The following is a 72089-nucleotide window of genomic DNA, read 5'->3' as shown; positions in this document are numbered from 1 at the left end:
GCTTCTAAAAGAGTTAACATAAAGTTTTTATTTAATAAGGGAATGTGTAGTTATAGTGATTCATGGATTATCCTTTTGAATGTTTGCCATTGCTTATTGTTGTAGAAGACAATGCTTCTGGATGATGTTACTTTGAGTTCCACCCAGCCTCACAATGTCATACAGTTTCTGGGGTGAGGTATAGATTGTCTTCCATAAGTTCAAATGATATTAGAAATGTCATTATTGGCTCCTTATAGTCTTAAGTAATTATGTTTATCCACTCAATATAATTTGTATCTGTTGCCATCGTGCAACAAACTGACTTGATTATGCAAGACAAATGCATCTTCTTAAGATTTTCCAATGGTTTACCTTCTAATATTGACAATTAGATGAATTCTTGGACTCAGCTCTGTTTTCTCTTCACATAGGATAAAACATCTGCCTTTCCAAAAAGATTTCCATGGAGAGGAAATCTCCAAGTGTTAGGCTAATTTTCTGTTGCCCTGCTTTTATGGGGAAGGAGACTTTTGTAGTTCAGTGGTAATATTCCTATCTCTGGACCACGAGGCCCAGATTCAAGTCCCATCTGTTCCAGAGGTTTGTAATAACATGTCTGAGAAGGTTGATTGAAAAATATCCAGAAAAGAGGATTGGGGGCAGCATTAAATCTCAACTACCCAAAATCCAACACGACCTATCTATTACCATATTTTAAAATAAGTTTTCCTAATCCACCTCAATCAAGTCTCCCTTTATACATATATAGAATATTTTGTTTGTCCTTCGTTTTGAACTGAACCATATCACTCTCAAACTTGGAATGCAATTATAGTGTGTTGTGGCTACTCTTCCCCAGAGACATCTATATCACTGGGTTATTAATTAAACCTGTTCATTGCACAATGATAGATCTAAAATAACCTATTTTCTAATTGATTTGTCAACATACTGACCTAGAAAATCACCATTTTCCACACAATTACTACAAATTTGATTTGCTCAGTCCATATGAAGATGGAGCCCTACCTTAATGATTGTCCTACGCATTTCATATGTATTTCCTATTTTCTGATTTATTATCTGCTCAACACTAGAGGGTTTGTAAATTGTTATCAAAAGTGTTTCCTTTGGCTGAGTAGCTTAGTCCTGTTGAGATCACATTAGGGAAAGCCTAATTGGGGAGAAATGGGTGAGACATGACAATACATGTAATTGGTAGCACTTTATGAATGGAACAACATAAGTGTGGCATTGCAGTTGCTTATAAATGTTTCAGCTTGGCTCAGTGCGTTGCATCCTGAGACAGAAGTTATAGGTTCAAGCTGCATATTGGCATGTGAACTTACAGTGTAGGCTGTTATTCTAGTGTACTGTTAGAGGTGCCATCTTTCCAATTGTCCATGGTTCAAGTGGTACTAATAGTGTCATGGTTCTGTTTGAAGCATATTAATTTCTCCCTCAGATGCAGAATGAAATTAGCAATTAAAAATATTAACTGTTCACAATAATATCAAAAATTAAACTTGATTGGTAATAAACTAATCAACTAATCGACCCTTATTATCATCTAGGATGGAGGTAATAAAAAGAGAGGGAATAAACATGAGCATAATGTATTTGGAAAACTTGTAACTGCCAGTTCTAGTCATCACATTTGACAGCACTTAAAAATAGTTCCAAATTTAATTCCTGAATCAAATTGCAAGGTTTTAGCAATCAAATTATTTAATATGTAATAAATAAGCTTAATTTGCTAAGTTCACTATAATAGCAAATTGCATTTAATATTGCTTTAAAGTATAATGAGTTTAAAAATGTGTTGCTGGAAGAAGGGCTTATGCCCGAAACGTCGATTCTCCTGCTCCTTTGATGCTGCCTGACCTGCTGAGCTTTTCCAGCAACACATTTTTAAACTCTGATCTCCAGCATCTGCAGTCCTCACTTCCTCCTTTAAAGTATAATGCCAACCACATCATGCTACTGCTCCAAAGAAGTGAAAAATGAATGACTGATCCTTTGGAAAGTGCCCAAAGACTTTGTCAAATAGATAAACTTTAAGAAGAGTCTTGAAAATGGATAGAGAAGGTGGAGTAGTGTTTGGTTGGTGGGGTCGAGGGAGGGGGAGGCATGAGGGAGGGTGTGTGGTAGTGAGAGGATTAAACGGCTGGTGGTGGGGGGTACAGTGCCATGGTATACGTAGGCCAATCTCTGAGTGACAGTAGGCACATGAGGGATATGCAGTTAGAAAAACTTACTAAGTGGAACCAGTGTAGATTCATTATTATAAAGTAATGGATAAATGGCATCCTATGAGTAGGCGAGTTGATGACAAATTTGGGACTTATGCAGGACGGCTTGGGAAATTTGCAACTTGGTGTGTAGAGGTAGGAAAAAATTGTGGCTGTATGTACCTCCCTTTTAAAAATGGCTGCCCAGACATTGGATTTTCAGTCCAGCAATGAAGGCTGCAGTAGAACTCAGGGCTGGTATCCAGAAGTAATGAGGAGGGTGCAAGTTGCAAAGGTAGACTGCGTAGATAGTCTGCCTCATTGCTCTTTCTCTGCATTGAAGTTTTCTTTTAAGAATAAAACATAAAGCTTCCTTCCAGCCTTCAGTTTCAACAGACTTTCCATACTACATGTGTGCCAACTCATGTCACCTCATACCTTTTACCACCTCCACTGCCCCTCATTCCATCCATGAGAATCAGATTCCTGTATCCACTCCTTGGCTCTTTACACCACTTATGTCAACTCATGCCAACATGTGCCCACAACCACCACTGCCATTACACTTACCATTCCAACTCACTTAGTACTCACCATGGGCAGAACTCTGGACCCATTCATGTATGAGAAAATGAAGTTGGACAGTGTATTGGAAGATTTCATTATAATAATTAAAAACCCCTCCCATTGATGGAAACCCATTCTTTCAAGGAAATAATGCCATATAAGAACATTCATTTTGATTCAAGTACTCAATTCCGAAACAAAAATTAGAAATTATTTATTGTCCCAATTTAAATAATCCTTAAAAAATGAAGTTTTCAATCAAATTGTGGAATGACAGACACTCCATTGTAATAGGATGGTCATGAAATCAATCATGCAGTAATAATTCAAAATGGAAATTTCATGCTTAGTTCATACAGAGTGAAATAGCAAGCAATGTTTTTTTTAAACCCTCCAGTCAATTTTCAAAGATTTAAAGAACAGGGCTTTTAAGTAGTAACAGCTTGACGGCTCTCTCAGAGCTGTTTGTGACTGGTTCTCTTGACTAGCTGACTATGATAAGTCTGGGTACAGTTTAAATGAGTTTCGCAGTTAATGAGTTTCTGAATTTTTATAGACCTTCATTTTTGCTTTTACCACTTCAAAGAACATCTTACCTCCCCCGGGGGATCCTCACTGCTTGCAAAGTGTTATGGACCATAACCAAAAGGGTACCTTACTTTACAAAACTCAATCCAAGGAAATGTACAAGGATATATAGATTTGTTGTTAGTGTGTCAACTCTGCACCATTTAGCTTTCATCCTCCTTGAAGATCAGACTTGAGTGGATGTAGCAGGTCACTTGAATGGTCATCATCCTTCATGATTGCTGCATGTCCAAACCGCAAATCAACGCTGACCATGAAATTGGGAAGTGCTGCATTACCCTTTTCAGGCTTGTCCACCATCTCTTGCCACAACAGAGGGGCCCTCCATTACTGTGAAAATCCATGCCAGTGAGTGGATCATTGGAAAACACATTGCCAGAGGCAGGGCAATAATGGTTGTAGCTCATGTTTTATTGAATATGGGTAGAGGCAGGCAGTGTGGCCAACATGTGAAGAAAATGGTCACAGTGATGACTACATTTGAAGATCAGCTCTGCTCTGACAGAATGCACTCAGTCTAAATTAGTCTGAGAGCAAGTAGAGTAAGTAACGAGGGAGAAAATACAATTTGTAAACAAGCATTATAGTCAATTTAAGATTTAATGGTATAACCACTGACCGAAAGATTCTAAAAGCAAATTAAAATAGTATTGATCGCTATTAGAACCCAGATTAAATGAAGTCACCCCGTTTGAAAATGGAATTGCACAATTGTAACCACAAAGCCAAGGTAGAGTAAATGAGCAATGTTAATGATGGGGAGACCCTTCCAAAGAGATTAATCTTCCCTGAATCGTGTATCATCAAACTGTCAGGTACAAACTTAAATAAATGGCCCATGTTTATCTGAGTCTGGCTGTGTGGTTTACCAAGCATTTACTTTAGTCAGATTTGACTTAATAAATAGGGGAAAGGACGCACTAGGCAGATAATGATCCTTGCAAACAACTACCTATAACTCTCTTTGCAGCTTTTGGATGTAGCATAGCTCTATTTATCTCAACTGATTGGGCCAGCCACTCTTTTAGACAGTGTTTGTGGAAAGTAAAATAAATGGATGCCATTAAAACTAGTGATGCGTTGATTATTTGATTAAGTGATTAATAATTGCCAGAGTTTGTGATCGATTATGTTTTTTAATCAAAGAGACAGATAGGTTCAGCACTGAAAAGTTAAAATGGTTATTTAAAGATGTACATACATAAAATATTTAAGATTTAACTTTGATTTTACGATATAAGTATGTTAATTATTCAGAGATACAAAAATCTTTATTGGCTGTTGAAACATTTAGCAACATTAACCGAAAAAATTGCAACTTGGAGCCAATAGCTTAAAAATTGCGTTATGCTGCAACTTCAACCTACATTCAGTAACTGGCTCCAATAGAAGATTTTTTTTTCAAATATTTACTAAAACATTGTTTCCCACTGTCTTCTATTGTTATGCATTTACATCATATTTTGGAATACCCAAGAATAAATGTTGAATCTTAGATTTCATTTTCAGAATTATTAGTTAACAGTAGTGGACCATAGTGATAGTTTGTGTCCTCAAGAGCATTCTATAACTAACAAATTGATTTTGAAGTGTCAGTGTAGTTACTGTCTTGACATGGGTGAGCACTATGACTCTTGCCTCTGTGTTGTGCATTTATGTCCCATTGTAGAGACTTGGCCAAAAACTGAGGCTTCCTCATGGACTGCTGTGTTTCTCACATTACTACACTGATTATACTTCAGAACAGGACTTCATAGATTGTAAAATGTCCTGGGACATTCTGAGGTACTTAAGGGCACTATATAAATGTGAGTTTATGTTTTAAAAAATCAGAATTGTCTCTACATTAGTAATGTCATGTCACTATATCCACCCACTTAGTCAAAGTGCCAGATGAACCATTGGTTTAACTTTTGACAATACAACACCCTCTTATGTACTGCATACAAGTCTCTACCAAATTTATTCTGGTTTTGGCAGCAACAAAATGATAACTGTATACATACCACCCATCCATTAGAGTGTCATTTTCAAAATACCACCATATTGATTTGACATTGACAAAGAATGAAACCATCTATTGGATGTATTTATGTATGTATACAATAAATGCATTTCTTAAGTATTGGTTATCAATGAATGAGATTTGTGCATCTAAATTTCTGGCCTAGAATCCAGGTGTTAATATATTGACCTCTAAAGCAAATTCCAAGGTAAAAACTGAAGCACAGGCTGAGAAAAAGAAACAAAAAAATCAATTTTGTCATCATGGGAGACATCATTCATAATAACTCTTTCTATTAAGACATGTTCTCTAAAAAGCTACTGCCAATTACTTAACAAAGAAAGTCAGAAATCACATGACACCAGGTTATAGTCCAACAAGTTTATTTGAAACCACAAGCTTTTGGAGCACAGCTCCTTTGTCAGGTGAAGTCACTTTGCAGTGCTTCAAAAGCTTGTGTTTACAAATAAACTTGTTGAACTATAACCTGGTGTTGTGTAACTTCTGACTTTGCCCACTCCAGTCAACACCGACACTTCCACATCTTAACAATGCACTGATTTAAAATGTATGCTGGGGGTTTGCATTGCAAACACAGCATGTTCCCACAAGCAGCAGTGTAATATTGACAAAATAACTTTGTTTTTAGTAATGTTTTAAGGATAAATAGGAGGTCTTGTGGCATAGTGGCAGTATTGCTACCTCTGGGCCAGAACCTCTGTGGGTTTGAATCCTGCGACATGACTTGGTGGTAATAAAGATGCATTGTAATGTGCCAGACAAGTTGACTATCAGCCTGAAAATCTTTTTAGTATGCCTGATGACAGGCAAATAAGAGTGAGAGAGTCTGCTGATTAACCATCTTGCAGAGGTCAGCAGCAACCCACCACAACACCTTGTCCAAAGATTTCAATCCCATCCAATGGATGTCCATGGCCCAAGCCTATTGAACGAGGACATGAGAACAGACAGAGAGAGAAGGGTGAGTATTGGCAAGGACTAGGGAGAACTTTGCTACTCTTTTACAAAATTAAAGGTGAAGCTACCAGAAAGAAAGACAACTAGTTTTAACCTGAGGGTCACCATGCCTCAGGCGAGGGGAGAGATTGGCTATGAGCGACCTTTGTGGTAACCTTGGCCTGTGCAGGAATTGAACCCATGCTGTTGGTGTCACTCTGTATCGCCAGCTAGTCAGCCCCCTAATTTTCCAAAGTAATGCTTTTCCAACGCCTAATTGGACAGACATAACCTTGGTTTTATAGTTCATTTGAAAGATAATACTTCTGGAAGTGCAGCAATGGAAGTGTTAACCTAAATTTTTGTTCTCATGTCTCCGGATTGGGGCTTGAAACCATTAACATTACAATGGAAGAGGTTTTAATTTTTACTAAGTTATTTAATTTTTACTGCATGTAAGGTATTATTATATGCATCTGTATCAGCCTCTGCTTCTGAAATAAACCTGCAAACAGAAACAAAACCTTCCAGATTGTTAGATGTTTCTGTTTGCAGCAGTATGCTTTCAGTACAGGTTCTCATTCTCTCTTATCCTCCAATACTCATTCTGTAAACATACAACATTTCTTTTGTTGTGTTGTAAATTATAAATACAGCTGCCTAGAGTGCGATTTCCACTGGTGTCGTATTTGAAGCAGTCAGTTCAAGACTACCCACAACATAAGAGTGTGTTTAGCAGATGTTGTACACTTCATAAAAATAGTTCATGATAATGTAATCTAACACTTTTAAGACCGAAAGTAAATTGGTCTATTCCATGAAAATTATAGGTTATTTGGCAAAGTGTTTGAGTAGCACACACAGAGGTATTAAAACTTACTTACAGTATAATAGAGTACACAATAACATGCTGTAATTGTGTTGGTTATAAATACCATTGTGTGTAATTTATCCCATTTTCTACGTCTAACCAGTGAACTCTTCTTCAAAGTAGCTTCTCAGTCAGTTGTATTGAAGCTTTTGTGTATTTCTGAGGGAAGGGAGAAAGATCTAGGTTAGTGAAAAGAACCAGTATGCTACAATACACTAAATCAGAAAGAAAACACATTGTGCATGTTGGAAATCTGAAATAAAAAAAAGAGTGTTTTGAAATACTCAGCAGGTCAGACAGTAGTTGTGGAGTGAAAAAGGGATAACCTGTTTCTGGTCTATGATCTGTCTTCAGAACACATGGAAAGATTTGAAAGCACAGAGCAACCTTGTTACAGCTGCCAGGTGAGACATGTTCAGTTATAGTGAGAAATTACATTTAGTTTTAACCAATGATTCTCCAATTAATGCCAGCAGACCAATTTATGAAGGTGTGTAATGCTCTCCAGGATCACTACAGTGGCTGCACAGCAGCGTGTTCAACTTCATTGAAACTTAAAGGTTGCAAAGGGTTGGACCAATGAAACTGAAGAGCTGTGGCCATGGTCAGATGAAAGGCTGCTGCTTAAAGCATTTCTCCTTTGATAGTGCCTGACAGGTGAGACCCAAGTTCCTAGGACTGACATAACCTGATTTGCACTTCGTACACTTTCAACTGCTTGACCATGCTGCCAGTCCTCAGCATTGTGGGAACAATGTATCAAGTGCATATTGTAACTTTTTGATAAATGACAAAAGAGGAACAGCAACACACACAGCACTAACAGCAGCTTGCAAACTGCTCCATAATGTGGAGGGGCTGTTGCTGAGATCTAACTCCAAATCTCAGCAGGTCCACAAGCGTGGGATCTGATCTCTTAATGCTGTCTGATCTTTAGTGCCTCAGAACAATCATGTTTTTGCTCAGACCAATGTTTACATCTGTATCATCCTAGAATACAGCCTCCTTTCCTGTGGAACAGGTTGTCATGCATTGCCAATAGCTGACTATATGCTGCTACCTGTCACTGGACAGCCACATTCAACAGCCACTACCCACTGCACCTCAACTCCCACATTGCCTCCTCTTATAAAATGGTGTGTTTCTTCTGCCAAGAGAGAAAGCAGAGATGTGTGAGTGTTGTTAATGCTTGTACAAGCAATTGAATGAAGAATATTATCCGTGAATCATGGGTGTGAGAGGACAATAGGCTGAGGGTGAGTATGATTACTAGCTAGTTGGATTGCAATGTGAGATTCCAGAAGAGAAAGCATTGTGTGGAGCTATAAGATATGTTGACCTGAGGAAAGTGCTGGGAAGCCAGTACATGGGGTTAGACATCTGACATGTTCCACTTAAGTTTCCCACATTCCTGAGATACTGGGTTCTTTCAGCGCAATGTTTCCTGGTTGGGGAGACCATCCTTCCTCTGTTGTCTTCCTTGGCCACTTTCAACCTTGGTTGCCTGGTTGGAGAGGTCGTTCCCATCTTTGGGACAGTTTCCCTCTCAACTGTATCTCCAGATAAGGATAAAAAGACTTCTTCTGTTCACTGCAGCCTGAGAAATCATAAGCTGGTGAGTTTTTCTAAAATATGTTATGCTGCCTTGAGTTTGACAGAATTGATGTGTCATCTCTCCTAACCTCCTTGACTGCCAGCAACACACAAGTTCGAGGTGCTAATGGCATTGCTCAGTTAAAGGCCGTTAGCAAAGCAGTCTGAAGAGTTCAATCAGTTCCTCATCCACTAATATTCCCAATGTTTCCACGGGCTCTAATCAGAGACAATTCCACCCTATATCTCACTTGCACCTGGTTGATGCAAATGTCATGCTAATAAAACAGCAATCTGATTTGACTAATTCTGTCAAAATCTGTAAGGAAGTGAAACATTTTCTATTTTCTAATGTCATTCGTAGAGAGGGGAGCTGGGGTTCACATCCAGATGTCAGTCTGGAGTCAAAATTCTCTGAGCAGAGTTTAATTAACAATTCACCTTCACGCCGGCCCTATTTCATGCATTTCTTCTATAAGAGTATGTCTTAAAGGGACTGGTTGTTTTCAACACAGTTCAACCTGAGCAATGTACAATTTCTATATGTCATTTCTGGAGGGGATCTCAAGATATAAAATATAGCTCATGATACAACACTTTTGTTACAAATTTACATTCCCTATTTCACAGTAAGGATATACCGAACAAAGAAAAATAAAGCTTCTTTCAAAGCTCGTACTGAGGAATTGAAGTGATAAGCTACGTATTACTCCTTCTAAATTACTGTTCATCAACTTAGCAGCAACAATGGGAGAAATACAATAGAAATAGACCAATTTTGTTCTTATTTTAATGGAAAGAATCTCACACCAATCATCCATGCCACTATAGAATTTATCCAGTTGGCCACTGCTTTTTTCTCAGCAACAGGGGAAAAACCACCTGACATGACTGTAAGGAAGAATTACAGAGCTACATTGTAATGCCCCTCATTAAAGGTAAATTAGAAAATGATGTAAATTTTACATAAATCATGCATAAGTAGAATACACAATGGGAAACTGTGGGAAAGCTTTTCATAAAGAGCACACTTTTTCTGCTTGCAACACTGTCATTCATGAGTCAACAAATCCAACTCATGTGCAGAATAAACTCTAGAGATTTGAGAGAGAATCAGTTCAGAAATCTAAGGTTTAGGTTGAATTCAGGCATCACTCAACAAAAAAAGGTAGTTTAGGTTGTAGCTGATTTAGAAGTATTTTACTAAATGGTAATGATGTCATATTACCTTTGGTGTCATGTCCCTTTTAGATCTCAACAGGTAAATGAGTCATGTACTCAGAGGTAATCACATGTCACAGGCTCTCTGAACTATGGCACTTGGGACTTAGTCTAAGTCTGGAGATTTCTCTGTGCAGTACATTTTCGTAAGCTGTAAGTAACTGTAGCCCTAACCTTAACCTTAATCAGAGATCTTCAAGTGAATGTACCTCATTTGTGTTTCACTTGGAATACAAGAATATTATGACAAGTCAATATTTATTATGAAACAACAGTTTAAATATACTTAAGTTAAATTGACAGGAACTGCATGTTCTATGAACAATTTTATCAAACTGTTGTAAAATGATCGATTAGATAAGTTTGACTTATTTAAGAAGTTTCAAGAAATTTTATTTATTCATGTTTATGGTTAATATTAAGTATACTCAAAATTAGATTTTCATGTACATAAAGGCATAGAAATAATTGTTGGGGCATATATACCAAGAACTGGGAGGAAAGTGAGATTATTGATAATTTCAGTGTCTATTAGTCATGAAGAGAAAGAAGAGAAATCCTGTTTTATTGTCAAAACCTTTTTGCAATTCTTTCACAGGATACAGATGTCATTTATTGCCCATCCATAATTAACCAGAGGGCCATTAAGAGTCAACCACATTGCTGTGGGTCTTCAGGCACATGTAGACCAGACCTGGTAAGGATGGCAGCTTCCTTCCTTAAAATGCATTAGTGAATCAGTTGGGTTTTCTGCCAATCGACAACAGTTTCATGGTTATCATTGGATTCTTAATTGCAGAATTTTTACTGATTTCAAATTATACCATCTGCCATGGTGGGACTTGAACCCAGGTCCCCAGAACATTACCTGTGTTCCTGGATGAATAATATTAGCAATAATACCACAAAACCATAACCTCCCTTAAGTAGTGCTGGCAATAGAATAGCAAGAACCATGAATCTTTTTGTTTCTTTATTCCATAATCTAAAATATTTAGTCACCTCAGTCGGATGAACACTGCTGGAAATCAAAGTCTCAATATTCTAGAACTCAATCAAATAAGCACCTTCCACAACTTTTAGCTATGTGCTAAGCTTTTAACCTTAGCTCTGTGTGGACTATTAAGGTTTGAGAATATTATTTTATTTCACTCTGTGCTGGGGACGTGTAAACAAAGTTAGTTCAGTAATGGCTGCCTGCAGCTAAGTATTGATTGGTTTTAATCAGTGCACACACAATACACTAGGGAACAGGCAATTCTGGATTTGTTGATGTGTAAAGAGGCAGACTTGATTAGGAAGCATACAGTGAAGGAACCCAATGGTGCAGTGACCATAATATGGTCGAATTCATCCTGTAGTTTGAGAGAGACAAGCTAGCATCAGATCTAACAATATTCCCACTCCACCAAGTTCCCACTCACACTCCAACAGTGCCTCCCACTCCACCAGGGACATGCAGGTCCTGGGCCTCCTCCATTGCTAAGCCCTCACTAACCAATGCCTGGAGGAATAATGCCTGATCTTCCACCTTGGAACCCTGCAACCACATGAGATCAAAGTATATTTCACCAGTTTTCTCATTTCCCCCCCCCCCCACTTTATCCCAGCCCCAAGCCTCCAACTTGGCTCTGCCCTCTTAACCTCGCCATCTTCCTTCCCACCTATCAACTCCACCCTTCTCTCAGACCTATCACCTGTCCCCGCCATCTCCCTATCACATTCCCAGCTACCTTGCCGCCAGCCCCACCCCTCCCATTTTTCTCTCAGCACCCTGCGGCTCACAAGCCTCATTCCTGATGAAGGTCTTATGCCCAAAACATCAATTCTCCTGCTCCTTAGATGCTGCCTGACCTCCTGTACTTTTCCAGCACCACACTCTTGACTCTGATATCCAGCTCTGCAGTCCTCACTTTCTTCTAACAGTGTTACAGTTGAGTAAAGGTAACTAGGAAGACATGAGGGAAGAGTTGGCCACAATTAATTGGCCACAGTTAGTATGAAGAAACATACTAAGAGGAGGATCAGGCAACTGTGGTTGATAAGGCAAGTCAGGGCCAACATAAAAGCCAAAGTAAAAAGCATAAAATATGATGAAGATTAGTGGGGGACCAGAGAATTGGGAAGCCTTTAAAAACCAGCAAATGATTACTAAAATCAAATCAATGAGGGAGAAGATAAAATATGAGGGTACGTTGGCTAGTAATATAAAAAGATTGCAAAAGTTATTTTTAGATATATAAAAGTAAGAGAGAGACAAGAGTGGGCATTAGATCACTGTAAAATGAAGCTGGAGAAATGGTAATGGAGAACAAAGATATGGCAGAGACACTGAATAGATACTTTGCAACAGTTTTCACAGTGGAAGACACCAGCAGCATACCAGAACTTAAAGAGAATCAGATGGGGCGAGATGAGTGTAGTGGCCACCGCTAAGGGAAAAGTGTTGGGGAAGCTGAAAGGTCTGAAGATAGACAGGTGGACTAGATGGACTGCACCCCAGAGTTCTGAAGGACAGAACATGGGGGACATGGGAGTGGTGATCTTTCAGGAATCATTGGAGTCAAGAAGGGCCCGGAGGTCTAGAAAATGGCACTGCTGTTCAAGAATAGAGGGAGACAGAAGATAGGAAATGATATGCCAATTAGCCTGATCTTGATTGTGGTAAGATTTTAGAGTCCATTATTAAAGATGAGGTTGGGGACTACTTGGGAGTGCATGGCAAAATAGTGAAAAGACAGCACGGCTTCATCAAGAAGAAATCATATCTTTCAAATATGTCAGATTTCTTTGAGGAGGTAAGAGCAAGTTAGACAGAGGAGAGCCAGTGGATGTAATCCATTTGGATTTCCAAAAGGCTTTTGACAAGGTGCCACACAGGAGGCTGCTAAATAAGGTAGGGGACTGTGCTGTTAGAGGCATGATACTGGCATGAATAAAGCATTGGGTGACTGGCAGAAAGCAGGGTGTTTGGAGTAACCAGTGGAATTCCGCAGGAATCTGTGTTGGGACAACAGCTAGTCATGTTATATATTAACAAGCTGGACAACAGAACTTGAGGGCATTATTGCTAAGTTTGCAAATGATACAAAGATAGTGGAAGGACGGGTAGTGCTCAGGAAGCAGGGAGGCTTCAGAAAAGCTTAGACAGGCTAGGAAGGTGGGCAGATGGAACACAATGTGGTACAGTATGAGGTTATGCACTTTGCTAGGAAGAATAGAAGTGTAAGCTAATTTCTAAATGAGGAAAGGCTTCAGAAATTTAAAGCTCAAAGGGACTTAGGAGACCTAGTTCAAGATGCTCTAATGGTTCCGTTGGCAGTTAAGAAGGCAAATGCAATGTTAGCATTCGTTTCAAGAGGGCTAGGCTGCAAGAGCAGAGATGTACTACTGAGGATATCTAAGGCATAGATCAGTCCACGTTTGCAATATTATGAACAGTTTTGGGCCCCATATATAGGAAAGAATGCATTGATATTGGAGCAGGTCCAGAGGAGGTTTACAAGAATGATCCTGGGGATGAAATTCTCATCATAGTATGAGCTGTTGAAGACTCTACGTCTCTACTTGATGGAGCACTCAATAGATGATAGGGCATCCCATTGAAACTTACAGTGTACTGAGAGGCCTGGATACAGTGGATGTGGAGAAGATATTTCCTCTAGTAGGAAAAACTAGGATTTGAGGGCACAGTCTCAGAGTGAGGGAATAACCCTTTAGAACTGAAATGAGGGTGATTTTCTTTAGCCAGAGGGTGATGAATCTGTGAAACCCATTGCATTAAAAGGCTGCGGAGGCCAAGCTACTGAGGTATTAAGAAAGAGACAGTTAGTTTATTGATTAGTAAGGAAATCAAGGGTGACAGGGGAATAGGCAGGAAAATGGGGTTGGGGAACATATTAGATGTGATAAAATGGTAGAGCAGTCTGTCTGGGCCAAATCGCCTAATTCTGTTCCAATATCTTACAGTCTTATTATGATATTCCCACCTCAAATCTTGTTGGCTCACTAATTTATGGGATCCTACCTGATCATATCTGCTATTTGATGTGCTCTGCTGCTGTTGCTCTGCTGCTCTGCTATGGGTCTGCTGACCATACTATGCCAACTCAAATTTAACTCATGTTAATTTTGGATGTTACAGTACAATGCGTGTACATAGTATATGGGAGTTTAATTTCTTTAACTAGTATAGTCAAGTTTGTTCACTTTGTTCAAAACTATGATGTCTTCTGGCTTTGTTTTTAGTAGGTATCTCATATCTCAAACCTTGTTGGGTTTAAACAAAGCCAAGCAGATTATAACATAAATGTGGGGATCTCATCCAAGTTTGTAAAAAATATTAATAAAATCATCAAATCTATCTATATTTTTTCACATGCATAACCCATATTGACCTGTGTGTGGTTATGCTATTTAGTCAGTAGGACAAATAGAGGCAATAGACTATCCTTTGTTTGGAAGTGGAATAACCATGGAATCATAGAGCACAGAGGAAGGGCATAGTGCTTGACCTAACTGTTTGAGAAATCTAATTGGACTCACTTTTCTCCCATAGCCGTGCACTTTCTTTTTAGTTTTCAAACATTTCTGAAAGTAATTATTGAAAAAGAACATTAAAAATATCATGAGAACTGGGAGTGTAAGGTGCTCCCAAGCCTGCTCTAGCGTTCAGTAAGAGTGTGGCTGATCTTTGACCCCTTCCCACATGATTCAATAGACAATAGATAATAGACCATAGTTGCAGGAGTAGGCCATTCTGCCCTTCGAGCCTGCACCATCATTCAATATGATCATGGCTGATCATCCTTAATCAGTATCCTGTTCCTGCCTTATCTCCATAACCCTTGATTCCACTATCCTTGAGAGCTCTATCTAACTCTTTCTTAAATGAATCCAGAGACTGGGCCTCCACTGCCCTCTGGAGCAGAGCATTCCACACTGCCATCACTCTCTGGGTGAAGAAGTTTCTCCTCATCTATCCTAAATGGTCTACCCCATATTTTTAAGTTGTGTCCTCTGGTTCGGCACTCACCCATCAGCGGAAACATGTTTCCTGCCTCCAGAATGTCCAATCCTTTAATAATCTCATATGTCTCAATCAGATCCCCTCTCAGTCTTCTAAACTCAAGGGTATACAAGCCCAGTCGCTCCAGTCTTTCAGCATAAGGTAGTCCCGCCATTCCAGGAATTGACCTCGTGAACCTACGCTGCGCTCCCTCAATAGCCAGAATGTCTTTCCTCAAATTTGGAGACCAGAACTGCACGCAGTACTCCAGGTGTGGTCTCACCAGGGCCCTGTACAGCTGCAGAAGCACCTCTTTATAAAGGATGAAATTACGACACATCCGCCATTAATATTCATAATGTAAGCTGAAACCGAGCCAGAAATTAGTAGTGATTACAAGATTATAACGCATTGTCAAACTTTGGTATTCACAACTGCGAACAGTTATGGGTGCACAGTTGTTGGGTATATTCAACAATAAGGATGAATCAAATCAAGGAATCCAGAGGGGAATTGGAGGGTGGCTAATGTTGTACCACTTTTTAAGAAAGGTGGGAGAGAGAATGCAGGAAATTATAGACCAGTTAGTCTGACCACAGTGGTGGGAAAGATGCTCAATTCTATACTCAATTCCTCTTGTTATGAAGGCCAACATGCTATTAGCCTTCTTCACTGCCTGCTGTACCTGCATGCTTACCTTCATTGACTGTTGTACAAGAACACCCAGATCTCTCTGTACTGCCCCTTTACCTAAATTGATTCCATTTAGGTAGTAATCTGCCTTCCTGTTCTTGCCACCAAAGTGGATAACCATACATTTATCCACATTAAACTGCATCTGCCATGCATCTGACCACTCACCTAACCTGTCCAGGTCACCCTGTAATCTCCTAACATCCTCCTCACATTTCACCCTGTCACCCAGCTTAGTATCATCAGCAAATTTGCTAATGTTATTACTAATACCATCTTCTATATCATTAATATATATTGTAAAAAGCTGCGGTCCCAGCACTGATCCCTGCGGTATCCCACTGGTCACTGCCTGCCATTCCGAAATGGAGCCGTTTATCACTACTCTTTGTTTCCTGTCAGCCAACCAACTTTCAATCCAAGTTAGTACTTTGCCCCCAATATCATGTGCACTAATTTTGCTCACTAACCTCCTATGTGGGACTTTATCAAAAGCTTTCTGAAAGTCCAGGTACACTACATCTACTGGACCTCCCTCGTCCATCTTCAGAATTACATCCTCAAAAAATTCCAGAAGATTAGTCAAGCATGATTTCCCCTTCATAAATCCATGCTGACTCTGACCTACCCTGTTATTACTATCCAGATGTGTCGTAATTTCATGCTTTATAATAGACTCCAGCATCTTTCCCACCACTGAGGTCAGACTAACTGGTCTATAATTTCCTGTTTTCTCTCTCCCACCTTTCTTAAAAAGTGGTACAACATTAGCCACCCTCCAATTCCCCTTCAGATTCCTTGATTTGATTCATCCTTATTGTTGAATATACCCAACAACTGTGCACCCATAGCTGTTCGCAGTTGTGAATTCCAAAGTTTGACAATGCGTTATAATCTTGTAATCACTACTAATTTCTGGCTCAGTTTCAGATTACATTATGAATATTAATGGCGGAGTTTTGAGAAACTGAGCTCAGGTTGCACCATTTTCTTTCAACCATGGACCAATTCAATATGTTTTCATCTGTAATTTAACAAAGGTTAGCATATTTATTTCAAAATATTGACTGCAACAAGCTTTGCTCCAATTTTCATTTTCACAGTTGACGGTCACATGGATACACTATCATGTATTATTATCAACATCGTTCTTACTGCCTAAGAATACTCAAACTCTTCAAAATAAATAACGGATTAACCATTGGTACCATCATATATCTTAATTGGAGACTTATTCTGATGTGGAAAGAGGGACTTTGATCAAAGATCTTGCCAGAAAGATCTCTTTGGTGTTACCACTTATCATAATGAAAATTGTTATAAACACATTCATAATTACACTGCAACTACATCATAAAGATATTTCTGAATTAAAGAGAATACTCATTTATGAACCATACATTTCAGCCATTTTTCAGAGGAATCCAGGGGATGAATGATGATGTTGTTAATGAGCAATAATTATTCAAATTTCATTTGTAGGATGTGAATGTGGCTGGCTGGCCAGCAGTTACTGTCCATCCCTAATTAGAGAGTCATTGAGTCGAACAGCATGGACAAAGTTAAGAATCACATAGGGTTGGAGGATCTGAGCTACAGGGAGATGCTGAAAAGGCTGGGGCTGTTTTCCCTGGAGTGTCGGAGGCTGAGAGGTGACCTTATAGAGGTTTACAAAATTATGAGGGGCATGGATAGGATAAATAGACAAAGTCTTTTCCCTGGGGTCGGGGAGTCCAGAACTAGAGGGCATAGGTTTAGGGTGAGAGGGGAAAGATATAAAAGAGACCTTAGGGGCAACTTTTTCATGCAGAGGGTGGTACATGTATGGAATAAGCTGCCAGAGAATGTGGGGGAGGCTGGTACAATTGCAACATTTTCGAGGCATTTTGATGGGTATATGAATAGGAAGGGTTTGGAGGGATATGGGCCGGGTGCTGGCAGTTGGGACTAGATTGGGTTGGGATATCTGGTCAGCATGGATGGGTTGTACCAAAGGGTCTGTCCCCATGCTGTACATCTCTATGACTCTATGACTCTATGACCAGGTTATAATCCAACAGGTTTATTTGGAAGTACAACCTGGTGTTGTATGATTTTTAACTATGTCCACTCCAGTTCAACACAGTACTTAAATCCACCACTTCATCTGGTAGTTCAATTCCACACACAAATTACTGTTTGTATAAAAAATGCTGCTCCTCACTTCTTTTTTTAAAACTTTCACCTATCACCTTAAAAATATAACCCTTCGTCTTGAATTCCCCCACCCTAGGGAAAAACCCTTGCCACGTATCTTATCTATATCCTCCATGATTTTATGAACCTCTTTAAGGTCACTCCTGAACCTCCTATACCCGAGTAAATCCTCCTACGCTCCTGTGAAAATAGTTTCAGCCTATCAAGCTCATTTTATAACTCAAACACTCTATTCCTGTCACCATCCTGGTAAATCCTTTCCAAACTCTCTCTAATTTAATAATATCTTTCCTACAGCAGGGCAACCAGAACAGCACACAGTACTCCAGAAGAGGCCTCACCAATATCCTGTACAACTTCAGCATGACATCCCAAGTTTTAAACTTAAAAGTCTGAGCAATGAAGGCAATCGGCTAAATGCCTTCTCAACACCCAGTCTACCTGTAATGCAAATTTAAAAGAATTATGTGCCTGAACCCCATGTCTCTGTTCTACAACACCAGCGAGGGCCTTACCATTAATTGTGTGAGTCCTGCCCTTGTTTGTTTAACCAAAATGCAAAACCTCGCATTTATCCAAATTAACCTCCACCTGCCACTCCTCAGCCCATTGGCCAAATTGATCAAGATCACTTTTTAATCTTAGATAAGCTTCTTCACAGTCCACTATATGGTGGTGAGCTGCCTTCCTGAACCTCAGCAGTCCACCTATTACTGGTTGACCCACAATGTCCCATGGGACTGAATTCCAGGCTTTTGACCCACCCAATGGAGATATATTTCCAAGTTGGAATGTTAAGTGTCATGGAGGGGAACTTACTGAAGGTGGTGTTCCCATATATCTGCTGGCTTTGTCCTTCTAGGTGGAAGTGGTCATGGGTTTAGAAAGTGCTGTCTGAGGATATTTGGTGAATTTCTGTAGGGCTTCTTGGAGATAGTAGCAGCAATGTGTACTGAGTATTGGTGGTGGGGAGAGTGGATGCTTGTGGATGAGGTAATAATCTAGTGGGCTGCTTTGTCCTGGATGGTGTCAAACTTCTTGAGTGTTGTTGGATCTGCACCTAATCAGGCAAATGTGGAGTTTTCCATCACACCCCCAATTTCTGCCTTGTAGATGATGGCTTTGAGGAAGTCAGGAGGTGAGTTATTCTTTGCAGTATTCCTAGCCTCTGATCTGTTCTTATAGCCGTTGTGATTACGTGGCATTTCTAGTTGAGTGTCTGGTCAATGGTAACTGCAAAGATGTTGATAGTAGAGCATTCAGTGATGGTAACACCACTGAATGTCAAGGAGCAGTGGTTAGACTGCTTATTTGTTATTGGAATAATTTAGTATTTGTGTGTTGTGAATATTACTTGCCATTTGTCAGCCCAAGCTGGATATTGTCCAGACCCTGTTGCATTTGAACAGGACTGCTTCAGTATCTGAGGAGTTGTGAATGGTATTGAACATTGTGCAATCATCAGCAAACATTCACTATTCTGATCTTATGATGGAGGGAAGGTCATCGATGAAGCAGCTGAAGATGGTTGGGCCTAGGACACTATCCTGAAAAATTCTTGCATAGATGTCCTGGAGCTGAGATAACTGGCCTCCAACAACATTTTCCTCTGTGCCAGGTATGACTTCAACCAGCAGAGTGTTTTCACCTAATATCCATCGATTCCAGTTTTGCTGGGGCTCCTTGATGCCACACTCAGTCAAATGCAGCCTTTCACTCAAGGGCTTTCACTCTCTTCTCCTCTGGAATTCAGGTGAGTTGAGGTGAGAGTGAAAGCCCTTGCGTGAAAGGGCCATGTTTTAAACAAGGCTGTAATGAGGTCAGGAGCTGAGTGGCACTGATGGAACTCAAACTGGGCATCACTGAGCAGGTTATTGCTGACTAGGAGCAGCTTCATAGCACTGTTGGTGACACCTTCCATCACTTTGCTTATGTTTGAGAGTAGACTGATGGGGCAGTAATTGGCTCAGTTGGATTTGTCTTGCTTTTTATGTACAGGATATACCTTGGCAATTTTCTACATTGATTCCACAAGATTGCTGCGAGTGCTTTAGCCTTATCTTTTGCACTGATGTGCTGGGCTCTTCCATCATTAAGGATGGGGATACTTGCAGAGCTTCCACCGCTGCTGAGTTGATTAATTGTTCACCACCATTCCATGGTGTGGAAGGACTCCAGAGCATAGATCTGATCTGTTGGTTATGAGGTTACTTAGCTCTGTCTATCACTTGCTGCTTAGGCTGTTTGGTACGCAAGTAGTCACGTCTGGTAGCTTCACCAAAATGACACCTCATCTTCTGGTGCTGCTCCTGGCATGCCCTCCTGCAATCTCCCTTGAGCCAAGGTTGAACCCCTAGCCTGATGGTAATGGTTAAGTGGGGGATATGCCGGAACGCAAGGTTGCAAATTGTGCTTGAGTACAATTCTGCTGCTGTTGGTGGCCTATAGCATCTCATGGATGCACAATCTTGAATTGCTAGATCTGTTTGAGATCTATCCTATTTAGCACGGTGATAGCGCCATGTAACACCATGGAGTGCATTCTGAATACAAAAGCGGGACTTCATCTCCACAAGACCTGCATGATGGTCACTCTTATCAATACTGTCATAGCTGGATGCATCTGCAGCTGGCAGTTTGGTAACGATAAGGTCAAATATGTTTTTCCCTCTTGTTGGTTCCCTCTCCACCTGCAGCAGACCCAGTCCAGTAATTACGTCCATTAGGATTCAATCAGCTCAATCAGTGGTGCTACTGCTGAGCCACTCGAAGTGGTGCACATTGAAATCACCCACCCAGAATACATTTTGCACCCTTGCCACCATCAGTGGTTCCTCCAAGTGTTGTTCAACATGGAGGAGTACTGATTCATCAGCTGAGGGAGGACGGTGTGAGGTAACTAGCAAGAATTTTCCTTGCCCATGTTCAACTTGAAGCCATGAGACATCGCGGCATGCACAGTAAATGTTGAGGGCTCCAAGGTCAACTCCTTCCTGATAGTATACCACTGTACTGCCACCTCTGCCCCTGCCAGTGGAACAAGACATGTCCAGGGATGGCCTTCCATATCCATCAAAATTTTACCTGCACATCCACTAATACCATTTATTGTATTCGTTGCTCCCGATGCGGTCTCCTCTACATTGGGGAGACTGGGTGCCTCCTAGCAGAGCGATTCAGGGAACATCTCCGAGATACCCGCACCAATCAACCACACCGCCCCGTGGCCCAACATTTCAACTCCCCCTCCCACTCTGCCGAGGACATGGAGGTCCTGGGCCTCCTTCACCGCTGCTCCCTCACCACCTGACGCCTGGAGGAAGAACGCCTCATCTTCTGCCTCGGAACACTTCAACCCCAGGGCATCAATATGGACTTCAACAGCTTCCTCATTTCCCCTTCCCCTACCTCATCCTAGTTTCAAACTTCCGGTCCCCTTGACTTGTCTGGACTTGTCCGACCTGCCTAGCTCCTTTTCCACCTATCCACTCCACCCTCTCCTCCCTGACCTATCACCTTCATCTCCTCCCCCATTCACCCATTGTACTCTATGCTACTCTCTTCCCACCCCCACCCTCCCCTAGCTTATCTCTCCACACTTCAGGCTCTCTACCTTTATTCCTGATGAAGGGCTTTTGCCCGAAACGTCGATTTTGCTGTAGCTCCTCGGATGCTGCCTGAACTGCTGTGCTCTTCCAGCACCATTGATCCAGAAAATGGTGATGGTGGTGTCTGGGACATTGGCTGTCAGATATGATTCTGTGAGTATGACCATGTCAGGCTTGACTAGTCTGTGTGACAGCTCTGCCAATTTTACCTCTAGCCCTTAGATGAGGAGGACTTTGCAGGGTTGACAGGGCTGCTTTTGCCATGGTCTTTTCAGGTGCCAGATGGTCCATCCAGTATCATTCCTTTGAGACTTTGTAGTGATTAATACAACTGAGTGGCTTGCTGGACCATTTCAGAGGGGAATTCAGAGTCAGCCATATTGTTGTGACTCTGGAATCACATGTAGACCAGACCAGGTGAAGACAGCAGATCTCCTTCCCTGAAGGTCATTAGTGAAGCAAGTGGGTTTTTCAGACAATCAACAATAGTTTCATGGTCATCAGTAGATTCTTGACTCCAGATATTTTTTAATTGAATTCAAAAGTTCCATCATCTGCCCAGATCCGATTCAAACCTAAGTCCTCAGAACGTTAGCTGGATATCTGGATTAATAGTCTCATGGTAATACCATTAGGCCATCACCTAGCACAATAAAATACCAAATAGTTCATAGAAACTTTGGATCAATTCCTTTAATAGTTACAACTCAGTTGGTATTATTGCATGACTGGAAAGGGAACAAAACAGCCAAAAGTATAGTGTGTAACTCTAACCCAGCCATCACATCCTCTCCTTGCAGAAGTCATTCATTAGATATTGCAGTGGGTATTTATCATGTCAGAGTCAGTCATTTAACAGGTATTGATTCCATTTCATATAAAATATTGTTTTGGGTGTGTGAATCTTTGCAACAGCCTGACACAGCTCAGTGTTGTTCACTACCAGGATTGAGGTTCTCAAACTTTGACAACTATTTCTCCTATAAGATTAGGTCTAGTGAAGTTTCTGGAAAAACACCAAGACAGCTCATCAAGTCGGGAACAGTTACAACTAAGTCGGGTCACATTGCACCTTCTGCATCATCAAATCTATTGCATAAAGGTTCAGTTCAAGGAGGACAAAGCCCAGCAATGCGGATCTTTCTCCTGCCATGGAATCATCAACCTGTCAGGTACAAAGTAAAAGGGAGAAAATTAAACCTGAGGGAGAGGCTCTATCTAAAGGGCTGTAATATAATATGGCATTCTCAAAGCAGCAGTGCCAAAAAGAGTTAAGACTCTTCATGATTTCAATTACTGGACTGTGTCAAATGCCAGCCAAAGACTTGAGGGTCTCCTTTGTGACTAGACCTGGTCTGTTTACAGTTTTGAAGGTTACAGCTGCCTTGAACCCTTTTTGTCACAAGATAATTTCAATCACCTGCAAAGTGTATCTCGGCCAACAGCTGAAGGACCATTCTGATCAATATTCAAGATATTGCCTGTTTCAGAGGGATATTAAACTTGTCAATCTCCACAGAAGTTTGCAGCAGTAGTTTCAGAGACAGCTTTGATTCATCAGCTCTGCAGGCTTTCCTAATATCCTGGGCATCATTTACTGCAAGCTCACAGAAGTTAGGCTATTCATAGTCAATCCCAAGGCCTCACCTCCTTGCCATTCCATCAATATACAGATGGTCTGTGATGCACTAACTGACAATGCGCAAACACTGGGATCAACACATGACCCCTTCATTCTGAGCTCATTGCTTTTAATTCAGAAGAGAAATTTACTATTGTCAGACTGCAGGCGGTTCCAGGTGTCATGCTACACCTTAAAACTTCAGCACTCGACTTTATTGTCACAAAGCAGTCAAACAAAGACACGCTAAGATAGCAGCATTGACCATGTAATTGAGTTTGTGCAGTGACTATGTATTTTGCATTTAACTTATGGGATGGAATTCCCTATATGATACAAACTGGATGAAAATGTTACATTTATACCTATTTCCAGCAACTTATATTTTTGTTTCTGCTTTCCAGCACCTGCATTTATTTGGTTTTTATTTGTTTACCCATTTCTGATATATCTTCTAAAGATGCATCAACCATTATAGATAGATTCAAAGATAGCAGCCACTGTGTGTTTAGAATCAATACAGATGCTTCATTTAAGCAGTAATCACTACTATCATGCATTTTTATGTGTAATCATAGTGAGAACGAATTAATAGTCCTCAAATTTCTCAAGTTGTAGTTAAATCAGACAACACAATCCAATCACAGTTGGTGAACCTGCAAGCATATCCATAGCACCTATGTAGTGGGGAATTGAATATTTAGATTAGAATGGCAGAGCAACACCTGAATTTTGAAGCACTGATGGGCAAGGCGTGAGGCTTTACATTGCTGGGTGGACTGGGGTGCAGAAAGACTACATCTTCTGCCATCTTGGGGTGGCACGTTGCCTCAGTGGTTGGCACTACTACCTCACAGCAGCTGGAACCCGGATCGATTCCCACCTCAGGCGACTGTCTGTGTGGAGTTTGCACATTCTCCCCGTGTCTGCGTGGGTTCCCTCCATGTGCTCTGATTTCCTCCCACAATCCAAAGATGTGCAGATCAGGTGAACTGGTCATTCTAAATTGCCCATAGTGTCAGGTGCATTAATCAGGGATAAATATAGGGTGGGGGAATGGGTCTGGGTGGGTTACTCTTTGGAGGGTCGGTGTGGACTTGTTGGGCCAAATAGAGCCTGAACAAAGTCAATTGGCTACCTACCAGTTGAACTGATGTGATGCTTTTTGATTAGATTAGATTCCCTATAGTATGGAAACAGGTCCTTTGGCCCCAAGTCCACACCGACCCTCCAAACAGTAACCTACCCAGACCCATTCCCCCACCCTATATTTATCCCTGATTAATGCACCTGACACAATGGGCAATTTAGTGTTGGAATTTTCCAGTTGGCTACCAGGAGGTGTTGGGGAACTGTGCAGATGCCTAGAGGTGGCTTCACTCCCTGTCCACAGTAGTCCAGCTGAGCTTGTATTCATGAGGCAGTGGAAGGTAAGTTATGTCATGAGACTAAACAAACACCTTCCCACACATTCTGAGCTAACCCTAATAATGTACCAGTGGATGGGGTCACCTGTCTTCCATATCTCAGTAAATAATTCTGTGTCAGCTAGGCTTGTTAGCAAGCCTATCAGCCAAGATAGTAAGCATTAGGAGCAGACACAGGCAGTTCAGTCCCTTGAGCCTGCTCCGCTATTTGATATATTCATAGTTGATCTCATCTTGGCCTTAATTTCCCTTTTCTGCCTGCTGTCCACAACCCTTCAACCCACCATGAATTACTTGCACTTTCACACTCTTACACTCTCAGTCCCTCTCACTTCTCTTGTCCCCTATTGGCCTCCTGACTTCAGGGGTGAGCTTATTTGGACCACTTTTTGAACACCAGTATTTCCACCCAATCTGAGCTTCCAGCCCAGTGGAGATCAGAAGCCCATATTGAAAATCCTGTCTGTTACTGTGATTTTCTGATTTACAAAGATCCAGTGTAGAGAACTGATTGCAAACCCCCTAAGCATTATCCAGTTTGTATCTCAATTAAGATTTGATCAGGTCCAGAGGCTTTTTATTAATGGGGTAATAGATTGATGTTGCTAAATCTCTCTGTCATCTATAAGTCGTTGATTTAATTTATTCTATTTAATTGAGAAGAAAAAATTATTTTTGATTGAACAAAAATTATTCAAGTTCCCTGGTGAGAATGTGGAATCTTCCTGGTGATGAATGGACTGCTTGCATTAAAAGAATAGCAGTATCAAACCTTCTTCATAAGAACTTTCCAAAGTAATCACAGTGAGGGAGTAATGAATGTACAAACTAAATACAACATGCTCAGAAAGATCAGATATTAACATGACAGGCAATGATGTAAATGAAAACATGGCCAGAAAGAAAGCTAAAATATAAGTAGGACTTGCCAAAAGTATAAAGAAAAAATGTACATTTCATGACCTCAGCTCATACAAAAGCACGTTGGAGCCAATTAAGTCCATTTAATGTAATAATGTTAGAAACAATGCATTTACAAAGAGACATGGCACTCCGCTACATTCTGTGAAAATAAAAGACATGGGAATGTTTTTGTGTATTTATCAGAGTTCTTCTAAGCTTGGAACATTATCGAAGGTGCTGACCATCCCATTTCCTTTCCAGATGCTTTTGGAGCATCTTCTGTTTCCTCTTGTGTGATCATTTCTTGCCTCTTTAAATCTGCAGTTTGAACTTCTACTGCAACAAGAATTAAAATATGTCAAGTTTACTCAGCAGAAACAGCTCAGCTGATGATAAGTGACTAAATGTGCGGCCTCTGCATTTATTTAACTCACAGGAATTGTTTATTGCCTCATAAAGTCAGTAACTCTGACATATATCACTTAAATTAAGCTTCTTATTACTGTAAAAATGTAGGGATGATATCTCACCTGCACTGCTGCTGCTCTCAAAGAATGATTGTAAAAATGTGGTGGTCTTTCATTTCTTGATAGTCCTGTAACTCTCAGTGGAGCTATTCCATGATTATCTGACAGCATTTCATGACATCATCCAAGGCAAAGGACATTAAAAGGACAGAATACAAATGAATCTTAATGTTAACTTCATCCTTCACGCTTCCTGCTGGAAATGGGTTTGCTTCTTTCTGAATATCTCACGGACCTTGGCAAAGTGTCAACAATCACAAAAGCAGCACAACTAGGGCAACAGGTGTCTTGACGTGACTTTTCTGAACACCTTTGCTGCTTTGAATGGATGGGGAGCCAGGAACACTCTTCCATTGTTACAAAGGTGATAATATTTTATTTTGGTTAAAAAGGGATCAGTCACCTCTCTTCACTGGAAAAGAAAGTTCAGTGGGATGTATAATGAACACCTGATTCAATAGTGTCAACTCACATCGCCTGTTGACTTTGAATTTCACTTGTAAAGTCTTTGGAAGTAGGAATTTGGAAGATGTTCAAACAGAAAGAAATGCCTTGGAGTTTGTGCTTGTATCACCAAAAGGGACATTATCTTTGGAAACAAATACTGTCCCTGAAACAAATATCTTAGCTTTTCCAAAGGCCTCACTTAACAATGTAATATTGCACCAAGATGCTAATTTGGCTGCAGATTGGCTTGAAAAGAGCTGATATGACATTCTTTCAGATCTCGTTGTAATTCTTCTGTGTGTTTTGACCCACACAGGGGGTCCCTAATTTACAAACATCTGACTTAAGAACGTTTACACTTACAAATATGATCTCATATCAGGGTATAATTTTAAAGATCCTGATCGTCCACTTTATATTGTCCTGTATTGCATTCCAATTTGTGTCCAAATCGACTTGCATGCAGACTCAAGAACAGGACCTATTCACAACCCAGTGATGGCCTGTCGCCTGAAATGTCAGATACCACTTTATGCATTTCCCACTTACACTGTAACTCCAGTTAAGTGCCACATAATATTTTTGAAGTCTGTTGGTGATCAACATATAATATGGCAGGTATCTTCTTTAAGCTGTCCTGCTCACCTTTCCTGGCATTGGGAGTGGCCCCCGTGCAGAACTGCATTCTCCCGTAGTGTAAAGTATCCCAGACTCGGCTTAGTCTGTAAGAAACTCTCCACCCTGCATTGCAGAGCAGATATTGATTTCTGATCAGCAGCTGCGGTATAACTACAGACTCAACATCCAGTCCAGGGGAGGCAGGTGAAATTTTGACTTGACTGAAATTGTTAGCAACACAAGTGAATTACATGCTGGCAGTCTCTGCATAGTTCTGATCGCACATAAATCAACAGAATATTAATTCTGACATCTCATTAGAGAAGACCAATCTGTGAAGGCCCTCAGATTGAGAGTATAGTGAGTGGATCAGCTGGAGAATGTTTATAAACCAGCTTTTAGTAGTGAATGATGTAACAGCCCTGTATATCATCACTCAAGCAATTATGTCTGCAGAAAATATTGCCTCATGGCTTTTTTCACTCTAGTAATTCCTCTGAGGGGCCTTTGCGAATTTTAATAAGACAACAGCATAATGTTTTAACATAGTGCTTGCTTTAAAGAGTGCACCTTGTGTGCAAACTGTATCTACTAACACTTGTTCTAAAATTTCCTCGTGTAGGATTGTTCACCAACAATCTGTTACCAAAATGCAATAATCCAGCAAGATTACATCGACTGACTTTCCAAAACCCATTCTATAAGGTGTACATACCAAATATACTTTGAATTTACTTGATTGTTTTGATTTTTGATACAGATTCTAAGTTGCAATGCAATACCTTATCCACGTTGTGTGGATTAAAAATGTAAATCATGAATCCTAATATAATCACTTCATTGAAAAATGCAGAGTTTTTAAAAAATAGAAAATATTAGCTGTTGTCCATCTATAATAAAAAGCATTTCAATAGTAGAGTAATATATCAGTCAAAGGTAACCATAAGGTACTCAGCGTTTCCAACAACTTCTGTTTTTGTTCATTATCTGAAAGCTTTGGTTTTAAAAATAAATGAATTATGAATAAAGATGAGTAAACTACATGTTGCACAATCTGTCAGGGCCATCCTCTCTCAACCAGCCAACAACTGAAGGAATCCCTCGAATAAATGGGATTTATAGTCAGTTTTATTGCCAGGCCTGTGCTTTCACTTGTGAGCGAAATAGCATCCTTAAGATCAGAGATGAAAGCAAAATGACTCATCACAGTAATTAACACAAATACCACAGAGGAAATCACTAATATATGGTGTAAAGCAATAGTTTTGTTAGCAAGTGGTTGAAAGTCGATACAAACATTTATCTTTAGACACAGCCTTTAGACATTTGCACTGTTCTCACCACACTCAGCACCCAAAACCCCTTCGACCATACTTGCACAGTTTAACACATTGGCAATAAAAGCCTTGGGGAACAAGGAGACAGTCGTGATATCTGAATTATATCACATGTGACTGGAAAAACAGTTTGACTATGATCCAATGTCACTTTTCTATTTTGAAAGAGAAAAGCATTGTAATTTCATATTTATATAGTCTGTAAAAGTGACCTTTCAACTTTTTGATTCGGAATCAATGAGCATTGCACTGTACACAAAGAGTTTATCCGATCCGTTTAGGGTCTCTGATTATATTAATTATCTTAACAGCAAGCGTGAAGATTATTTATGATGCATGAAACTTATAGACTTTTAATTATGTTTCTATATGAAGTGGGGTTTCCATAATTTTCATATAATCTGGTAGCAGGATGGTGCTTATCAATTGAATTGCTGACTCATGTTTTAGCATAAATTAATAGTTTATCCTGATCTCCTTTTGGAAATGTGGGGTGGAGGACTTTTTATATACAGTACTTGTTTTTAGACATTGATTTCCCTTTTGTTCCCTTCGATCTTCTCCCGACGTCACTTGACAATGAGGGATGCAACACAATCCTGACCCTTATCAGCCTGCAAGTGACCTATGACTTTTCCTGCAAGAACTCTGACCCTAATCCTGACAACTTGATTAATTGTCTAGTGTTATGATTTATGAGTATCTCCTCAGCATAATTAACAGGCAACAGGTGGCTGAACAAAACTTTAGCTTAATAAGCACTTAGTTCAACGCTTCCCTAAATTTTCAAACAATGAAGGATTATAGTCAAGGCCAACGCATTTTGCTAATACTCCTCCCAAGAAAAGTAGAAAATGGAATAGGCCATTTAGCCCCTTGAGCCTGTTCTGCCATTCACTTGGATCATGACTGATCTATATTTCAACTTTATCGACCTGCTTTTGCTCCAGATGTCTTGACAAACTTGCCTCACAAAAATCTGTCAACCTGTGTTAGAATCCACTTGTTAATTCCTTCACACATCTCCTCACTCCCTAATCATCCATCCACTCATTCACTCACCCACAGACTTATCCATACACCCATGCATCACTCACTTCTTCACCTTTTAACCTATTCTCCCTCTCACTCATTCACTCACCTACTCATACACTCACTCACTTATTAACTCATCCCTCACTTACTCACACCCACATCTTTCACCACACCTATTGCCTCAACCCTCATCCATTTAGCCAATGCACAGCTGTTCACTTATCCATTGAAAGCCTTTGAAATTTTCAATACATCTGAATAAAGATGATGTAAAAAGCCGTATTACTCCTCTTCAATACTGTGCTCTGCGGTTGGTTGTGGCAATGCCTTGCTAATGTTGCAGGGACAAGCAATCCCAGGTGAAAGGATGCAAAACTGTTGTCGCTCAGTGATCTTCACAATTAGATTGCCCCAGTATCACTGTTCACTAGAAGACTTGGACCATTTCTCTGTCAATCTTGTCAACAACCTGAATAACGGATGTAAGTTTGCTCACTAAGCTGGATGGTTCGTTTGCAAACTTTCATCACCATACTAGGTAACATCATCAGTGAGCCTGCGGTGAAGCACTGGTGGCATGGCCCACTTTTTATTTATGTGTTTATGTTTCCTTGGGTTGGTGATGTCATTCCCTATGGTGACATCATTTCCTGTGGTGATGTAATGTCCTGTTCATTTTCTCAGGGGGTGGTAAATGGGATCCAAGTCAATGTGTTTGATGATAGAGTTCTGGTTGGGGTGCCATACCTCTAGGAATTCTTGCGTGTGTCTCTGTTTTGCTTGTCCAAGAATGGATGTGTTGTCCCAGTTGAAGTAGTGTCCTTCCTCATTGTATGTAAAGATACTAGTGAGAGTGGGTCATGTTTTTTTGTGACAAGTTGATGTTCACGTATCCTGGTGGCTAGTTTTCTGCCTGTTTGTCCAGTGTAGTGTTTGTTACAGTTCTTACACGGTATTTTGTAAGTGACATTAGTTTTGCTTGTTGTCTGTTTAGGGTCTTTCACATTCATTAGCTTCTGTTTTCGTGTGTTGCTAGGTTTGTGGGCTACCATGATGCCAGGAGGTCTGAGTAGTCTGGTAGTCATTCCTGAGATGTCTTTGATGTAGGGGAGAGTGACTAGGGTTTCTGGACTTGTTTGTCTGCTTGTTTGGGTTTGTTGCTGAGAAATCAGTGGACTGTGTTCATTGGGTACCCCTTCTTTTTGAGTACAACTATACAGGTGATTTTCCTCTCCACTTTGTAGTTCCTCTGTGCTGCAATGTGTGGTGGCTCATTGAAATAATGTTCTAATGCAGCTCCATTTGTGGATGTTGGGGGTGATTGCTTCTGTAGTTCAATATTTGGTCGGTATGTGTTGTTTTCCTGTAGACGCTGGTTTGAAGTTCCCCATAATATAACATAGTATATCACATTGTGCCTCTGGCCTCCAACTGAGCTGGGTGCCACAGGGTTCATTGTTCCTTGAAAGTAGAGTCACAGATAGGTAGGATAGTGAAAAAGGAGTTTGGTATGCTTTCCTTTATTGGTCAGAGCATTGAGTGTAGGAGTTGGGAGGTCATGTTGCGGCTGTACAAGACATTGGTTAGGCCACATTTAGAATATTGCATGCAATTCTGGTCTCCCTTCTATTGGAAGGATGTTGTGAAACCTGAACGGGTTCAGAAAAGACTTACAAGGGTTGGAGGATTTGAGCTATAGGGAGAGGATGAAAAGGCTGGGGCTGTTTTCCCGGGAGCGCGGAGGCTGATGGGTTTATAAAATCACAAAGTATTTTCTCTGGGGTTGGGGACTCCAGAACTAGAGAGCATAGGTTTAGGGTGAGAGAGGAAAAATTTTAAACGAACCTAAGGAGCAACCTTTTCACACAGAGGGTGGTATGTGTACGGAATGAGCTGCCAGAGGAAGTGGTGGAGGCTGGTACAATTGCAACATTTAAAAGGCATCTGGATGGGGATATGAGTAAGAAGGGTTTAGACGGATATGAGCCTTTTACAAGAATGTTGCCGGGTTGGAGGATTTGAGCTACAGGGAGAGGCTGAATAGGTTGAGGCTGTTTTCCCTGGAGCATTGGGGGCTGAGGGGTGAACTTATAGAGATTTATAAAATCATGGGGGGCATGGATAGGATAAATAGTCAACGTCTTTTCCCTGGGGTGGGGGAGTCCAGAACTAGATGGCATAGGTTTAGGGTGAGAGGGGAAACATATAAAAGAGACCTAAGGAGCACGTTTTCACTGAGAGAGTGGTACGTGTATGGAATGAGCTGCCAGAGGATGTGGGGGAGGCTGGTACAATTGCAACATTTAAAAGGCATTTGGAGGGGTATATGAATAGGAAGGGTTTGGAGGGATATAGGCCAGGTGCTGGCAGGTGGGACTAGATTGGGTTGGGATATCTGGTTGGCTTGGATGAGTTGGATCGAAGGGTCTGTTTCTGTGCTGTACATCTCTATGACTCCAAGTCTGTGCAACACTCTTCTAACAAAGCATCTACACTAAAACAGCGTGACTGCATCTGGCCAAGCATTTCAAGGCCTGTCTGGTTTCAAATCAAAGCTGATTGTCTAAGGATTGCTGACATCAATATTCCTGCTGTGCAGTTTGAAAATTGCAGGGTCTGGCTAGATTTAAACTTGGTTTCTACATTTCAGGTTTTTTATCCATGCTCTTGGCAAAATGTCAACATTTCTGTCACAATCGCGAAAGTCATAGGTCACCTGATCATATTTCCCTGCTGTTGACTTGGTAAGTGTCAAGAGTTGAATTATAGCACTGCCTAAGCCATTTCGCAGGTAATTACCAGGTTTCCAGGTGAAAGGGCCAATTACACAACACTAACCAACACTATCTTATGATACAAAATTCAAGAAAAATGAAGAAAATATTCATCAGTTGATTCTTAAATATTGCACAAGTAACGACATGCATGGTAGAATCTGTAAAACAGTGATGATCAATTTATTTACAAGTTGTCTGGGATCTTATAAGCAATAAATTAAAGTCCCTGGTGTTGGCTGAGCAGGGCTCTGTGCATTCACATTCAGGAAGTCAGTGAGTCGCCAATTCCACTGAAAAACCTATTCTACTCAGGCGGTTATATATATTAAAACAATTAGAATGAATAATACAGCTAGGGTTAATACGAAGTGAGCCCAAAGATGGATTTATACCTTTGTACCCCAATTTTGAAAGTCATCCCACCAATTGGTGACTTCAGTTTCTTTAATATGATTTTGTACTTGATCTGTCTTTTGGACTACAGTAGTGAACATTTTGAGTGCATTAGCCAATTGGGCCCACACCGATTTTAATTTTTCCAATGTTTCTGGTCGGAGTTCAATACCAGTTTCATGTTTTTCCAAATAATCTCCTCAAGTCCGTAAGAGTTTGTCACTGACATTAACAAAGACGTCATTTTTGGTGGACGTCAACAAGTTCCATTAGGTCTACCCCTGGCTGGTGTGTGGGGCCTAATGCAGAAAGTTGTGTTGTGAATGTCCTCGGTGAGGGTCCATTTTAGTAATGTTTTAAGGAAGTTGTATGCAGTATTCTCCCTCCATCTTTACTCCACTGAGCTGATGTCAGTATCCATGATTTGGATTTCTATGGTACTCTTTAAATTGCTACTTGCCTGAAAAACTGCAGAAGGGTTATACCTGTAACGTCGATTTCTCCGCCTCTTGATGCTGCCTGGCTTGCTGTGTTCGCCCAGCCTCCTGCCTGTCTATTTTGGATTCCAACATCAGCAGTATTTTTGTCTCCGTAAACCACACAAGGCATGCTCATTTGAATATACAGCATTGGGGCTCACAATGACTTGTTTGGTTTGTTGACATTTACCAAGAGTGATGCCTACATGCCACCCCCACTCCACCCTATTCCCCCGCCCACCCGTTTTTCAACAGTGCCATCATGTTGATCAGTATCATATCCAAATAACTGGGTGCCATAATATTCTAACCCACATTCTTTCTTGGAAAGTGCCAATATTTTTGTTTAGTGCCCATTTTTGTTTAGTGGTATTATTAGGATCCCAGCACCACCCTTTTTCCTGGGGTTGCCTCACAGACGTCATCAAAATAGACCTTGGTTAGTTGCTATGACTGGCAATTCAAATTATTGGCATGTCTCTTCCTGTGGAACAAGTACTGTATTTGTTCATCGCTGACCAAGGGTAGGACTTGTCTTTGCTAGCCTGCTCGAGGTTGTCCCTAGACTGTTATATCATCCACTGCCCACAGATGTTGCACAGGATTGGATTCTGCTGCCTGCTGTCATCATCTATATTTCTTTGGATAATTTCATTTATTCTCCTGGCATCCCTTCTATCACCATTACCAAGTGCTGACTGGCTTGATTCTCCTTTAATTTCTCTTTGGTGTCTTACCGATTATCTTGATTGATTTTATCTGAGGCCTGTTTAACTTGTTGGGTTAAAATCCTGAGTTTCTTGTCCAAATTATCCTAATCAAAGTTATTGACTGGACACTCCTACTCTGTGAGTTATGCGAAATAGTTAATTATGTCTCTTTCACTGCCTCCCGTGAGCCTGGTTCTGGCGTTACTTGTATCAATTCTCAATTCCCAATAAACTACATGTTAAACGTTTCTGAAGTTGTGGAGGAGACCACTCTGATAGTTGAGTTCTGGACATGTCTAACACCACAGGTACCACTGGTGGATGTTGTAATTTAGAACTTGCCTGTGTATGTTAAAACTGAACCTTTTTTTTGTCTTGGGGTGGTTCTCGGACAGGTGGATGGGTCCACTTACAGCTGGTTTTGGATCATTCCTAGTTTCACATGCTAAGTATCTATTATCCATGAGTTTTCTGGGGCATCTTTGACCTAGATCCAATCCTTTCTCTGGACCAATGGCTAAACTCCCAATCCAGTGCACCCATTGGTTTAAAATCCCCACCAATCATCCATGGATTTGACACTTATATAACAATGCCCTGTACTTCCATTTACTGTCCCTATACGTTATTTGCTGATTGTTTTTGATTTGATTTGATCTATTACCGTCATGTGTACTGAGGCACAGTGAAAAGTGTTGTCTTATCTACTTTACTGGATGACCGTACTATACCAGCATATCTGGATAACAGAAGAGTGCAGGATACAATGTTACAGCTTTCGAGAAGGTTCAGAGAGAGATCAACATTAACAATAAAGAGGTCCATTCAAAAGTCTGATAACAGCGCAGAAGAAACTGTTCTGTTTGTATGTGTTTTCAAACCTTTATATCTTCCTCCTGACTGAAGAGGATGGAAGAGAGTATTGGCATGGGAGGGTTCTTTGATTATTTTGATTGCTTTCCCAATTCAGCGAGGAGTATAAATGAATTCAATGGATGGTAGGTTGGTTTGTGTGAAAGACTGGGCTGTGTTCGCAACTCTCTGTCGGTCTTGGGGAAGAAAGTTGCCATATTATGCTGTCATGCTTCCAGGCAGGATACCTTCTGTGGTGCATCCATATACATTTGGAAGAGTCTTTATGGACATGCCAAATTTCCTTAGCCTCCTAAGGAAGTAGAGATGCTGCTGTGTATTCTTGATCGTAGTGTCAACGTGGGTGGGCCAGGACAGATTGTTGGTAATCATCGTCGCATCTAGGAACTTGATGCTTTCGACAATCTCAATCTCAGCACCATTGATGCAGACAGGGGCAAGTCCTCCACTCTGCTTCCTGAAGTTACATCTGTACATGACAGCGTGGTCCAGCAGACCCATCATTGCATTCAGCTGCTGTAGCAGGACAGAACTATATATGTTAAGATAGTTCTGTCCTGGTTTGACTGGCCTCCTGATGATGAAATACATGATAACTAGAAGGACTGTCTGCTGCACATCACTCGACTACTGAAAAAGGTCAAGGTTGCATTTGTCATTATTTTATTTAGCAACAGTATGGATTACTGCCCACACAGTACTCCACACCAATATACAGGCAACCCATGATCTGTAATCAAATGTTTGCCTCCCCTGTTTAATTTTGTTCTTTAAGAATTGGTTCCTCCCAAACCTCGTTCTTATTCAAAAATCATGAATTTTGTTCTGGTTCCAAATTCTCCTGATCTGTTTGTTGTCCTTTTGAAAGGCTTGCATTGCACTTGCCTTCCTAACTGCTAACTGAACTGGAATGTCAAATTTAAGAGAATTCTCAACTCTGATTCCCAACTCCCTTCAGATTTCCAAAGCCTTTCCCCATTTTGAAAATATGCTATGCCTCCATTCTTCTTATCAAAGTGCACAACCTCACACTTTCCCACATTGTATTCCATCTGCCACTTCTTTGTCCACTCTCCTAGCCTGCCCAAGTTCTTCTGCAGCCTCCATGCTTCCTCAATACTACCTGCCCTTCCACCTGTCATTGTGTCACCTGCAAACTCATCAACAATCCCCTTAGTTCCTTTGTCCAGTTTGATAATATTTAACATGAATAGTTGTGGTCCCAATGTTGACCTTGCAGTACTCCACTAGTTCTGCCTAACATCTGCCTACCATCCTGAAAAAGACCCCTTTATCCCCACTCTCTGCCTTCTGCCAGTCAGCCAGTACCTTGCTCCTAACACAATGGGCTCTTACCTTATTTAACAGTCTGCTATGTGACAAAGACCTTCTGCAAATACAAAGAGATCTTGTCTACTTGTCTGCCTTTGTATAACTTGCTCATTCCCTCCGCAAAGAATTCTAACAAATCTTTCAGACATGAGCTCCCATTGATGAAGCTGTGCTGACCCAGCCCAATTTTACCATACACTTCCAAGTACTCTACAATCTCACCTTTCATAATGGACTCTAAATCTTACCAAAGAGCAAGGTCAGGATAACCAGTATATAATTTCCTGACTTTTGCTTCCCTTGCTTGTTAACCAGGGGTGCTACATCAGCCATTTTCCAGTCTACTGGGATCTTCCCTTACTCCAGTGATTCCTGAAAGATCACCTCCAATGTCTATACAATCTCCTCTTCTATCTCCTTCAGAACCCTGGGGTACAGTTCATCTAGTCCAGGTGATCTATCTTACCTTGAATCTTCAGCTTCCCCAGCACCTTCGCATTAGTGATGGCCACTGAATGCACTTCTGCGCCTTAACTCTCTTGAAATTCTGGTATGCTGCTGGTGTGTTGCACTGTGAAAACTGCTGCAAAATACCTATTCAGTTTAAGTGGTACTGTATTCATTCTTGCCTCTCACTTACCCTTTATATATCTAAAAAGGTTCTTGCAATCTTCTTTTGTATTACCAGTTAACTTACCATGATATTTCATCTTCTTCCCCACTTATTGCTTTTTTTGTTATCCTTTGCTGTTTTTTAAAGGCTTACTCCGCTTCCCTCCACCCCCCCCCCCCCTCCCCCCTCTACCTCCAGCACCTCTGGCTTCCCACTAATCTTCACCATGTTGTATGCTTTCTCTTTTGCTTTTATGCCGTCCCTGTCTTCCCTTGCCAGCCATGATTGCCTTGTCCTCCCCCGAGTATGTTTCTTCTCCCTTGAGATGAATTTCTGCTGTGCCTCCCAAATACACCCAGAAACTCCTACCATTGCTACTCCACCATCTTCCCTGCTCGGCTCCCCTTCCAAACGACTCTGGCCAGCTCCTCTTTCAATTTTTTCTAGTTACCTTCACTCAATTGCAATACTGTTAGATCTGATTCTGGCTTCTTCCTCTCAAACTGCAGATTGAGTTTGATCATAATGTGGTCACTGCCCCCTCAGGGTCCCTTCACGTCAGCGGGGTCAAACAGAGGGGTGGCTCTATTTGCAAATCCACCAATGTGATTTTGGCAGTATCCCAATAACCCGGAAAAGCACGTAGAGAGCTGACATCTCTTGGGAGGGACAAATGAGATTTGGTCTCAATACACTTGGTTTCTTTCTCAGGTTTTGCCTGCAGTATCGCAGTTCCCAAGTGCGAGACCTGGGGCCTCATAATTTGTGCCTTCTTTGCGTTGACCTTTAATCTTAGGTTGTTGAGTAGGGTTAACAGTTCGTTCAGTAATTCTAAATGTTTAGTTTTCATGACAATCTGCAAAAGGAGTCAAAAAGTGTGCCATTGGAAATGCAGTCAGGCAGAATCAGAGGATCAGGAGAGTCAACGTTTCAGACATAAGCTCTTCCTGATGACACTCTGATCTCCAGCATCTGCAGTCCTCACTTTCTCCCAGTCTGCAAGAGGAGGTCATTTGCATATTGTATTAAGTAGTCCAGTCAGAAAAGTGTTTCCACTCTTCAGCCAATCTCTGGGGAAAGATAGAGCAGGAGTTGTGGAAGCCCTGGGGCAAACACATGTATCCTGCTAGTTCAGGAACATTAAAGCAAACTTACACTGATGTGGAGGTGCTGGTGTTGGACTGGGGTGGACAAAGTCAGAAGTCCCATGAGACCAGGGTTATAGTTCAGCAGGTTTATTCAAAATCACAAACTTTCAGAATGCTGCTCCTTCATCAGGTGAAGCGGAAGGCACTTCCCTCCACTTCACCTGATGAAGGGGCCATGCTCCGAAAGCTTGTGATTTCAAATAAATCTGTTGGGCTACAACCAGGCGTTGTGTGACTTCCAAATTTAAACTGGCATTGCCTGCAAAGTGGTATAGACCAGAACCCCTTCTCATGTCCAGCAATGTCAAATTGTTTGCTTGTGGGGGTTGTTGAATTTTAGTGTCAGAGCTGGGTCTGCTATAGATGCTATAATTCGGGTGGTTTTATTTAATTCTCTGCTGTCAATTATGACTATAGGTTTCCTAACTGGTGAAAATGGTGAATTGTTCGTAGACACCAAAGAGAGCGGGACTCCCTGTTGCAGTAAGATGTTGATGACCTTGACTACTTCTCCCTCAGGGAGGAAGCCTACATCCACAACCTCAACCTGAGCTACAAATCTTCTCAAAACTTGCTAACTTCTCCCTCTGCCTGCTTCAGAAAGGCATACTGTCTCTGGGGTAACGAGTCCACTAATCTGTATCTCTCCAGTTTTGTGACCACAGTCGTGTTTATGGCTGGTGAGTGCTTTCACGTGATTTGCTAGAATTGTCTGTGCTGCCACGTCATCTATTATCTCAGTGGGTTCAAACTCTTTCTAAATAGATCCCTGCAGCAACGGCTGCTGGGCCTATCGGTTTGGGCATCTGCCAAAAGCAACGGTTTGCTGGGTCAAACAACAAATGACACCTCCACATTCCTGAAGAAGGGCTTATGCCCGAAACGTCGATTCTCCTGTTCCCTGGATGCTACCTGACCTGCTGCGCTTTTCCAGCAACACATTTTCAGCTCTGATCTCCAGCATCTGGCGACCTCACTTTCACCTCCACATAAGGCCCAAGCCCGGGATGTGTTCTGCCCCTAGCGGAGACCCACTAGCACTGCTGGGTGGTGACACTGTTGGGTGGTGACACTGATGAGGTGGCACCGTGGTTTAGTGGTTAGCGCTGCTGCCTCACAGTGCCAGGGACCCAGGTTCAATTCCACCCTCGGGTGACTGTCTGTAGGGAGTTTGCACATTTTCCCCATGTTGTGTGGGTTTCCTCCAAGTACTCCGGTTTCCTCCCACAGTCCAAAGATGTGCAGGTTAGGTGAATTGGCTATGCTAAATTGCCCATAGTGTCCAGCAAAGTGTAGATTAGGTGTGTAAGTCAGGAGTAAATATATGGTAGGGAAATGAGTCTGGGTGATTTACTCTTCGGAGAGTCAGTTGGGCCGAAGGGTCTGTTTCCACACTGCAGGGATTCTAATTCTAAAAATCACATTGCCCAATTTAAATTCTAAATAGTGTCTCTCTCTTCTATAGGTGCCATGTCAAACTGCTCTGGATGATCTTCCTACATGCGTGCCATGTATTATTTAAATTACACATGAGTAGTATCTAAATCACAGGGTACCCCTGTGTCCAATAGGAGTAGCTTCCTACCTCACCTGCACCATCCCATAGGATATCACACACCCAGTGTGCAGAGGCTGGGCACTGTCAGGTTCTAGGCTGTGTATTTAATTGACAATACATGGGCTGGAGAGTATTATCTCCCTTGTTAAATTTACTGCAGCTTTCCTCATCGGTCCCTCGAGCTACAAGGTTCAGGACTCTCTGTTCTTGTTCCTATGGTGGTGCTTGTTGATGGGATGCCTTACACTCTCTGACAAAGTGGCCTGTGCGCCCACAATTATAATGTTTTCCCAGTGGTCACTGCAGTCGAAGGGAGAGTCTCTGCCTGTCCCAGTGGGTGGGGTGTATGAGAATGGATGACTCCTGTAATAGCCTCCCCTATTTCTGTCACTCCATTCGTTCTGCTGCATGGTCTATGGGGTTAGATTACAGTGGGTTTGGGGAAGTGGGGATGAGGTCTGCAAACTTCCCACCTTCACCTCATTTATCTTGCATCCCTTAGTCTGTTTAGGATGCAGTAACTCCTGAACCTCTTTCTCCCAGACCCAGTTCATCATTCAAAATATCCAAGCTTCACTGTGAGCATCATTGATTGAGTGGAAATTCTCACACGCCTTCTTCGTTGCTTTGGTAACGTGTGAAACAAGGGTTTGGGTCTTTCTGGTGCTATTAACACGATATTGTTAGCAGGGCTCTGTTCATGTTGCCAATGACTCCTGTGAAGTGTGTCCATAGGTGCTTGACAAATGCAGTTGGGTGCTTTCCTTTCCTCTGTCTGCATTTATTCAATCTTTTCAGAGGCTCCCTCCACTGAAACCTATTGCGTTCAGAACTGCCTTCTTCATGTCACCAAAGTGCCTCCCCTTACATTCTGAGGACTGGAGAAAGCAGAATGGACAGCTGCACTCAACAATATAGGGCCCTGTGGTGATATGTGTGGTTAAAGAATGCATAGGGGTCTGTCAATGTTTTGAATATGGGGATGTTTGTAGCATTTTCCAAAGCTGGGTGACAGAGGTGATGGGGCCATTATTCTGACCATTCTGGTGGTGAAAGGGTTCGTTGTGGCAGAAGCAGGATGAGGAGGCTGCTGAACTGTAGTTCATTCTGAAACAATGTGGCCATGAGGGACAATACATACTTTAACCAAAGAATGCCAGAGAAGGTGGTGGATGCAAGTATGATTACAATATTTAAAAGACATTTGAATAAGTTCGTGGAAAAGAAAAGGTTTGGAAGGATATGGGCCAAGTGCAGGCAGGTGGGACTAGTTTAGTTTGGGAATATGGTTGGTGTCAACTGGTTGGATCGAAGGTCTGTTTCCGTGCTATGTGACTTTTTTACTGTATGACTTGGCGAGGCAGTTCCAGGCCTGTCAGGATTGGATGGAAAGTTGGTTGTCCAAGGCTTCTTGAACACTGCCTGTTCCAACTCTACAGTTTGCAAATTTCAGAGTTAGTTTTAGACTTGACTTTCACTTTAGAGTTTTCATCATGAAAAAATACCAATATATCTGTAACATCCCAGAGGTCATGGGTCATCTGACCACATCCATTTATGCAAGACTCCCACCATACCATAATGAGTAGAGTGTCTGTCGACAACTCCTTCTATAGTAATGCATCCTTTGCAGTTCCTTAATTTGAGTCATACTGATGTCACTGCTCAAATAAAAATTGAACACTTTCTTTAATTTGTGATAATCGTGTCTTTTTTCTGTACTGATTCTGTTTTGTTTCCTAATTCATTTTTTTCACACTATCTAAATCATTGAAGAATTTTATCATACAAATTGCTAATCCATACTCTCTCAATGTCATATGTCCCTGATAAAGGGATATGTACCTACTTTCAATTCAGTGCAGAAGCAACAGAAGTTCTATAAAGTGCAGACCTAATTGAACAGTTCCATTTGAGCTAATAACGTATAATAAATGTGTGAGGGTCATTCAAAGTGACATATTTAATTGTAAAATAGTCTGTGACTGCATAGTAGAGATTGCCTCTTATGAAGTTATACTATGATTTGTAATGGCAACCATGGAAATTAAGCTGCCCTTTCAGCACCAAGCTGTAACAGGCTGGTCAAGTCTGAATATTAGAATTCATCTCCTTACTTAGAATCAACAGTTCAACTTGTTGGCAGGGTAAGAGATGAACGCCGAGTACATTGAATGCATTCAACAAATGCTGATCTCAAGGTCATCACGCTTTGACTATAAACCCGAATTGATACATTTGTAACTTTGACATGGCAGATCAAGGGATCTGTAAGAATGTGAGATGGAAACTATGAGCTTTTTATCCTAGGAGAACAAGAGTTCATCAAGTGTCCTTGTAATTCAGATCATAGAACAGACTATCTGGTGGTTGGTCTGTCTTGTTAGAGACAGGTTTGCTTCCAAATATTCTAGGTAGCAACTACTATAGAGATTACTTTCCGTGTGTCACTCTGATGACCAGTTGCCATCATATGCTTCCTGTAGATATGCCATTCCTTTATTTCCCTGATGCCTGTTGCTCAATATGGGACAATTCTGAAAAGTCTTCAAATGGTTGAAAAACTCTTTTTTGTTCAGCAACAGCAAAACTGGGTTGAAAAAAAAACAACCAGAAGCTGCTTTAATCATCCACACCTTTATGCTAATATGGGTCTGAACTTAACCAGAAAGTATCAATTTTGTCAAGTCTTATGGAGAGATTTCTCAGTGGGCCATGGTGAGATTTTTCACACTGTTCTCTGATATTGGCCTTGTTACATATGCTCCACACCTCTGCTCATCCTCTCTTCCTTCTTGCAATAGGCAGAAGTACTCACCACTACCAGGATCTCTTGGGATCCCTGGTACCAGTGCCATTTTGAAAGTCAGAGGTTGCTCTCCCCTTCACTGACCGTGAATCCATTGTCGGTTGTTGTAAAAACCCATCTGGTTCTGGAAGGAAACTGCCATCCTTACCTGGTTGGGCCTACATGTGACCCCGGATCCACAGCGATATGGTTGACTCTCAACTGCCCTCTGGGCAATTAGGGATGAGCAACAAATGCTAGCTTAGACAGCGATGTCCTCATCTTGTGAATGAATATTTTAAATATGTAGTGGGAGGGGAAACCACAAAAAATGCTCCGCAGAGCACATTATATTCAGCAACAGAAAATGTGAAGGAAAAGAAAACAAACAGAAGCTGTGTTTGCCTTCAGGAACAGATGGGGATTTTTTTCACTTCCAAGAAACAACAGATTTCTAGTCAATGAATGATTACTAACCCCAGCACACACTGACTGGAATTGAGTGTCAATTAAGTACTGTCTGGCTTGTAGCGCCGACATTGCTGCCCTCTATCATGCAGAAAGTGACATTCCTCCACTCAATGTCCTCATCTTGCCTGTGAAAGGCTGCTGCTGCTCTCCCAACTCTTCAGTCTCCATCACGTCCCTCCTTTGCCAACTTCAGTTGGGGAGAACACAGCATGGTCAGATTTTTTAAAAATTCATTTTGTAGGATGCGGGCATTACTGGTTGGCCAGCCTTTATTGCCCGTCCCTAGTTACTCTTGAGAAGGTGGCAACGAGCTGCCTTCTTGAATCTGCTGTAGATTGACCCACAATGCCATTAGGGAGGGATCTCCAAGATTTTGACCTAGTGACAGTGAAGGAACGGCAATATATTTCCAATTTCAGATGGTGAGTGACTTGGAGGGGAACTTGTAGGTGGTGGTGTTCCCATATATCTGCTGTTGTCCGTCTGATATGTTACATTCTGTGCACAGTGTGCAGAAAGACATGCCCCGAGACCATCTCAAGCATTGGAACCTTATCTTCAGGAGGCCTATCATCTGCTTCACTGTGACCCAGGTTGAAGAATGTGCTGCATATTTCTGTGCTCACTTTCATTCAGGGGATTGTGTGATGAAGTTGAGTTGGAGTTGGACTGAAGGGTCTGTTTTTGGGCTGTATATCTCTCTGACTCTATCTGCAGTCATAGAGTCATAGTGTCATAGAGATCTACAGCATGGAAATAGACCTTTCAGTATAAATTTTCCATGCTGACCAGATATCCTAACCTGATCTAATCCCATTTGACAGCACCTGGCCCATATCCCTCTCAACCCTTCCTATTCATATACCCATCCAGATGCCTTTTAAATGCAATAATTGTACCAGCCTCCACCTCTTCCTCTGGCAGCTCATTCCATACATGCACCACCCTCTGTATGAAAAAGTTGCCCCTTAGGTCCCTTTTGTATCTTTCCCTTTTAACCCTAAACCTATACCCTCTAGTTCTGGTCTCCCCCACCCCAGGGAAAAGACCTTGTCTATTCATCCTATCCATGCCCCTCACAATTTTATAAATCTCTATATGGTCACCTCTCAGCCTCCGAGGCTGCAGGGAAAATAGCCCCAGCCTATTCAGCCTCTGCCTATAGCTCAAATCATCCAACCCTGGCAACATCCTTGTAAATCTTTTCTGAACCCTTTCAAGTTTCCCAACATTCTTCCGATAGGAAGGAGACCACAATTGCACTCATCACCTTTTTCCTGGAATCCTTTGCTGTTCATGAACACAGCCATGTGCCAATGTGATGTGCATTGAGTCTTTAGTGTCCTGCACCTGTGGGAAGGCAGCTATGTTGGCAAAGCCTCCAGCCCAGGCAGCAGTGCTGACCTAAAATGAAGCAGTGTGATATATCACAAATCACAATCGTGAAAGCCTTGATGTGCCTGTGGGTCAGAGGTTTGAAATCCACGGTGGAAGTAGCCAGTTGCATGAAACTTTAGTGCAGCTGACAGCCACCAGGGTTGGACAGCCATCCACTGCTTCGTGTCCCCGAGCCCACACCAGAAGCTGACAAGTTCTGTGACAGTGTTCTGAGACATCCTCAGTCTATGCCAGCACTGTGCCTCACTTATCTGGAGAAAATGGAATCATGGATGATAGCCTCTGGACCTCCTGGCCCTCCTGTGCATCCTGAGGGGACATGCAAATGCAAAGTCGTCATGTGGCAGCTGCTGGAGATTGCTGCTGGTACCAGGCTTACTGTGGTTGCTCCATTTCTCTGCATCTTTGATGCACCTCATCAACAGTGAGGATTACTCTTACTGTGGTCTGATCAATTGGTTACTCTGCCAATGAAGTTTTGTGGGGGATACAAGAAATAGAACAGGTCCTTAGTATTGTGGGCAGTCAGCATTCGCATCACACGCAAATGATGGATTAACATATTCCTCCAATTAGTGGGACATGGATAACTGTGACAAGAAGGGCCATGGAACATCTCCACATGGATCTTTATCATAGTGACCTCATTCTATGAATGTAGCAATAGCCATGCCATGCAAACACATAAGTTCTTTATGATGACTGATACTGAACCCTCCCACCACCATATCACTCAAGAAAGGCACCATTCCATAAAAGACCATGTTGACAAAGACCAGGCGAGAGGAAATAAGCTCTGTAACCCTTGAGTAGTCCATGAGGTTTTGGATTTGCTGACTGTAGGTGCCATTTTTAAGGTTAACTGGGTTTACTTCTGCTTCACAGGGTTACCTGTCTTCAATCTGCCATGACCAATGACATGGCCAAGATTATCAATGACCAGGATTTGTATCTCAGACAGTTGGACACTGCCAGCATTTCACTTGCAAGAGTTATGATCATGGATGACTTCAACCTTTACTGTGAAAGTGCCTGATTCACTCAATTGCCCTTTGAAGAATCTGACAGGTAGAGCCCGTGAGCTGAGACAGGGGTATAAAGACTTGCCCAGTCAATTTGGTGGTCATAGACATTTTCCATTTCCAGTGCTCATTTATAATTCCCATGAGTACAGAAGACAACACAGGTCACGTTTGGCACAGTGAGTCATAGAGGAGAAAGTGAGGTCTGCAGATGCTCCTGTTCTCTGGATGCTGCCTGACCTGCTGCGCTTTTCCAGCAACACATTTCCAACAGTGAGTCATAGGCTCAGCCTGGTCATTAAGAGACCTCCTTGTCATAGAATGCTCTGAACAACATCCCACCTACCGACCCTATCTCTGTAACCCTGCATTTCCCATGGCTAATCCTCCTAACCTACACATCCCTGGACACTGTGAGCAGTTTAGTATGGCCAATCCACCTAACCTCGATATCTTTGGACTGTGTGAGGAAACCAGAGCACCCGAAGGAAACCCACAAAGACACAGGGAGACATGCAAACTTCACTCCTGAGTCTGGAATCAAACCCAGGTCCCTGGCACTGTAAGCAGCAATGCTAACCACTGAGCTGCCATGCTGTCCTATACATTCCTTATTTCTTGCGATCTTTGTTAAGCCCATCAGGAGTGAGCCTCACATGTTCTCACACACCTCTTTGAATTGCAACTTCCATTACAAACATTACCCCCCCTTGCACTAGCCCTCCATATTGGTCATGGCAAACATTGTACTGCACTGACACCGTGTCAAAGACAAGTGATTCTGACTGTCATTGTCCTCCACCCATCTTCCACCCCAAGGGAGATACCCTGTGCTCTCCAATGTTATTGTCTGCCCGCTTATATGTTGAGCTCCTCTGTCCTTCACAATTATTATCTCCATTACATTCCAGCATTCCCACAATTAAATTCCCAAGCTTCCTGACATTCATTGAGCTGACCCCCTAAAACTAACCGTGATTCACCACCTCCAAGCCCAAGTGATTTGGACAGACAGCCTCAACTGACCAAACTCCCTACTGCTGTGTGTGTGGCTTTCTGCCTGACTTACCATGACTTCCCAGACCTGCAGGGCTGCATATGAACTATGTCAAACCCTGTGCTGTGCTGATACCCTGTCAAAGATAAGTGATTTTGACTGTCATTGCCTCCCCACCCCCACCATCCTCCAGCATTGGACCTGCAGGACTGACTGTGGTTCACTTCCAAGGCTACAGTGATACAGGTCCCCTGACCCTGACTGACCCCAGTGGATGACTGACCCTAACCAAGTCTTGGACTTATATTGGACATAACCATCAATGTCAAGATCCTCTGAGTGAAGAACGTCTCCAAGAACCTGACTGAGAACTATTCCCATTACACTTTGTGGCATTGCCATTTGGTTGGTATACATGCATTGTGTCTGCTGCATATGTTGTTGTTCACAGTGCAGATTTGATATTGGAAAGACATGGTTATGTACACCAGGAATGATGACAACATGATATGCTGCTTGGAGTTGTGTCTGCACTCAAAGGCAAATCAAGACAGAGGTACTGTGAGCCTTGAAACTCTGGTTGAGGTGGGGCCAAGCACAAAAAGCCCTTGTTTAGGGGTTGTGAGCATTCCAAGTAAGTACAAAGTGAATGAATCCAAAGAGAGCAAGCAAGGAGCACTGCAACGCACTGTGTTCCAAGCCTTGAGTTAGGAGCCTGTCCCTTCAGGCACAGGGTCCTGGCAGCAGCATTACGAATTGTGACAGTGTGTTGCAAAGTACAGCATTGAAGTATATTGTAAATAAGGGTGAGAGAGGGTTCAGAGGTTGGTAGTTCATTCAATAGGTGGAAATGTGTTGCTGGAAAAGCGCAGCAGGTCAGGCAACATCCAGGGAACAGGAGAATCGACGTTTCGGGCATAAGCCCTTCTTCAGTTCATTCAATAGGTGCAAGTAGGCCTCTCATCACTCGCTAGCAAGATTCTCACCTCAATAATCAACACTTCATTGGAGAATCAGACCTTTTCTTCTTGAAAATCTAATTTCTGCTGATTGATCCTATTTTCTTAATAGAGTTGGCAATGACCACATCATTCAAGGCTGTGAGGAATCCACCCATGATTTTGATCTTGCATCTCCTACATCTGTTTCTGATATCCAAGAAACAATGTCCTGTCCTGAGCTACCAGTTGACTCACCACAGTAAATAAACAGTATTTTAGTATGTACAGCCAGCACCTTCATTAAAGTTGCCCATAAAACACTTTTGGCAAGAGTACACTGCATTAGATACTTAATTTAACAGTATGCACCTTGATTTGTAATTATTATTATTTTCTATCTGTGTCAGTCAAAAAGTATGATTCTGAAAACTGAACCTCTTGTTAAAATGTCTGCTCCTGTACACAAAATCTTAAACTTATCTCAAGGCAGTAAATAATAACAGGTTTTCAGTCCAGTTCAATAACAAGACAGCTTGTCTCAATGAATCTGATTTTGACCCCACCCACCTCATTTCTGTATACTTTTTCATTCTGTCCCACGACTAACAAGTTTAATTCTAGAATTCTCGAGGTGTTGGTGATTGAATGAAGTTTAATTTCTATGCAGAAATTAAACTTCATTCAATCACTGTGAGATGGTGCACATACAGTAGCATTGCTTTGCTTTAGCACAGTTTAACCAAATTCCGGAAATTTTAAACACAAATTGAAATTCAGTGCCAAAAAGGTCCCACAATCTTTCATGTTTGTTTAGAAAACATCACATCAGATGAATCTGCTACAAATCCAGGCAAACCTTCAGATTGAATTAATCAGCGTTGGGATTGGGCCATGGGCTTCCGCTCATTATGATTGATTTCAGGCCTCACTGGAAGATAAATTAAAGTGTTTTAATTGAACACATGGACACTAATAACATATTGTAAAATGTTATCTGTAAATTTTTTTCAAATGAATTTTAAAAAATTTCCAGATACAGTAATCCCTCCAAACCGGCAGGGGATATATTCCAAGACTTATTGCAGAACCCCGAATCCACGGATAGGAGCGAACCCATTCACTTCAATGGGAAATTTACCTTCTCGGCAGCCCACCATCCTGGTTCCAGAAAGTTCCCTATAATATGTTTGGGCTGAGGTAAACCGCAGGTAACTGAAACTGCAGAAAACAATTCAGCGGATACGGGGCTGGAGGGGTGGGGGGGGGGGGGGGGGGGTTAGGGGTGGGGGTTGCCTGTATGTTAACCATTTTACATCAGTATAACTTGCAAAGGCTTGTGTGTGTTTTTCAAGTCATTGGGATTCCACTATCCACAGGCAGTGGATTGGCTTGTGACCAGAAATTTTTGCTTTTTTGTCATAAATTCATTTTTAGCTGTATTAATTAACCAATGTACTATTCTTCAATATCAAAGTAATCATTTTCAAAGCAAATCTATGAAAAAAACTGATAAAAAGATGTAGTTGATGTGTTTCTTGACAGATTTTATGTTTACAGAAATACAAATGAGCTTGAGTAAACATTTGAGAGAAAAGAAGAAACTTCTCAAAATTGATGCATTTTTACATGCATGTCACTACAAAGCAAACCTAACATGTGTCTTTAAAACTCCTCTTATTGCCAGTACTGAAGTCAATGGTGAGCATTTAACGCTGTAGTGATTGGAATGAGGTCAGCCAGGTGGACATCATAGAAAATACATCTAAAAGAACTGCGGGTGCTGGAAATCAGAAACTTGAACTGAAATTTCTGAAAAATCTCAGCAGGTCTGGCAGTGTGTGAGGGGAGAAATCAGAGTTAACATTTTGGGTCCACTGACTGTTCCTCAGAATTCTTTTGCACATCGACTGAGTGGGGGATGAAGTGGAACTGGGGATCAGTGCAGTTCTGAGCCAGTGATGCTGTGCTGTTGAAGAGAGAGTTCAAGAGCTTGCATTTGACATTGCATGGCACTGAATGTGGATCTCAGGATGCAGTGAGAATAGCTGTCTGTGGAACATTGAACATCATAGACATATCTATGATCTTGGGTGGATTCAAAGCATGAAAAATGAAACTTGAGTTGGAATCCACGTGGGGTGAGTCCAAGCTGGAGGCAGTCACTGAGGAATGTAATGTGGCTGTGGAAACGAGTTTCAGCAAATACCTTTTCAAACACCAAATGCAACAGCAGAACTAATGATGGTGGGCAGTAAAAAGCTGGAAAAAAGCCTGCCAGAGAGAGTAGTAGAACTTCTTCAAGGTGGGCATGCTTGGAAGAGATGTGGTGGTGAGTTAAATACTACATACCATCTCATAGAAATTAAGTTGCCTGATTAGGGCTTGTTATCCTGGTCCAATCAGGGAGCCCTGGCTGATAGACATAAACAGGAGTGTCAGGGGTACTGTTCACTTTCGAAGCTGGCTCTGTGCTAGCTTGACTAGTGTCAGATACAAAGAACAAAGAACAATACAGCACAGGAAACAGGCCTTTCAGCCCTCTAAGCCTGCGCCACCACATTTGTCCCTTCCATGCTAAAACTGTCCTCACTTACAGAATCATTATCCCTCTATTCCCTTACTATTCATGTATTCACCTACCTGCTTCTTAAATACTGTGATTGTGTCTGTTGCTATCACCTCCTCTGGCAGCGCATTCCAGGCACTCACCACCCTTTGTGTACAAAACTTGCCTCGTACATCTCTTTTAAACTTCTCCCCCTCGCACCTTGAATCTGTGCTCCCCTAGTAATTGACCCCTCCACCCTATCCAGAATAGTCACAACCCTTATAAACTTCTATCAGGTCATCCCGACACCTCTTGCGTTCCAGTGAAATCAAACCCAGTCTATTCAATCTTTCTTCATAGCTAAACTCCCCCATACCAGACAACATCCTGGTAAATCCTTTCTGTACCATCTCCAAAGCATCCACATCCCTCTGGTGATGTGGTGACTAGAACTGTACGCAATATTCCAAGTGTGGCCTAATTAAAGTTCTATAAAGCTGCAGCATAACTTGTCTATCCTTATAATCAAAGCCCCTGCCAATGAAGGCAAGCATACCATAGGCCTTTTTCACTACCTTATTTACCTGTGCTGCCACCTTCAGTGATCTGTGGATCCGCACACCCAGATCCCTCTGCATATCAACAATCCTAAGGTTTCTGCCATTCACTGTTTAATTTCCACCTGTATTTGACCTTCCAAAAAGCATCTCTTCACATTTGTCTGGATTAAACTCCATCAGCCATTTTTCTGCCCATGCCTCCAACTGATCTACCTCCTGTTGTATCCTTTGACAATCCTCCACACTATCCACAACTCCACCAATCTTAGTTTCATCTGCAAACTTACTAATTCGACCAGCTATACTTTCCTCCAAAACCTTGATATAGATCACGAACAGCAGAGGTCCCAGCACTGATCCCTGTGGAACACTATTAGTCACAGCCCTCCATTCCAAAAAGCATCCTTCTACCATTACCCTCTGTCTCCTATGACTAAGCCAGTTCTGTATCCATCTTGCCAGCTCATCCTCTGATACCACGTGACTTCCCCTTTTGGACCAGTATGCCATGAGGGACCTTGTCAAAGATTTTAGTGAAGTCCATGTAGACAACACCAACCGCTTTTCCCTCATCAATCAATTTCATCACCTCCTCAAAAAACTCGATCACGTTAGTGAGGCACGATGCCCCAGCACAAGAACCATGCTGTCCATTGCAAATAAGCCCATTTGCTTCTAAATGTGTACAGATCTTGTCCCTGAGAATCCTTTCCAATAATCTTTCAACCACCGATGTGAGACTCTCAGGTCTGTAATTTCCAGGAATATTCGTGCTACCCTTCTTAAACAATGGGACAACATTGGCTATTCTCCAGTCCCCTGGGAACTCACCTGTGGCTAAAGAAGATACAAACATGTCTGTCAATGCCCCGGCAATTTGTTGTCTTGCCTCCCTCAATATTCTGGGATAGATTCTATCAGTACCCGGGGACCTATCTATATTAATGATTTTTAAGACAGGCAACACTTCTTCCTTTTTAATAGCAACTCGGCTCAGAAACTCAACACTCCCTTCCCTGAGATCATCCTCCACCAATTCTTTCTCTTTGGTGCACACCAACACAAGGCATGCATTCAGGACCTCACCTACCTCTTCTGGCTTCACATGTAGATTCCATCCTTTGTCCTTGAGTAGGCCAGCCCTTTCCCTGGCTACCCTCTTGCTTTTTATATATGTATAAAAAGCCTTGGAATTCTCATTCCTTGTTTAGGTTCTTTCCTTCTTTCCTTATATATTCAAGGGTTTCATCAGTTCCATCCTCTTAGACCTTGCGTATGCTTCCTTTTTCTTTCTGACCAAGGTCATAACATCCCTGGCTGTCTGAGGTTCATATAACTTGCCAAACCTATTCTTCATTCTCGCAGGAATGTGCCGTTCCTGAACTCTTACCAACTGCAATTTAAAATACTCCCACATGTCAGATGTGGGCTTACTCTCAGACAGCCGTCTCCAATCAACATTCTCCAGTTCCTGCCTAACATTGTTGGAGTTCGCGCCCGCCCCCCCCAACACTCCCAATTTAACACCTTCACCCGAGGACTGCTGTTACCCCTTTCCCTGAGTATCTTAAATCTCACGGTATTATGGTCACTCCTCCCAAAATACACCCCCACTGAAACCTCACTCACCTGGCTGGAGTCATTTCCCAAAACGAGGTCCAATGTAACCCCTTCCTTGGTTGGACTGTTTATATTCTGTGTCAAGACTCCCTCCTGAATGATCCTTACAAAGACTGTCCCATCCAAACCCCTAGCACATCATGAGTCCCAGTCCATATAGGGGAAGTTAAAATCACCCACCACAACAACCCTACTGTTTTTACATCTTTCCAAAATCTGTCTACATTTGTCTCCTCTATCTCTTGCTGGGTCTTGGGAGGCCTGTAGTACACTCCCTGCATTGTGATATCACCTTTCCTATTCCTGAGTTCTACCCATATTGCCTCGCTGCATGAGTCCTCTGATGAATCCTCCCTCAGCTAAGCTGTGAGATAGTCCTTTATCAGTAATGCAACTCCCCAAACCTTTTACCTCCCTTTCTATCACACCTGAAACATCAAAATCCTGGGACATTCAGCTGCCAGTCCTGTCCCTCTTTCAGTAAAGTCTCTGTTATCTCAATAACGTCACAGTTCCAAGTACTAACCAAAGCTCCAAGTTCATCTACCTCATCTATTATACTTCCCATATTGAAACACATGCATTTTAGAGACCGCCTCCCCTGCACTTTCCAGCAGTGTTTCCCAACTGTTCTTGTTCTTAGTCATGTTCGCCTTGGTTTCTACCTCTCCCTCAATTTCTGCATCTACTGCCCTACTCCTCTTGTTCCCATCCCCCTACCACACTAGTTTAAATCCTCCCCAACCACTTGACCAAATATCCCCCCAAGGATATTAGTCCTGGTGCTGCCCGGATATAACCTGTCCAGTTTGTATGCACCCCACCTCCCCCAGAACCGGTCCCAATGCTCCACAAATCTGAAACCCTCCCCTTCACACCATCTTTTCAGCCTCATGTTCATCCTTTCTATCCTGCTGTTTCTACTCTGACTACCTTGTGGCACTGGTTATAATCTTGAGATAGCTACTTTAAAGTCATACAATTCAACTTTCTTCCTAGTTTGCTATATTCTACTTTTGAGACCTTATCCCCTTTTTTAACTGATGTCTTTATTACCAATGACCACTGCTGTTTGCCCTCCCGCTTCAGAATGTCCTGCAACCGCTCCGAGACATCTGGGAGCCTAGCACCAGGGAGGCAACACATCATCCTGGTCTGTTTCCGCCACAGAAATACCTATATGTTCCCCTTATTATTGCATCACCTATAATTAAGGCATTTCTATGCTTCTCTCTCCCTCGTTCTGCAGCAGAGCCAACTGTGGTGCCATGAATTTGGTTGCTGCTGTTATCCCTTGAGAGTTCAAATGTAGTTAGCCAGAAAATGAAGGCATCACTTTCTTGAGAGATTTTCTTGCGAGTAAGAAAGAGAAATGTTATTACCAATTAGCGCTGAGGGAAAAATGTTATAAGGAATGCAACATCAATAACACACACAACATAACTTTATCATAGAATCACTACAGTGCAGAAACAGGCCATTCAGCCCAACAAGTCCACACTGACCCTCTGAAGAGTAACCCAGCCAGGCCCATTCCCCCACCCTATTACTCTACCTTTACCCCTGACTAATGAACCTAACCTACACCTCTCTGAACACTATGGGCAATTTAGTATGGCCAATTGACCTAACGTCCATATGTTTGGATGGAGGAAACCGGAGACTCAGAGAAAACCCACGCAGACAGAGGGAGTGTGTACAAACTCCACACAGTCACCCAAGGATGGAATTGAACCTGAGTCCTTGGTTCTATAAGACAGCAGTGCTAACCACTGAGCCACCCACTTAATATTTGTAGTGCAATGCATTAAGGAGAAGGGAGATGATTCCGCCCTCCTCACCCTGTCAGATTAAACTTCAATTCTCTAATGCCCCAAAAAAGCAATGACACTTGCTGTTAGAATCACCATTTTAGCTCTGGCTAAAAGAAGGCTGAGTCCCAGGTTCAATGATTTAATATTTAATCGGGAAAATGCCTGGTACATTCAGAGACAGTACATTATGTTGTTAACGTGTCTTGAGAGTTGTTGAGGTATTAGAATCTTAAGTTGACACCGCAGTTAAATTCAGGAAGCTCCACTTAGCATTGCCAGCAGTGACACTTGCAGTGAGTGCGCCCCCTTTGGTGGTATTGTTATCAAGCACAGCCCTATTGGAGTAACAGTAAGTGGGGGGCTCTTATGGGCAGCATTTTCTAACAGTGGAACATAAGTGGCGTCAATATCTTTTATGGATATCTACTCTACTTTCTTCTGCAGTTCATTCTCCAGACTAATCTTATAGGATGGTAGATGGAGCTGTAATTCAAAATGGCCATTCAGAAAGAGAGGTGGCCACTTCTAAGGCAGAAAGGGGAGCATCAAGGTGCATTTAAAACGAGGTGCTCTTGGATGACTGCACAGAATTTATAACTGAAAAGAAGACATAGCTGTTAATACTATCAATGTGGAGGCTAATGCTATCAATGTGGAGGTTAATGCTATCAATGTGTGTGTAATCCATTGCCAGGCTTCACTATGGCCACGAAACTGGCTTTCTCACCAGCTTGTGGTTCTGAAGGTCTGACAGTAGACTCCAATGCTGCCATGTGAGGAGCCCTCCAAGAAGATGAAGACTCTGGATTCATGGAGCTGAAAGCCAATCTGATGCTTCAAAATGCCAACAGGTTCTGAAAATGTTCTGCATGTGGGATGTGAATTGGCTGCTCAGCTCCGCGCAGTGGGTCAATAATTCCCATGGGAGCGTTGTCCAGAAGGAGGACAGTGACAGAGAGCAACCACATGCCTCCTTCCCCCCTCGAGCTGCCTCCAATTCCAATTTTGAGCAGCTATGAACATCCTGTACTGTGTTGGCCCAATGACATTGAAATCTTGACAAAGGCTCTAAAAGATTCCATGACATTTATAACCAGAAATCATTAAGTTAGAAACACCTGCTAGATGAAACTAAATGAGCACTGGAAAATGAATCCATTCTCTGCACATTATATATGAACTATTTGGAACTGTGAGTGTCCCTCTTAATTATGCTTTTTTTATTGATTTCTTTTTCTTGCAGTCTTAATGGGCTGCAGCAAATGAATTTTAAAACCTTTAACATATTTCTTATGGAGGACAGGTCTAATGTCAATGACCATCTTAGCACTGTCGAAGGTTGAACGTTTGCAAGTTAAAAGTGTATATTGTTCAAGTATAAGCAGTAAGTAAAACAAATGGGAAAATAGTTGACAAGGTGAATGTTGGTGATTAAAGAGAATTCTGAGCATATGCCTCAATAGAATGTGGCCAATTTCTGAATATGTGCTTGTCATAGAAGCATAGAGTCATAGAGATGTATAGCACTGAAACAGACACTTAGGTCTAACTTGCCCATGCCAACCAGATATCCTAAACAAATCTAGTCCTATTTGTCAGCATTTGGCCCATATTCCTCTAAACTCTTCCTATTCATTATACCTATCCAAACATCTTTTAAATGTAATTGTACCAGCTTCCACCACTTCCTCTGGCAGCTCATTCCACACACGTACCACCGTCTGTGTGAAACAGCCCCTGAGATCTCTCTTAAATCTTTCACCATTCACTTAAACCTACATCCTCTAGTTTGGATGCCCTGTTCCCGGGTAAAGACCTTGTCTATTTATCTACCCGTGGCCCTCATGATTTTAAAGAAGGTCACTCCTCAGTCTCCGATGCTGCAGGGAAAATAGGCCCAGCCAATTCAGCCTCTCCTGACAGCTCAAACCCTCCAACCCTGACAATATTGTTGTAAATCTTTTCTGAACTGTTTCAAATTTCAAATTGTTTTTTCTGTAGGAGGGAGACCAGAATTGCATGCAATATTCCAATGTCTTATACAGCTGCAACATGACCTCTCAACTCCTATACTCAATGCACTGACCAATAAAGGCAAGCATACAAAACGCCTTCTTCACTGTCTTAGCTACCTGTGATTCCACCTTCAAGGAACTATGAACCTGCAGCCCAAGGTCTCTTTGTTCAACAACACTCCCCAGGACCTTACCATTACCTGCTCTGATTTGCCTTTCCAAACAGCAGCACCTCACACTTATTCTGAACTTGAGTCAGCTGTGAGCTCATATGTGTGCAGTCAACTTCTTTCCATCTATTAATTGATGGAACATCTACAGCAGTACATTCTTGATTTCCTGATGTATGTTAAAGGCTGGTGAACCTTTGCACCGAGAATATACAGAGGAATCTCGATTATCCGAATGACAAGCATTTTGTTCAGTTAATCGAATGCCGGATAACATCAGAACCTTGCGATCTTGTTCAGATAATCCGAAATTTGGTTAATCAGAATGCCAGATAATCAAGGTTCCGCTGTATTCTTAAAATTTGCCTTTCTAGCTTAATTAAGTTTCAGTTGAGAAAAGTAATAACATCATGTGAATATTGTTCCTTTGCAAGGTATTTTCCAATGGTATGGTATTTTTGCAATGTATTTTTCGTAAAACCATACCTCCAAGTATATCAAAAATGGTGCTCGACACAAAATCATGTTAGACATGGCTTTGCTCAGCAAATGAAGGGGAAAGGGGAAGCAATGTCTGAGATGTCCGATGGCTGCTCTTACTTGACAAAGCTCCATGGGATTGCCATCCACTGAGCAAGTGCAGCAGTTGGAGGGCCATGAGACCCAAAAATTTCAGCAGTGCTTCTGAAAGGGTGATCAGAGAGGGTTTCTTACCTCTGGAAAATCGAATACTGATGGATGGCTGGATAGAAGTCTTTAATGTTATGAAGGATTTTGATAGGCTAGACACAGCAAGAAGAGAAACATTAAAGGGCATCAATATAAAATAATCACCAAGGGGAATTCATTAAAAACATTTTTTTTACTCAAAGGTTGGAAATAATGTGGAGCACACTTCCACAGAGAATAGTTGAGGTTAATATTATAGATCCATTTAAAGGCATAGACAAACATATGAGGGAGACCCTGATAGACAGAGTGAGATAAGGAAGGACATGAAGAGGATCAAGTGGTTTTTCTTTACTTTCATGTAGAAAAGAACGTGTCCCAGATTCCTTTCAACCCTTCTAACTTGAGGATAGTCATGGCTCAAGGGCCTTCCCTCCTCCCTCCTGTGGGATATGGACATTATTGTCAAAATATGGAGTCTTAGCTTACCCCTTCCACAGTTCTGGTGCATTATCAAGTGAGCTGTGCATTTGTTACATTATTCAAAGTGCCTGCAAGGTGACACAGTGGCTCAGTGGTTAGCACTTCTGCCTCACAGCTCCAGGGACCTGGGTTCAATTGCACCCTCAGGTGACAATGCATGTGGGGTTTGCATGTTCTCCACGTGTCTGATTGGTTTCCTCCGGATGCTCTGGCCTCCTCCTATAGACCAAAGATATGCGGTACGAGTGGATTGACTATACTAAATTGCCCATTACATGCACATTGTGTGTGATAGTCATGGAAAATACAGGGTTGTAGGGTAGTGGGTGGGCTGCTCTTCAGAAGTTAGGTGTGGACTTGATGGGCTGAATGGCCTGCTTCTGTACTGTAGTTATTTGGTGACACAAGTCTTAAAGTACTTTTCATGTTGGGATGTGTCTTGACTGAGTGTTGGCAGGTGAGTAACTTTTTACAAGAAATTAAGTTTTTGTGATAATGAATAGAGCCTCCTCTACCATTAGGTTCCATGCCCTTGTCTGTAAAGCGGTGTACGTTCATTCACCCTGAGCCCACATTCATCTTTGATGAAATTCAGATTATTTTACATGGCTCCTCTTAGCACACTAGAACCCAGCATCCTGCTAAATGGATTCCAAACAATGATATTGTCCATGCTTATGTCAATGCCAGTTATGTACCCAAGAATGTAAGGATGATTTGATCAAATTCTGAAGGAGAAGCTGGTGACACAAGGGCACATGTTTGCACCAAGGCCAAACCTAATGAATGTATCCGACATGCAAACTTTGTTGGAATTTTGTTTCGAGTGGGATGTAACACCATCCTGTGTGGTGAGTTTGGTGGTAGAGATATTTAATAAGATAGAAGTTTGGGGGCATGGGACCCTCGCCAACTTAAGCACAACCCTGATTAGATCAATGGCAGGAAGGCTTCTGGACGGCTTTCCCTTGATGCCACAAAATAAGGCCCTTAAGGGGACAGTTAATGCTCATTTGAGAGCTTCCTCCCACTATCATTGATATTGACCCAGTGGAAGATGATGTTGCTCACCACCTGGGGAGCAGTACAAGCAAATCTTGGGATGGGGCTGGAGTCCTTTACTATCAGTTTCACCGTACCTTTGGTACAGTAGCAATCAAGGAGTGCAGGTCAACATGGAATATATCATTAACTTCTGGGTGTAGGTTTGTTCGTTGAGCTGGGAGGTTCATTTCCAGACACTTTGTCACCCTACTAGGTAACATCTTCAGTGGGCCTCAGGTGAAGCAGTGTACATTGTCAGGGAAATTAAATCAGCTCGACTCAACTGTTAGCAAAAGCAAAGAAAAGAGCTTTATTAAAAAGAAACTGCATTGCAGGGCCGGTACACTTGGCAAAAATACATCGTGTAAGGACAATGAGCATAACTCAGTACTCTTCTTATACCATTCTTATCACACTCTCAAAGACAAGGCCTGGGAAGACTCGAGTTGTTATTTTTTCATTCCCTTGCCGTGGACATAGCTGTCCTTATGTTTTTCCCTTAGCTTTTTGCTGAATTCAAAATCTGCATGCAAGTTCAGGTTGAATGTTTACAAAGTTCAACAAAGACAAGCTGTCTCCTCGGCTGCAGAACTCAGTAAAGTGTTCGCAAAGCTCAGCACAGTATTAAATTTAGAAAAGCATTCTCTTTCAGATTTCACAGTAAATGTTAAATTTGAAAATTTTCCATTACAACATGATTCATGCTTTCTGTTTTTATGTTTGGGTTTTCTTTGGGTTGGTGATGTTATTTCCTGTGGTGATGTCATTTTCTATGGCGATGACATTTCCTGTTCTTTTTCTCAGGGGGTGGTAGTTGGGGTCTAACTCAATGTGTTTGTTAATAGAGTTCCATTTGGAATGCCATGTTTCTAGGAATTTTCATGTGTCTCTGTTTGGCTTGTCCTAAGATGGATGTGTTGTCCCAGTAGAAGTGGTGTCCTTCCTTATCTGTATGCAAGGATACTAATGAGAGAGGGCCATTTTGTTTTGTGGCCAGTTGGTGTTCAGGAATCCTGGTAGCTAGTTTTCTGCCTGTTTGTCCAATGTAGTGTTTGTTACAGTTCTTGCACGGTATTTTGTAGATGACATTAGTTTTGCTTGTCTGTATAGGGTCTTTCATTAGCTGCTGTTTTAGTGTGTTGGTGGGTTTGTGGGCTACCATGATGTCAAGGAGTCTGAGTAGTCTGGCAGTCATTTCCGAGATGTCTTTGATGTAGGGGAGAAAAAGAACAGGAAATGACATCACCACGGGAAATACCATCACCAACCCAAAGAAACCCAAACATATAAATAGAAAGCAGGAATCATGTACACTGCTTCGCCTGAGGCCCACTGAAGATGTTACCCAGTAGGGTGATGAAATGTCTGGAAATGAACCTCCCAGGTCAGCAAGCAAACCTACATCCAGAACCTCAACCTGAGCTACAAATCTTCCCAAATATCATTAACCTCATCAGGCTTTAATCATGACAGGGGCACTGATAAGAATTGCTTGCTCGTTACCACTCGGGGATTTTAAGTTCCATCGGATGATCATTAACACCTTTGGTCAACATAACGCAAGGTAACTTTAATAACAAGATGGTTCATCACCACAAAGCTTACTCTGGCTTTGCACTATTCTCTTTTCAGAACTTAAACATTTTGAGAAAGAGAGACAAAGCTGTGATAAATGCAAGATAAAAAGTTGTTTTGCCATGGCACACCCCAATGAACATGCAAACTGCACTAATTTCCTTGGGCTAACACTTGTCAGATAAACAAGTCTTACAGCATAATCTAGAATCATAGAATCCCTAGAGTTTTTAAGCAGACCATTCAGTCCATCAAGTCCAAAGAGTATCCCACCACCTCCCCATCCCTCCATGTTCCATGCCCAATTCACTTAGCCTGCATATCTTTGCACTGTGGGAGGAAACCAGAGCTCCCAGAGGGCATCCACACAGGGAGAATGTGCAAACTCCACAGAAATAATCATCCAATGTTGAATTGAACATGCATCCCTGGCACTGTGAGGCACACTGAGCCACCATGCCATCCCTGGATGTTATACTGAACTAACCCATGACCAAGAACATCAGATTTTCTCTTCATGTCTGTCAGCTATGATGTTGTCCATGAGAATGTGTATGTTCCATTCATCAGCAGTGACCAGTATCACCTTTACTTTCTTTTTTGAGATTAACTTATAACCACTGTTGATGAGGCCCTGCCATCTTCAGGCTGCTAGCTAGCAAGCTAAATATTCAGGGTCTTTCTTTCTAGCTCCTCCTCCATACTGTGGGGGTGGTCGTGAAAAAAGGACCACTACTCAAAGCTGTTTACCCAGGCATGGTCATCGTTGCAAACCTGACAGCTATTTGGCACACAGATAAAAGTTGGACAAGGTGAGGACAAGTGCAGGCTGTGCCATTCTAAAGAAAGCAATGAACCCACCTGTGAGAGGTGCTGCCACTCCCTACCCCCACTACAAACCCATTCGAGGACCTAATCTAAGTCAGTTGTATTATAGGCATGTTGCAATGGTGGAGATGTAAAGAGAACAGAAACACAAATTCAGGACGGCTTTAAAACAGATGGCCAACTTGTCATCATTCAATTTTACATCATTGGTGTTAGTTGCATCCTGAAGGAGGTCTTGCCCATGTATCTCCCTACAACACCGACTGAGAATTCCTCAAAGTATGTGGAAGCTGATTTAATGGCGACATTCAAAAGAGAATAGAATTGATATGTGAGGAAAGTTTACAGGCATATAGAACAGGGGAACGGGGATTCATTTGACACCTTTACTGAAGAGTTGGCAGGGACATGATGGGCCTAATGGCCTCATTCAATTCAGTTTCTTTCTTTCCATGGTCCATGAATCATTTCTATGATCTTTCTCACTGAGCAATAATTCCATTGTTCTTGCAGACTGTAAAAGTGGTTGTTAAATGCTTCAGAACAACGTAAATGTGTGGTATTTGAAAAATGTTCATTCATTTCTGAGATGTAATAACATTCTATTTTCAACACTAGACTTTCCTTGAAAGTGAATTTAGCAGATATTTCATGAAAAAAAAAACAATGATTAAACAAATTCAAAGAATGATGAATATTTGAATAACATTTGGGGTTATTCAAAATATAACCGGATGCTATACTGGGAGACTTAATCTAGGCCATATGGTTAATTCTCATCACTGGCACACTTCTCTATCATGAAAAGAATAAAATACCTTCTGAAATTAAAAAAAAAATAATTTGCATTGTTTTAAAAAATGATTGTGGTGGTCTGATTGGGAAACATAACATTCTGCCAACCTCAATGGATTTGAATGTTGATACCAGTTTGGTAATCTGGGAATAGATGCTGAAGGTTGACTATCTTAAGATTGAGACTTTCCAGAACAAGTAACTACCAGTTATCCCTCAGTCGGTGGAATTCTGGTACATTGATCAGCAAAGTAACAGGTTGTTGACAAAGGTTGACATGCACTAACTACATTGTGAGAGTCATAGCAGAGCAAGATGTCAAGGCTGAGAAGTGGAAGGTGGAAGTAAAGTTGTGACAGTGAAACTTAACAGAATGGCAGCAGCATGATTAGAACATGCAGTTTAATTTGATTCAACATAGGAAATGTGACCCAGTCATGACACAGATATGAATGCAAGATTGATAGCTCTTTCTTGATCTCCCTCATGATGGTCCAGTGTCATTCACAGCTGGCGAAGCAATGTGTTTTTTTGTCCATTTAATTGTGACCACAAATGAGAAAGACTTTTTTCAAATTAATTACATGAACTCTGAATAGTACATGTGCAACTTCTTTAAGGGTTTCCTAGAATTTCTAAGCAAAGCATTAAAATGTGTCAATGTATCCTTTCACACTCTGTAATGTGTCAATGTTGAATAATTTAACCCATACTTCATAGGCAGGTAGAAAAACACACATTTTGTAATTAATTTTCAAATGGAGACAGAATTACGATCCTTGTACTTAATAGACAGACCAGAAAGGCATGCATTTTCTGTGTAAATTACTTCAGTACAATATTAAAAAGAAACATCATCTTGTAATAGACAAATCAGGCTGAAACATGATCTGTGGTTTAATCTTGGATAAAGAAACAGTTTTTTTTCTTTTCCTGCAAATGATAAACCAACCCCACACAATATTGGAACATTTGCTAAAATAGAAAACAGAAATTAAAAGAGGAAACATAATCTTAAATTATGACCCTTTGTTTCTTTATTATGGATAAAAATTTATCTCATGCACTGGTGTAAAATGGGTGATAGTAGATCACTGCAGACTCTGATATTAATTCCATTGATTGTATTGAAACTAAATGTCATATGCTATGTATCCTAGAAGTGATACAAGACAAATATCTACCCTTTGAGTTTTATAAGCTTAAAAAAAATTACTATTTTTAATTAGACTGTTAGTTGCTTTATCCAGGCTAATGTTATTGTGGGACAATCAGTTTTATGAGTTTACAACTTTCACTTGCTACAAAACACTAAGTAAAGGTAAATTGCCATAGTCCCAGAGGATCATACGGCTGCTCTCATTAGAGAGAGTCGAGAGTGTGGTGCTGGAGAACACAGCAGGTCAGGCAGCATCCAAGGAGCAGGAGAATTGATGTTTTGGGCAAGAGCCCTTCATCAGGACTGAGGCTTGTGACAAGTAGAGAAATAAATGGGAGGGGGGTAGGGTTGGGGGGAAGGTAGCTGAGAGTCCGATAGGTAGATGGAGGTGGGGGTAATTGTGATAGGTCGGAAAGGAAGGTGGAGCGGATGGGTGGGAAGGAAGATGGACAGATAGGACAGGTCAGGAGGGTGGTGCCAAGTTGGAAGGTTGTAACTTGGGTAAGGTGGGGGAGGGGAAATGAGGAAACTAGTGAAGTCCACATTGATGCTGTGTGGTTGGAGGGTCCCAAGGCGGAAGATAAGGAGAGTTAACTGGTGGTGAGGTTGTTCTGAGGATGACCACGCCTCAGGTGAGGAGTGAGATTGACAAGGTGGGACCTTCATAGTGACCTCAATCAGTATGAGAATTGAACCCGATGCAGTGTGACACCAACAGTGCAAGGTTCAGTTCTCACACAGGCGCCACAGTTTAATAGGCAGATACCCATACCTTTTTCACTCCCGATTAAGGACTTTTGCCCGAAACGTCGATTTTCCTGCTCCTCTGATGCCGCCTGACTTGCTGCACTTTTCCAGCACCACTCTAATCTCCAGCATCTGCAGCACCCACCTCTGCACAGATAGCAATATGTGTGCAGATGAAGAGTTTCCATTATTTATAACAGTTGTACTGTACAGCCACAGTTCCTGAGAAGTGACAGTTTCTACATTTCCCTCTGGATTCGAGCCCAGTCCCTTAATGGGGAAAGAAAAACAACACAAACTCCAATGAGAAGTATCTGCTCTCATTTCACGCTCAAATGGTCATGTACAGGGGCCTACATTTTTATCATTGTGAACTTAAAGTTCATTATATTTTAATGTTGCTACTGGACACCCAAATAACTGGAGAATTAACTTGAGCATCTGTGTATCTAGGGCACTGTAAAATTCTGTCTTGCTGTGCACATCAGGAGTGCAGATTATTGGGTGTCACAACAACTATTCTAGTTTCGCCTCTCTTTGAGGAAACTGCATGACAGTGACATTAAAAATGTTTTGATCTTCAGGGGTGCTTTGCTGATTTGAAATCCCAAGGTGGTCTTCACATTTGTGGGGAAGAGCTGAATAGGGTTCTTCACACTGGCTATGTCAATGTTCAAAAGATGTCCTGATTTTCCTAAAACTTGGCCGATAAAGATGAAATTAATAATAATAATTTCTAAATGGTGAGAAATTTGTCACTGTGGTGGGTTAGGGCTTTGTGACTACAGATCACTAAGAGATGTTAAACACGTACAAAATTCATTAGAAAGTGCAAATCAAATATTGGCCTTTACCTCTCGGTTGCAAGAAGACAAAGGATTTTAACCTTCAACAAAAGTCGAATGAGACCACATCCACAGTATTGCATCCAGTTCTGGATACCACAACTCACATCGATATATTGATCTTACTGGGAATGCAGTGCAGATTGACCAGAATTATCCCAGCCGAAAGTATAATCAAATCATGATGACAAGTTTCATAAGTGCAGCTTTTCCCATGAGTGTATAAGATTAGGGGGTTACCTCATTTCAGGGTAGATTGGAGAAAGTATATTCTCTGGTTGCAGAACCCAACATGAATGGTTAAACTTGGCACTAGGTCATTCAAGGATCTTTTCAGGAAATACTATTTCACTAGAAGGATGAGGGAAAACAGCCTTCTCAGGAAACGCTATTGCAGCTCAGTCAATTCAAATTGTTACCATGATAGATTTTTGTTCGGCATTGAGGTATATGGATTTAAGGCTGGCAAATGACATTCAGATATATTTATCATTAATGTTAGACACATGATCTATTGGAATGACAGAATGGGCTTAGTGAACTGAAAGGTTTTGATACCCCTATATTGCGCAGGGCAGGTATCATAAAGATTCCAGGGATTTATAGATTCATCGAATCCTACAGCATGGAGGCAGGCCCTTTGGCCCAAACTGCTCCATGCCAACCAAAATGTCCACCGACACCAACCCCATTTCCCTGCACTTGACCCATATCCTTCTAAACCTTTCCTAACCATGTATTTGACCAAATGTCTTTTAAATGTTGTTAATGTACCCACCTCAACCACTTCCACTGGCAGCTCATTCTATATGCTTATCACCTTCTGTGTAAAAACGTTGTCCCTCAGGTTCCCTTTTATTCTTTCCCCTCTCACCTTAAACTAATGCCCTCTTATCCTCGAACCCCAACCCCAGGAAAAAGACTTAGTGCATTTACCCTATCCATGCCTCTCATGATCTTGTACACTTCTGAAAGATCACCCCTCAGTCTTCTATGCTCTAAAGAAAAAAAGTCTTAGCTTGTCCAACCTCTCCCTATAACTCAGATTGTTGAATCCTGGCAACATCCTTGTAATTGTCTACTGCACTCTTTCCAGTTTAATAATATCCTTCCGATAACAAGGTGACCAAAACTGAACACAATACTACAAGTGTTGCCTCACCAATGTCCTGTATATCTGCAATATAACTTCCCAACTTCTATTCTCAATGTCCTGACTGATGAAGGCCAGTGTGCCAAAAGCCTTCATCACCGCCCTGTCTATCTGTGTCTCCACTTTCAGAGAACCATACACCTGAACTCCAAGTTCATTCTGTTCCATTAGACTTTGTAAGGCCCTAACATTCACCGTGAAATTACTACTGTGATTTGCCTTTCCAAAATGCAAGACGTCACACTTAACTATATTAGACTCCATTTGCTATTTCTTGGCCCACTTCCCCAGCTAATCAGGGTCCTGCTGCAATTCCTGAGAACCTTCCTCACTGTCCATGATACCACCTATTTTAATGTCTTTAGCAAACTTACTAATCATGCCTTGTACATTCTTATCCACATCATTGATAACAAACAGAAATGGGCCCAGCACTGACCCCTGAGGCACTCCACTAGTCACAGGCCTCCAGTCTGACAATCATCCTTCCACTATTACCCATTCCTCTTGCTGGAGATCTATATCTTTTTAATCCTTTCTTTACTATAATATTAATACATATTTAGAAAATAAAACCTCTGGGTAGAGCCTTATTGAGGTCTGAGTGACATGGGCCTTCCTTTGATTTGTGGCAGAATCAGATGGAATGTCCAGCAAGGTCAATCTTGATGCCAGGAGCATCCTCATTTCTAGTCAACCTGGTCAGAGATATTATGACACACCTCTGAAGCAGAGGGAACTTGAACCCAGGCTTCCTGATCCAATATAGAGGCACTACCACTACACTACACAAGTGCTTGATACTCAGCCAGGACTCCTGGATTATCAATCCAGCGAAATTACCACTTATCACCAGTACCAACATTTATACTTTCAAAAAGCAATGGGGTAAGATTTTCATCAGGCCACATCGCGGTGCTAATTAAAGGGATTGAACGCCTTGTTAATGGTCCAAATTGACTCATTAATATTCATCCCCCTTTCTTACCAAAAGCACCAAACAAGAAAAATGTTGAGAAAACGCAAAATGGAAACCAGAGTGGATCCCAGATGAAATGGGCTCACTGCTTGCTCCAAAGGACCTCCATGTTGGAAATTGGGCAGTAACATCCATGACATCAGTCACATCCTCCCTACATCCACAGACATTGTCATCCAAAATGTGCCAGCCTCTAAGAACCCACATTGCATATCTCTGATTCAATACAGGAGGCTCCTGAACATCAATGTTGTACCACAGGCTGCATGATCATTGTAATGTTGCAGCAAGGACACTGTGCTCAAGGCCACACACCCAGCTCATGGATTAGACCACTCCTATTCCACAAGGGGGTATCCTGTGATCTAGCTAACACATGGCACACCTGGAGGAAGATTGCCCATAACAGTTTGGCATGGCACCTACAGAAGAGAGAGACACTATTTAGAATTTAAATTGGGCAATGTGATTTTTAGAATTAGAATCCCTACGGTGTGGAAACAGACCCTTCAGCCCAACAAATCTGCACTGACTCTCTGAAGAGTAAATCACCCAGACTCCTTTCCAACCAGAACTCTCAACAAATACATTGACTTGGACCCAATTTACCACCCCTTGAGAAAAAAAAACAGGAAATAACATCACCATAGGAAATGATGTCACAACAGGAAATGACATCATCAACCCAAAGAAACTCAACCATATAAATAGAAAGGCAGGAATCATCAGCAATGCTTCGTCTGGAGGCTCACTGAAGATGTTACCTAGTATGGTGATGAAACGTTTGAACATGAACCTACCAGCTCAGCGGGTAAACCTACATCCAGAACCTCAACCTGAGCTACAAATCTTCTCAAAACTCACTAATCTGACGAGTTGTTCGTTAATATTGCAAGGGGTGGGACAAATAGTTAATGAGATGAGTTTAGTAAGATATGGTGAGAAAATCCATCTGATCTCACAGCAGAAATCCCTCCAAAAGCTTAAACTTAAGTAAGAAACATAGGATTAAGCCCAATGTGTTCAACATCCAAACCTATTCCTTAAGCTGTAGTATTAATAAAGTTCCCTTTGTCCCAGTAAATAATAGGGCTGCTCTCATTAGAGAGGGACAATAGATGGTGGTTTAACTTGAGAGTCAAAATGCATCAGACAAGGGGAGAAGCTGAGAAAGGAACATTTTCATTGTGACTTCAACCAATCCAGGAATTGAGCTCTCACTGCTGGCATCACTCTAAATCACAAAGTTGCTGTCCAGCCAACTGAGCTAACCAACCCACTACACAATGAATGCAGACACCTGGAAACCCCAATTGTAAGTTTACTGGGAAAGTTTACTTGGATCAGCTGTTAGAAACCAATTCAAAATGTAATAAGAAATTCTGCACTGTTGCAGCTCCTACAGAGGAAAGTCATTTGATTTGGAAAATTTCACAAAGACTGTTTACAATCATGAGGTTTATAACAATTTTTTTTAGGATCTAGGGTAAATGAATCCCAAATTAATTGATCCTTTCTGCAGTCTAGCTGACTGTAATCCTGCTTGGTTTGATTGTTAGAGGCAAAAGAAGGCCTTAGATTGTTTTACTGAAAAGCAGGTGCAAAGATATTTAGCCTTCAAGACATTACCATCAGTCATCAGGACTCACTATGAGTGAACTTTGAATATCTCAAATCCAAGAAAAGTGCTCTTGTCATTGGAATATAAACAATTGTGCTACAAACTGTCTATTTAATTAAATGAATGAGGGGACTTGGGATGAAATGTAGCTGTGTAACATTGTTACCTGGATAGAAGGTTAATGTATTTCATGTTGCTATAAGCAAGAGAACAGAGGAAGTAGTTTTTGTGATCAGGTTGCAGGCTTCCTACAAATCAAGAACTGTATGACAGAGATGATGTGGAGATTCCAGTATTGGACTGAGGTAGACAAGGTCAGAAGTCACACAACACGAGGTTCTTGCCCAACAGGTTTATTTAAAATCACAAGCTTTCAGAATGCTGCTAGCCCATCAGGTGGCAGTTTCTAGTCAGATTAAAGAGACTGAATTAATGAGGATTTGAAGGAGGCTGGAGGATTCACCTAGCTTGGGCTAAAAAGACAGGATAAGCCTGATAGTGAAAGTTTGTTCAGATCTCAGAATCTACCCAGTTGGTAGACTAAAAAATGAAGTAAGACATCAGCAACTGAGAGCAACTTTTGACTGGTTCCTGAAGAAACCTTTTTCATAATCTTCCATTAACATCTAAAAGAAGGACTTCTATGTTTTATGGGTCATGCAAGTCTTAGTTTGTATTTCTTTTCTCAACACAATCTGCATGAAATACAAGCTAGGACAACAGATTGTGGAAACCAAAGTGAGATTTAGGTCCAATGTTATTGAGTTTCCATCAATTTTAACATTAATTTTAAAATCCATTTGCCCAAAGCCGGTCTTACCTAAAATCTGGGCAAATCCTGATTTGAAATATAGAATTGGCCTGATTCCACCAATTACACTCATTTGCAGTTGTCTTACAATGGCCTTTGAATCAAACTTGTATTCTGAGATGTACAGGCAATAATAAGCATTTTTAAAGTTTTAAAAATATTGGACTACATTTTCTTATCAGGGACAGAACCCTAACCTTAATCATTATTTCTGGCTTAGATCAAACAAGGTAGAATGGCAATTGGTTGAGTGAGGCACCAGGGTGGCAGGTGTGTGATGAAGGAAGGTTGACAGGTGGATGAAAGGATTTGGGGTGGTTGTCAATAATGTAGGATGTCAGGATGGAGTGTTTGGGGGGGTTAAGTGTGAGTAATGGTGGGGGTGGAGTTCAGTACAGGTAGTTCATAGATAATGCACATTCTGGTACCAAGATTTGCTTATAACGTCACTAAGGAATTAAGGAACGGGTGTTTCAAAAATGCTTGCCTCTGTTCTCAATAATGCGATTCCAACGGTGATCATTTTGCATGTTTAGTTCTGTGCATGGACTGATGACAACTGTCGTCGGAGCAGCTTTCTGAGAGAGATACACTACTCCTAGATTATCCATTTTTTTGAAAAAATGAAGGGGCATAGTGAGAAGAATATTAGCAAGAAATATCCTGGAGATAAAATTACAGGTGGCGAATGCAAGAAAAGGCTATAACACTGGAAGAGAGGCTAGGTATTATAAAGCATGCTGAGCATAAGGAGAGAATCTGTGATATAGCTCACTTAACAGGAATGAGGGAGTCTACCTTATGCACCATGATAACCATTTGTCCTGCATTAACAATATTTTTTTAATGTACTTTTGTTCCATTGATAAATATAATTTATACTTTCATTCAGGTAGTGCGTTATCTGTGTTTGATATTTGGGTGATTTTTTAGCGATCAGGAGTGATATTTTTTCCACACTGCAGGGAATCTAATCTAATCTAATCATATTTTTTTGCTGGCCTGCCTGTAATCCCACTTTTCCCATTGGCTCCATTATTTATATTAAGTGATTTTGTATTAAGTGAGGTTTCACTGGAATGCAACTACAGCGTTATAGAAGAACTATCTGTCATCTAGTTACCCAGGAACGATGGCAGCTTTTAACATTCTAATATTTTGTGCTTAATTATCCAGGTAACTAAGTTGGAACCCTCGAAGTCTCTGACTCTAATTTACAGAGTTCCAGATCCTGGCTAATTGTATGTTGGGCAACCTGCTTAACCATCTGGAAACTGGAAGATCTGAACTACTTATTCTGCAAAGAAAGTGCTGAGTCTCCACTAAAAAAAACTAATATATGATGCAGTATAGTGTTAATTGTCATTTTGCATCACAATTTTTTTTTGTAGTAAACCTATTTTCCCTTGTATTAATAAAACTACCTGTTTACCACTCTTAAATACATCAAGGAATTCCTTTTAATGAAAAGCAAAACTAACAATTCCATCTTCCCAATTTGGTCAATTGATTTGGTTCAGAAACATTTTATCTTTGTGATTTTTGCAAATGTATTTTAGTTGAAACTTGATGTGTAATCTGCAACTGATACAATTTCAAGCCCAATTTGTGAGCAATTTCCCCATTGTGCCCATAGCAGAAATGCTACCCCATGTATTTCTTGCTAAAAACAGTGAGCACAGTGCCTGCCATTCACAGCAAAATATCAATATAAAGATTCCTGAGAGAGCAGGCAAAAGTAAGCTACTCATTTATTAATTGAGTTTCTAAACCCATGAAAAAGAATTGGGCAGAAACTGGGGCAAAATAGAAGTGCTTTCTCATTATTTTATTTATTAGAGCAACACGCAATTGAATGTTGAGTAAAACTAATGTTGCTCAGTCAAAGTTTAAATGAATGACACAGTAATTAGAGGCTAATGTGTCATCCAAGATCTTTTGATAAGATCCTCTGACCTTTTGTGTCACCTTTGGACCTTTAAAAGCAAAAGTGATGGCATGTAAACGACCTTTCACACCCATCTTGACAGAAAGTGAAATCCATGACAGCCCGTTCATATTCAGGAATCTCTTCATCAAGATCCCACCCGTTTACCCGTCCTCAGGTTAAATCAGGCATGACACAACCCTGCAGGGACCAACTTTCAAAAAACTTCCTTTCACCTTTGTCCACCGATGATGCATGTTGTTTGTGCTAGATGTGAGAAGGTTTTTGAGATGCTGCTGCTGCTAATTATAATTTCAATTTGCATTTTAATTAGAGTGGTGGCAAATTAAAGAGTGGCAGCTGGAGAATTTTGAATGCTTTGCGCAAAATTTGTGTCAGTATCTTTACCCTCCTGTCTTGTCTTTCATTTTCCCTATCTGGTATTTCCAAGATAACTGTTCAATCTTTCCTCTTGCTTTTTCCACTCACTTTGTGGTCCTGCACTCTCATTTTTAATTGAGCTCTCTGCATTCTAACTGTCTCTTCTTTCCAATGCCCCTAGGCAGCAATTGAATTTGTTGATTGACAGATTTGCTGGTCTGTGCTGATGTCCATCTCACCATCATCCCTGTTTTCAAATAACTGCTTGCTCATCTGTTGACCCCACAGATACTCCAATGGCCTCAAATTAGCTAATTTGGTGTTAAGTGGCATCAAAAGGTACCAAGTATACTTTCAAAGAAAGACAATAGGCCCCTTTGGTTGACTGAAAAATGAAGCTATTCATTGAAGTAGTTCCTACGCACAAAGACTGAAGGGTTCCTCCAGTCTCTGTCCACAACGTTGTTTATTTCTTACAACCCAATAAACTTTCTTTTAAAAAAATGTTGTGGATTTGATGCCCTATTCAATAATTGAGATGATTTAATGCCTCTAAGTCCCTGTTAATTTTGTAATTGCCTAAGACACTGTGTGTTTCTTTATATGCAGATGTCCCATTATGCAGTGATATGACAGTTGGGGAGTTTAGTTTCAAGGCAAGCTGACTGGTGCACACATCACAGTGTGGGAGAAAATGACAATCCATTTCTCTTTCAGTATAATAAGGCAATGTTTAATAAATTAATGTTATGCTGTATACAAAATGAATATCGCTGATAAACAAAAGCACTGGCTTTGCACTTCAGGGTCTTGAATTTTATGATAGCCTACATTGATGGGACAAAGGTTTTCTCTGTCTGTTGGCTATCATGGGTCTTGTATAAAATGAGTTTATGCAGCCTCAATCCAGTTTTCACTGAGCACTGGCCCACAGCACAAACCTGCTCCTAATTTGGCAGTAATTAGCAATTTCACTCGTAAAGGCCACGGGATAGTTGATGAGTTAAATAGGAAGTAATGGGACCATTGCACTGTTTCCTCTGGCAAGTGGGTCAGCAATTTAAAATAATTGGCAAAGAAACTGAGGGGAAATGAGAGACGATTTTTGCACAGAGGCATCTTAAGATCTGGGATGCACAAAACTAAGTTTCTGGACTCAGAATCCACAAGAATTTTCAAAAAGGAATTCAGATGTGAAATTAAGGAGAAGTAATTTTCAAAAGCTTTGGAAGAAAAGTTGGCTCCTGCGACTTCAGTGGTCTTCTGCTTTAAGGTTAGGGCAAACACACATATTGAGACTGAGTAAAGAAGGAGATTTATGCTGTATCTAACCATATTGTAGGACTGTTCGATACTAAATTGAAAAAATCCAAATTTGAGGCACACTCAGCTCACTATAAGGACAGAGGT

Source organism: Chiloscyllium plagiosum, unplaced genomic scaffold (genome assembly GCF_037043375.1).
Source record: "Chiloscyllium plagiosum isolate Xiang-an unplaced genomic scaffold, Cpla_swu_hap1 HiC_scaffold_39, whole genome shotgun sequence".
NCBI classification, from domain to species: Eukaryota; Metazoa; Chordata; class Chondrichthyes; order Orectolobiformes; family Hemiscylliidae; genus Chiloscyllium; species Chiloscyllium plagiosum.
This window is presented reverse-complemented; position numbering follows the sequence as displayed.